A 72,089-nucleotide genomic window follows, 5' to 3' on the forward strand; every position below is an offset into this window, starting at 1 on the left:
CTATCTAACTGAAATATACCTCTATATATCTAGAAAATCTAACTAACATGACTATAAGCTTTACTATTATTGATGATTATCCATTAACAACCTATATTTCTTAATTATACATTACATTTTTAAAATGAACTACACAATCACAATACCTTAATCAGTATCAAAAATACATATACATATAACAAAATTGACCTTAAATGTCTATCAATAAAGCAAAATCTATACCAATGCAAATTATTCATATCTATATCATATCCCCCCTTTAAATGTAAAAGAACACTTATAAACAATATTTGGGAACATGGGTGCAGTTATTTCTCTCCAAACTGCTTCCTGCTGAATGGGGACGCTGTTAACAGATCTTTCATGGTGTAACCTGTGTGCCAGGTTCATCTCAGTCATCAATTGGGTGAAGTAATTTTCTGAAGGTGTTCACAGCAACCTTTCAGGAGGGCATGGTCTATCATACCATATTGGGATAGAAGCAATCCAACGGGTCTCATTTTCTGTAAAAACAAAAGAAACTCCTTTCCAAAGCATCATGTCCTTAGATCCAAATTGTAAAGTCAAGGTATTTTCAAAATATCTATTCTGGAATAGTTTAGCAGCATTTGTAAACAAATATCTTTTAGCAGCTGTTGCTCCTTCCTCAGCATTCAAACAATTCAAAGAAAGCATAATAGTATACAGCATCAAGATTCTTTGTGTATTTTCCATCTTTGTACGGCTTTATTTTAACCTCTATTTTGTTTATTTTTATTTTTATTTTTTTTTGACAAGTTCTCTATATATCTTTGACCTGGAATAACTCTGCAGACCAGGCTGTCCTTGAACTCTCAGAGATCCACTTGCCTTTGCTTCCCAAGTGCTGGGATTAAAGGCGTATGCTACCACACCTTGAAGTCACAGAGATCTGTCTGTCTCTGCCTTCCAAGCATTGGGATTAAAGGTGTGTGCTACCACACCTTGAAGTCACAGAGGTTAATCTACCTCTGCCTCCCAAGTGTTGGGATTAAAGGTATGTACCACCACAACAAACTACTTCCTTTTTTGTTCTTTTTCTTTTTTTTTTACTTTTAAGAACTTTAACCTTTAGCCTGCATATATTTTTAACACAGTGTAAACCACTTAGACATTTTCTTCGACTTTGAATTTTTAATTTACTGTATATCTCTCTTTCTGACTACATGAATCTTTACTTTACCAAACAATATCAGTAGCACTAAAGCCGTGACTTTGGCGGCTAGATCCAGCCCATTCCCTAGCTTTCCAGCCTCATGGCAGAGGTACCACAACTCTTTGGCGGTTCAAGGTCCCTGCCAGCAAGCAAGCTGCAACAGTGTTAAACAACACTCAAAAGCTCCATAGTCAGGACCGCCTGCTTGAAAGTCAGAGTTTGCCCTAGCAGAACGGCCCAGAAAGCTGGCATTTTAAAACGACACAGCTTTTTTCCTGCTACGGCTGAAAACTGAAAAGCATGCAGTTAACCTCTTAAAAAGGCATGCCGAACCTCTTAAAAGAGCTGCAATGTTTTGCAGCTGAAGCTGAGTCAGGAAGCCTCTCTTAGATGAGAGTGCTTGCTTGCCAGACCCGAAAAATGGAGCTTTACTCTATTCTTTCCCAAGCTTTCTCAAGCTTTCTGCGGATTCGGTTATCCACGTGGGCGCCATTCTGTAGTGATGAGCTGTGGGCTGGCCTGCTTTTCATCCTGCCCAGCTCCCGGCCACTGGCTAGCTTATACCCCAAAATAACATCACACAAATTGTATTCTTTTAAATGGTTCATCAGGATCCATTCTATGATAATATCTTCCCTTTGCATTAAAATTCCTGTATGAGAAATTCACTAAGGCAATATGACTAAAATGCATTTAAGATTTAGAATCACCCTAACCACAAGTGCCTCTTGTAATTTCTCTTCAACAATAATCAGTTCATTTTCCTTTCTAGTTGTTAATTCTCTGGGACTATTCAAGTCTTTATCACCATCTACAGTTTTGTTTAAATGAACTATTAGACTAGGTATTATTCCAATAGCCAGTCATAGACTGGAAATGTCTCCTAAACATCTTTGAATGTCATTAAGAATCATAACCAGTCTCTCCTAATTTGTGCCTTTTGTGTTCTAATTTTCTGTAAATGTATTCTATAACCTAGGTAATTGACAGAATTTCCTCTTTGTATTTTTCAGGAGCAATTTATGATTCCCATTTTGGCAAACTCTCTTTGCTTCTTCAAACATTCTTTCTAAAGTATCTGTGTTTGAATCAGATTGCAAAATGCCATCCATTCAATGGTAAACTTTAGATTTAGGAATTTTTTATGTATTATTTCCAATGGATGACTTACAAAACATTGGCATAGGATGGGGCTATTGAACATTCCCTGTGAAAGGATGGTCCACTGGTATCTACTAGCAGGTTGAGAATTATTATAAGTAGGCACTATAAATGCAAATTATTCTTTGTCCTTTTCTCATAAAAGTATAGTGAAGAAACAATCTTTCAAATCAATAATATAAGAGGCAATTCTTTTGGCAATAGAGAAGGCAGAGGAATTCCAGATTGTAGAGGGAGAGCCCATAGGTTGAACTACCTTTTGAGAGCTCTTAGATCTATCACCACTTTCCACTCCAGATTTCATTTTAACATTACAGGAGAATTCCAATGGCTGGTTGATTCTTCAATATGGTGAGCATCTAGTTGCTCCTGTACCAGCTGTTCTAAAGCCTGCAGTATGTCTTCTGTTAATGGCCGTTGTTTAATCATATTGGCTTTTCAATTAACCATTTTAAAGATAGTGTTGTTGGTACCTCTAAAGGTCTGATAGTTGCTTTGTGTTCTTATACATCTAGAATGGCTGGTGATCTTTGTGTATAGTACCTTATAATATTCTTCCCAGAATTATGAGTTTCTGGGACTGCAGGTATGTTAATCTGGGTATTTCATTGCTTTAGCAGGTGACTTCATCATAAATTCACTGCAATATTAGCCACATATGGCCTCAGCCTTCCTTTCTGTCCTTCCATGCCTATGCATTCAACCCATTTCATGCTTTGTTACTCTTGAGATATGGTTATAATACAAAGTAACTGAACATCTAACTCTTGAATGAGGTCAATTTGCATGCCAAGATTCTGGAGTAATGATACTCAGGTCTGCACCTGTATCTGTCAAATCCACAATTATAATGCCATTTGTATGCACTATTAGCTTTGGTCTTTGATCATTTATAGAAGTCTGCCAGAATATATGTTTCCTATTTTCTATTGAAATTTTTGATTTATCCTCCATGTTTATTTCATCATCCAGAAAAGTATTTTTTTTCCAGAAGGCTCTAGATTTTTTAATTTTGCTAGTGAGACATGTACTTCACAGTGACAGAATGACTGGTCCGCTTTTGACTTGGGGGACTGTGAGAGGCCCCCCAAAGGAGTTTCCCAATGATATCAGGTTGCCTTGTCTATCTTTTGTTGATCTGCATTCATTGGTCCAATGTTGGCCTTTGCCATACCTTCTACATACACCTGAAGGCTGAGTTCTCCTATTCTTGACATTCCCAGAGGGGACATTATTCCTAGGAATTCCTTTTCTACAATCCCTTCTCAGATGTATTATTCTACCATAATTAAAACATTTGGCATTTTGATGCCTCCTCATAACTTTGGAAATTGCTTCTCCTACCCAATATTAAGTATTATAGTCAAATGTTTCAATGTTCATTGTATGGGGGATCCATTCATGTATCAGTGCTGATCTAACCTTTAAAGGCACAAGTACCTTTTTGTATTCTAAGCTGGCATTTTCAAAAACCAGAGATTCAAGGACTCATCTAGCATCTGGGTCTGTGACTCCTATTTGTACACTCTTAGTTAATCTTTGTAAAAAGACACCAAAGGGTTCTCTCTGGCCTGTTTAACCCTGGTAAATGATTCAATTCATTTATCTAGTTCTTGAATCCTGTCCCACACATTTAAGGCTGTCTTGTGGCATGGGGACAAGATTTGCTCATCATAAAGAGCCTGTGTGTCAGCATAATTACTGTCACCAAGAATTTGAACTTGGGAAGTCTCGAGTCCTTTTGCTTTTCCCTGTTCTAATATTTTAGATATTAGATATTTCTTTCTCTGATATAGCATTTAAACATCAGTTGTGACCCATCAACCAGGACTGATGAAACTAACTGAAGCCAGTCATGTGGCATGGTTTTAATGCTAGAAGCCCATGTCTTTGGCATCTCCCTAACAAATATTGGATGCAAGTCATAAGTTATTATAGCTTGCTTAATTTCTTTTAGAACATTCATTCCTATAGGTATTTATCTACCTTCTTTGGATCCTTTTGTGCCTTTAGAACTTTATACTTTGTCAGAGTATATTACAGGGTAGGAAACTAAAACCCTTGGTAAGTCAACTCTGATAGCTACTGGTGATGTTAAATCCTGTCCTTGTACCTTCTCTCCCTGCTCAGCAGCTCCAATACTTTCCTCAATCATTTCAAATATTTTTACTTCTTTTTTTAGTGAAGCCTGAATTTCCTGACTTGTATATATTTCTAGTGATTTCATTGAGGCACCTAGCCTCTGCTCCTCATTCTGCACATGTGATTCCAACATCTGAAGTTTTTCCTTTAAAAATAACATCTGATCCTTGGACATTATTTGAATAGTGTTCAGATTGCCTTCCTGGAAAGATACTCTATCTGCTAACCTATAACTTTTTAACAATTTTTGATTGTCAAATTCAACAATATGAATTATTTCAGATAATATCTTAGTACTTTTTGACATGGATTCAGTTTTGACTGTCAAATTAATGTTACCCTTTTCAATACTATTAATTTTCTCAGGTAACTTTTGATTTTTGATGTTATTAAGCCTGGCAGCTAGCTCTTCATTATTTGTCTGTAAAGGCCGTATCATTTCTAAATGCACCTCATTCTTGGCTCTGTCATCAAACCATTTTCTTAAGGATATAATATGAAGAAAAAACGGAGTCCCAATATCCAATAAATGGATGTATCACAATTAACCACATAAGCCTTGTAGAATACAGTCCATAGTATTAGCTAAAAAGTTTCTAAAAGTTTCCATGGTAACTTTGTTGTCTGCCATTATATAACTTTCAGATTTATTGATTCATTAATTACCTGTTATGAGGTCAAATTGTTTTAGGTATAATAATCTTTATTGTCCAGCAGGTGTCAGAGTTGCAGAGTCACAACTAGCAGCAATGCAACCAGTGGTAACATGAAAGGTCCTGAGCAGATTTAGTTTCCTGCCTTGGTACTGGCTAAATACTAAAAAGTATGCTTTGCTTGAGAAATTAAAATCAATTAAATTAATTCATTACAAGGAGCAAGAAGCCTAAAACCACTGGGCAGGGAGCACAAATAAGAAGCTGCATAAGTCGCCATGCAGCAAGGAACACAGCGGTGGGGGAAAGGATATGTGTGAACTTGGGAAATTTTCAAGTCATTGCATGCAGTTAGCTCCAATGTGTCAGGGGCTTTACAAAAATCTGCTTAGGTAAAAGCTAGCCAAGCAGGTGGGGTGGGAGGCTTTCCACCTGGTAGATACAGAGTCCAAAATTTATGTTGGGCACCAGATGAAGAAGTACTCTAAAAAGAAATCCTGCACTAACTCAGAATTGAATATAATAAAAGGTTATTGATTTAGGGGTAGACTCACAGATCACAATCCTTTTCACAAATGGGAAACAGGAACCGAATCACACCACTGGAAGAGAGGCCAGACCCACAGTTTACATTGGCGTATATAACAGGCCTCACCCAAGTGGTTGGGTAACTTAAAAGCTACTGGCTGTGGGAATTCCTATAGCAGTAACCCAGATCCAGAAAGACAAATATAATATGTACTCACTTATACATGGCTTTTATGCATAAAACAAAGAAAAACCAGCTTACAAAATTCACAATCCCAGAGAACCTAGACAACAAAGAGGTCCTTAAAAGAGATATGTGTGGATCCAATCTACATGGGAAATAGAAAAAGACAAAAACTTTTGAATAAATTGGGAGCATGGGGATCATGGGAGAGGGAAGAAGGGGAGGGAGAAAGGAGGTGTGTGGAGAAAAATATATATAGCTCAATAAAAACAATTAAAAAGGACAGGCTCCAAAGCCACAGAGAAACCCTGTCTCGAAAAAACAAACAAACAAACAAACAAAAAAAAAAAAAAAAAAAAAAAAAAAAAAAAGATTTGAAGGCCATGCACCCAAGAAGAGAATCTAACTACTTTAATTTTGCTAAGTAAACATAGAATTAAGCCAATTTTTAAATTTTTATCCTTATACCCATAGATTATTACAGTTCTCATCCTTGATCAGAGAAGCTTCTTGTTCTGAAAGACAATAATTAATACAGATTCTAACTACTTTTCCAAGGCAAAAGAGTAATTGATTGTGGTGTGGTCAGCCTCAAATATTGACATAGAAGGATGGAAACTTGAAAAACCAGAAGTCTGAGAAGATTGCTATAAAATAGTATTGTCTGAATATGACAGAATTCTTGTACTGATGAACTCAGCAACTGTGGTTGCCTACATAGGATTAAATCAATCAACATTCCAGGATGAGTGGAAGAGCTTTGACCTGGCACCATTGGTAGCTGGAAGATATAGGCCATGAATAATTCAGGAAAAGACAGAATCAGTTGTCTCAAGGAATGTATGTCATAATAGGTTGTCTCTGGTATAGTGGATTGATCTATGCTCGTGTGCATAATGGCACTTATAATTGGATCCAGAGGTTTACAAAGAATAGAATTAAGACAAATGATATCAATGTATAAAAGCATCATGAAGATGCATCTGGAGAATTTGAAGGAGAAAGTAGGGTTTGGACGTGATCTAAATATATTATATGTCTATAAAAGAGTAAATAAAATTTTCAAGAGGATTGAATGCTCATGAATCAGAAAAAATGTCAACGAATGTTTGTATATTTTGTAAAACTGTTATTTCAGAAGCATAATTAATAAGGACACTCCAAAATATATAAGACTCGGTGTTCCCATAGCTAAAGGATAATTGTTGGGGCTGTGGACCATTCCCTTGTTTGAGGGGCGTAGCCGCCCCAGGGGCAGAGGATACCTTTAAAAGAACCGGGTTTGGGGTAGGCCTGCTCTCTTTTCCCTTTTCCTCTTGGTTCGCGTAAGTTTATCCCATTTTTCTACCTTTATTAAAACTGATTTATTCAAAAAGGACTATTTTTGGTTATTTCAAATCTCTGCCACATCATCTGGCACTGCAACGTGGGGCTCCGCTCCCTCGTGAACCCCAGCCTCACGCTCCCGGGGCTGGCACCCTCCGCTTCTGCGGGTCAAGCCATCGCCGCCAATGTGGAAGAACTCCTGCTCATGCAGCTTTTCAGAGATCCAACGTTGATTTTAATTTAGCAGATCATCCACTCACAGTTTTTTTCCCCTACGAGCTAAACTATGTATATGTATATATTTTTTCAAAAAAAAGGAGGGATTAACTGGTCTGAAGGAATAATTGATATTTGTGAGTTATTGTTTTTTGAAAACTGTATTGGTGCTGATTCTCCTATATTGATATACTGAACATTGTATGAGAGTATGATCCTACCTCTGTTTGAAATAATTGCTATATTGAGATATATACCATATTGCAATGTACATCTCTACCTCTGATATCATTTATGTAACGACATTGTTTACCATATTGCAATGTACATTCCTACCTCGGATATTATTTATGTAATGACCCTGTTTGCATTTAGAAATCATTGTCTTCATTTATTACACAGTTGTCTATTCTATTAGTCATACAGTTAGATAAGTGTTGAGAATTATATGTTTGTCATATTTATATTTTGGATATTCAGGTTTTTTAGACACATAGAGATTATATTTAGTATAGATAGTATAATCTTCAACCTCTTCGAAGAGCTGTAGAACATGGTCTTTAATCTAACCTAGAGTTTTGTACTTACGAGACACAATCACTCCTGGCAACAATGCTCTACTCCTGAGAGAACATTGAGCACCAAAGACACTCCACTGGGAGTTTGTCTTCTTGACAGAACTGGCCTTTGGGCAAAGAAAAGCCCATACCTCCACTACTGACTAAGATACAAAATATCCATAAGTGGATAAAACAAAATTGTCTTATCTTGCCAAGACAGGATAGGATAGTTCTACTAAAGGTTCCTTGCTGTTAAAAAATGGTATGTCAGGTTATATCAGGCTTTAGCCAAAGTTGGTTGCCTCAACATTGCTAACGAGACTTTGTGTGGTTGCCCAGGTAGTTAGTTGTCTCTGTCATCTGTTGCACATTTTGAAAGTTTCTCGTTTGTGCTTCCTGGTTGCTTTAGTAATATTACTTCCCTTCTCAGATCTTTGATGGGGTTAAAGATTAGATAATTGTGGCTACCTTCTACATTATTTAGACTTCCTAAAGTAAAATGTTTAGTAAAATTTCTGTTATATGTTCCTTGCCTAATATTGTTTGCTTCTTGTAATCTTATATGACCTGCTCCCATTGTATATAGTTGTATTTGGTTTTTGTATCTGTCTTATTTAGACAAAAGGGGGAGATGTTGGGGCGGCCGACCACTCCCTTGTTTGAGGGGCGTGGCTGCCCCAGGGGCAGAGGATACCTTTAGAAGAACTGGGTTTGGGGTAGGCCCGCTCTCTTTTCCCTTTTCCTCTTGGTTTGCGTAAGTTTATCCCATTTTTCTCCCTTTATTAAAACTGATTTATTCAAAAAGGACTATTTTTGGTTATTTCAAATCTCCGCCGCATCAGATAATCACTACAAGAGTGGCTCTAGGCATCTGGGCTGAAATAGAATGACACTGTGGTGATCGGTGTTCATTGCCATCTCAACAGATTCTAGAACCACTTGGGAATACCTGCCTGATAAGGCTGTGCTTCAGGCCAGCATACTTTTTGGCTTTATTTTTCATTGTCAAATGTTTTCCAAAGCTGTGTTGGCTGCCACCATATGTTATTACCATGCACCCTCTAGTTTTCAAATGTACTGAGATGTATCTGTCATACTTTTCTCAAGCACATTTTACCATTGAAGAGAATGCTTTCATGGTTGCAATTTCCCCTCATTCTATTCCTTATGTAGATGTTAGTGGGCAGGGAGGAAGAGAAGGCTTGTTGACGTAGCAGTGAAATTTAGTACAATTTTTTTCTAATTTTTTTGTGTATGTTAAATGACAAAAATAAGGTGACGAGTAATCAAGGACAACCTCTGATCTGTACACATATAAAACAACTGCACTGATATGTTCTCACCTTTCATACACTCACACATACACATACATAACATGTACAAAAACACATGAATGAATAAATAGAGAAATACATAAATTAAATATAGCTTGGCTGTGAGCTGGAACCATATATGTTAAGTCACATTTAAATCTATTACATTTTAAACAGATATTTTTAATTATAGAAAATTTATATAAACATTGATGGTGAAGGAACAATGTGGGGGTGTATGAGCTGATACCGAGAAGACATAAAGAACATAAACTGTTATTTGATTGTGAGAGGTTCTACAGAAACAGTACATAAAAGTGACTAGTCAAATAACTTTCATTTGGCATTTGTGGAAAACAAGTTGTCATTTGGTGAAAAGTGTTTGCTTAAACTTGAACAAATGTCTCAAACTTCTCATCTGACTAAACTATTGCTTATTTTAATAGTTCACATAAGAGTCTGCAGTTAAAATATTTCTTTGACTCTAAGGTGAATCCACAGGAGGGCAGCATCTTCTCAGAGACCCAGAGGCAGTTTCTCACATGATCCTTTGTGTCTGTGTATTGTGGGGGTGGCTAGAGGGCGGAGGAGAGATTCTGAGGTAGCAGTGGAAACTAGGACCTTCTTTCTAATTGGATGAACAGTTTGGGGTTTTCTTTTTCATGCATCTTATAGCAGAAGAATTTGAACTCCCTAAGTGCCAGTCCTTTTGTTATGATTGAAGTGTGGATCTTCAGTGAAAACAATAATGCATTCCTTAAGTGTTTCACTAGTGGTACTCTGGCTTCAACTGAAGGGTGAGTTTGACCATTCCTATGGGAAGATACAATATGGGAGGGCATTGCCCTCACATACTTTAGATGGGAGGTTAGAAATCCTAATGTATTCATGCTGAAACAAAAGCAGGTGGGAGGCCCATGGAAAAGTCATTCTGAGGTGTTAGCATCCAGTCCTGTTTGTCTGACCTTTGTCTCTCTGCACAGGAGTGAGCACCCAGCAGAAGGTGCAACAGAACCCAGAATCCCTCAGTATCTCAGAGGGAGCCATGACCTCTCTCAACTGTACTTTCAGTGACCGTAATTTTCAGTACTTCTGGTGGTACAGACAGCATCCAAGGAAAGGCCCCACGTTGCTGATGTCCATCTCCTCCAATGGTGAAAAAAAAGAAGGCAGATTCACATTTCAGCTCAACAAAGACAGCCTGCATATTTCCTTGCACATCAGAGACTCCCAGCCCAGTGACTCAGCTGTTTACCTCTGTGCAGGGTACACACAGTGCTCCCCAGGCACCTGCAACCTGCACCCAAACTTAGTGGGACGTGTCAAGACCTTAGTTGGAGAACAGAGCACAGGGTGCAGAAATTCTGTTTCAATCCTATAAGCAATGGTAATTAAGAGCAAGAATAGAGAGGACTTGATTGATTGGGAAAGTGTGGGAGAGCTCATTGGGTTACACCTGGTCTGGTTCCAGAGTGCTCTAATCCATCTCTTTTTCTTGATTATCTTTTTTTTTCTTTTGTTGCCCTCTACGTGAATCTTGTCTGAGTCCTTCCCATGGGTACAATGCATATGCAAAACTAGTTTGGGAAAAATCAGGCAAATTGTAATATTCCTAAATCATGTACTTGTATTTGGCATTGTCCCTTTGGAGGTCCAGTCAGGTTGTTTTGAGGATATGGAAATCAACTTGTTTATGTGTAAATATGGAGAACAAGAAAAATATCCTTGGTTTAGGGAAAGTGTCTCAATCCCCAGAGAGGCTGATTCCCTCTGCACCTGAAAGACTAGAGACATCCTAAAGGTGAGAGCTCTGTCTTCATCCCACAGACCTGCATGGACCCACACCCATATTCCAACAGGAAGGATTTTGATATTTTGAAAATAACCAGTGCTAAATGGAAAGACACACTATTGATTTGACTGAAGTATTTTCCACTCTTCACTTCTCTGAAGTTGATGATCCTACAACAATGCATACACTCTCTATGTGCCTATCTTGTTGAGCTGGAAGACACGCACATGGCCTTGAGATTCACCTCACGTCATGTCATAAAGACCACCATCACCTCTACAGCACTGTGACTTGCTTGCTTTTTTTTTTGGTTTTTCAAGACAGGGTTTGAGCCTGTCCTGGAACTAGCTCTTTCAGAGAATGCTGGCCTCAACCTCACAGAAATCTGCCTGCCTCTGCCTCCTGAGTGTTGGGATTAAAGGCATGCGCCACCACCGCCCGGCCAATTTGCTTGCTTTTTAAAAGCTTTCTATTAAAAAATATTTGTTTTCTAATTTTGAAAAACTTGTTTATAAATACCTCCTTTCTCTATTGCAGTTTCTAATATATTTACTTTTGGTTGAGCCTGGCCCAAGCTTACCCTCTCCAACATCTCTCCAGTCCCCATTCTTACTGAAACCTTCTTGTTCCCAGTACCACCTCTATTACTTTTATATCATGTGTTCTATTATCTTCACACTCATCTTTCCTAATGTTTTTTTCCCTCCTGTGGGCAGCTGTCTAGCTTCCTAGCATCTACACATACTCAGAGTCACATGAATAAATACAAATAAAATGTGGAAGCTAGGATTTGCCTGTGTTTGTTTCTTAAAGTAGGATAACTCACTGTTGTACTTTCCAACTGCATCTGTTTTCATGCAAATTTTATTTCATTTTTCTTAATCAGTGAATACTTTTCATGTGTATGTATATGCCTTTCCAGCCAACCTGTGCAGATCTGGTCTGTTGGACCTGGGGTTTGAGGACTGGAAAGAATGGGTTGGACTGCAGTCTAATGATGAAGACTTCCTTACTTCAGTTTCATTTTACATTTATACAAAAACATAGCAAAGAAAGCGATGATCAAGTCAAGGTTGTTTGAGGTCAGGAAAACATGATAAGAAAAACAACTAGGAGCTCCCCAGCGCTCCAAGTCCCTACTCTCTGTGAAGGCCGGGGTGGGCCGTTGGGTTGGTCCTCACTGTGGCTTCAGGAACACCAAAGTCAGAAGGACTGTCCTCAAGACTAAGAGTGAGTGGAAAGCTAGAAGGAGACAGCCCCTCGTCTCTGAGGCCATCTCAGTCCCCAGAGCCTACAGAAGGCACCAGCAGTACCTCCTCCTCGCCTGGAGCATCCACACACACCTCCACCCCGCGCCTCAACACCTTCCTCAGCACCCTCAACACTCTCAGTGGAAACCCCAGCAGCGTGAGCACCCAGCGAGCCATCCCAGGCAATCGCCGCCACCTAGGGGGCACCCAGTTGCCCTCCAGCGCATTCCCCAGCACTTCCATCCCAGACAGCTCTCCAGACTCCGTGCAGCTGAGCACTATGGGTGGAAGCAACCAGCTATCTTCCTACGACAGCCCATTTCCTGGCAGCAGCAGTGGGGACCAGAGTAGCCCCTTCAGCAGTGCCTTTTACAACTTGGGCCTCATCTACCCCCGGGATGGCTCTGATATGTAAACCACTCCTCTGACTTTGTCAATGTACACTTGAGATCCACTTTGAATGTAGACTCAATTCAGGAGGTCCAGGGTAGGACTGAACTTCTGCATTGATGTCTGTGAGCTGCTGAGTGATCCTACAGTGCACTGACTACGCTCACAGTAGCCAGAGTAGTTCTTATACTCCAGGTCTCTCTGGAGATAAAAGGCACCTTCCTCGGTCCTAGGATAGTAGGGAGAACTCTGAGGACTGCATCTATTTTCTAATTCACTTCTATACCAGAGCAGCAGCTCAGATGTATACAGGCAGCTTGGTGGGGGAACAGCCCATTGAAGTTATGGGTGGGAAGATGAAAGCCATTGGCAGCTGGAGGAGTGGGGGATTGACCAGCTGGTTATTTCCTCCAGGACAGCATTGTGATTTTTCGAAGAAAGCCAGATAATCTAGGGCTTTTTGTTTTGTTTTGTTTTGTTTTAGTTTTTTGTTTGTTTGTTTTGTTTTTTTATAAGAAATCTCAAATTTTATATCTGTTATATCCTTTGCTTCCTGTTGTATCTAGAAACCCTTTCTGAATCTAGATCACAAGTTACCTCTGTCTGGAAATAGTAGGTGCTACTGCAGGAGTGCTTTGTGCCAAATGTTTATACAGCTGGAAGGTCAACTCATTTACTTCTGGACAGCAAGTTTCCTTATGTTCCAAGATACTGGGTTTCTGAAGCCATAAATAGTACCAGATTCTGCATGGGTGATAGGTATGAGTGCTCTTCTGAGATGGCAGGTAACATACATACCAAGGTCACACGTAGAAAATGATGGGTTCTTAAACATGCCAGCATCATAATAAACACAGTGTACATGGGACAAGGTCTGGAGACCATTATTTTAGGTCCTTGTGGTAAACCTGGCATCATGCCCCTTTTAGCTTATGCCCTAGGTATTTCATTGACAGTGACATCTTACAGGTTAATTTTGGTTGGGTCTTTGAGACAAGGTCTCTGTGTAGCCCTGGTTGTCCTGGAACTGACGATATAGACCATGCTGGCCTTGAACTCACAGAGATCTGCCTCTGAGTGCTTCTACTTCCAGACCAATCTTACAGTTTTTAATGAGAGACTATTCTGGTAAATGCTTTTAAAAGTTATATGTATATAATTTGTTTCAGTACCACCATCCCACTTCTGAGGTAACTTCATTTGAATCATCTTGTAGTGCGGAGAATCTAGCACAGCATCCTACAGGAAACAGTTGGGCATCATTAGTTGATCAAAGAATGCTAACAAACAAGACCGGCTGGATTTACAGCAACAGTCCACCACTAAAATGAAGGTAATCTACAAGCTCCTGTGCTACCATGTTCTTCAGATGTTGACATGAGAAACGAACCTCATGAAACTGTATGGGGGGGTGGGGATCCCTGGTGTGATTTTTTTAAGAGAAAGCTTTATTTTATGCCTCCTGTATATTAAAATTCACAGCATGTAGTTTAAATATTTTAGAAATGTATGGAAAATTTTAATGGCCTCTTGATGTACAAATTGCATCACTGTTGCTTAATAACTGTTATGCAAAAAGATAACCAAAGAAACTACCTGGACTCATACTTTATACATAAAAATTTTCTTAATTTTTTGTATGTGAAGAATTGTAAGGACTTTCTATATTTGTAAATTAATTTATAATGTCTGCTGGAGCTGCAAAAATTTTTCCCCCTGAGAAAGTACTCTGCATGCTAAGAATAAACTCTTCAGTGGAAAAAAAAAGAAAAAACATCTAAATAAACATCTGTAAACTCCTAGTATGTAGTGAGGAGCTGCGGGCTGCTGCCTGGCTCCCGGCTGCCTGGCTAGCTTAGCCCCAGAAATAACAACACACAAATTGTATTCATTTAAACACTGCCTGGCCCATTAGTTTCAGTCTCTTACTCACATCTTGACTAACCCATATCTAATAATCTGTGTAACACCACGAGTGGTGTCTTACCGGGAAAGATTCAGCATGTCTGACCTGGAGGCTGGCTCCATCGCATCTGACCCAGAGAGGAGAGGCATGACAATTGCCTGAGGCATCTGCTTCACTCCTAGCATCCTGTTCTGTCTACTACACCCACCTATGTTCTGACCTATCAGGCCAAGCGTTTCTTTATTAATTAACCAATGAAATAATCAGATAGATAGAAGACACACCTACATCACTAGTAAATATTAACAGGGCAATCCTTTCCCAGAATGTTCTCAGTAAAGACCAATTTAAACACAATTTCTTGGCATGTACTATAGATTATACTGGGAAAAATAAAAGTAAAGTAGAAGACCATATCCACCAGAATGTCATTATCCATTCTTTTGTTGATGAATATATAGGCTGGCTTCATTTCCTAGAAATTTTGGCTAGAACAGCAACAAACATGGTTGAGCAATTATCTCTGTAGTCAGATAAAGTGTCCTTCAGAAATATATCCAGGAATTACATAGTTGGACCCTATATGATGTCCTCATTTAGATTTGTGAGAATGCTTCACACTGATTTCCAGATTACATCAGTTTATCCTTCTACCAAAGGTGAATGAAGACTCCCTATTTCCCAATATCTTTACCAGCATTTGCTGTCATTTGATTATGCGATGATAGTATTCTGAATGGGGTGAGCTGAAGTACCAAATTAGATTAACTTCCATTTTGTTAACAACTAAGAAGGTTCAATGCATTATTTATTGGCCATTTGCAGTTCTTCTTTTGAGAACTCTCTGTTCAGTTCCACAGCTCAATTTTTGTTAGATTATTTTACTGTGTACTGCTTCAACCCCCTTTCAGATGAATAGTTCACAAGATTTTTTTTTCTCATTTGTAGTTTATCCATTTGATTGGTTAGCTGCCTCATTTGTTGCCTTCTTGTATTTTTTTCATTAATTTATGTATTTTTGAGATAAAATTTTATTTTTGGAGCTTACAGTGGCCTAAAGTTCATGATCTTCCTGTTTTAGCATCCTGAGTTCTGGGATTACAGGCTTGTGCCACAGTAAGTATCTCAATTTATTACTTTGTAAGGTGAAGTACTGTAAAGGTCACTTCACTTAGCATGTTCACCATGGCGCTCACTGAAGCTTCATTCAATGGTTCTGATTTTTATCAAACAACAATACATGAAAATATTTCATATGATAACAGATCTCCTTACAGTGGGTAATATACTTCTGTTTCCTTAGTCTCTCTAGATATGTGGATGTCATATTTTAAACACACTGATGAAAGAAACCTGAAAAGTGAAGAAAGGAATCATCAAAACTGTCCCTCGAAATCTGTTAGTTATAACCTGTTTTAGTTATATCTCTCACTTCATTGTTTTTCTCAGCTGCAATCGCACATGTTTGATGAGCAAAAGGAGGAATCAGAGTTCAGAGTGTGAGAACTGGCTGAAGCAATAACAAGAATATCTTATATGGGCAGAGAGAGCAAAGAGAGGGTTTGTGTCGCTGTTAATGGAAGTATCTCTGAGTAAGACTCAATTCCTGCTCTGAATCTTGATGTATGTGCACTAAGTGATTCATAGAGGTGTGGTGAGCGACAGTCAAAGCCATTGAGACTTTCAAACCAGCCAGGAAATTGAGCACAAAATGATGTCAGGATTGTTTTCCCCATCCCCCATACAGAAGGTGCTTCAAAGTGTTCCAGACATCAGTGGCATTTGTCCTCAAGAACAAAGACCTGCAGAGGTGGGTTCTCAAACATACATTGACCGACTTTAGAATATGAGGAAAGGTGAAGACATTGTAGAACTTATTACCACACTCCTCTTTGGTACCTGGGCACTGTGGATTTTATCTGATGTGAGTGCTAAGTTCAGAAAAAAATGTCTGATATATTAAGTTCCTGAAAAAATGTTATATTGAATTATATTGATACAGTGTTAAACCTTATTCTATCCAAAACTTTTGTGATCTGTATGTTAGAGCACTGTTTATGTATTCTATGGGTTAAGAAAAACCTGAATAGGATGGATTGAGTATTTTTGTTTCTGTTGGAACAAAGACACACTTAATGAAAGAGTGGAGAGGAATCAATATTTTCTATACATTCTCAATGTTTAAAAGTGGAGACTGAACACTTATTTCCAAACTATAGAAGAAATATTTGATAGACTCAAAAGCATATACCCACAAAACATTGAATTTTACTATGGGACATAGATATAGAGAAATGGATAATCATTCATTTTATTTATTTATTTTTTTACTTTTATGTACATTGGTGTGTTGCCTTATGTATGCTTGTTTAAGGTTTTCAGGTCCCTTGGAACTGAAGTAAAAGACAGTTGTGATCTGCCTTGTAGGTGCTAGGAATTGAAACCAAGTTCTCTAGTAGATCAGCTAGTGATCTTGCCTGTTGAAGTATCTCTCCAGATCAATGAGATAATTATTATTTCTTTCATTTTTTCTTTATTTTGGAAAAGTCAACAGACCCTTTATCATTTCTGGAGTATAGGGTTCAGGACCTTTTGTTGGGATGGGTCCATTTCCACTTCACCACCACAGGCTTCTGGCTTTCCAGGATGTCACTGGCCTTTCATGTGACCTGGCTGCCATGCACAGATCGGGGAGTACATGTTCTTTAGGATCATGTGCCTGATGCTGCTGAGGGTGACATGTGCATTCTTGTTGATGGTGGTCCTTACATATGAAGTGACTGGTTTTCTCTGACCTTATCTGCATTTAATGACCACTACAAAAATTTTGACATTGGCTGTGGGCTCCACTCCCACAGTTTTGCAGTAAATCAGCCTGTTGTAGCAGACAGAGTTGTAGAACTTCAGGGTATTGTGTTCAGGACTGTATGTCTGCTTATTCCTCTTGATTATGAATCTTCAGTAGTTCCAAACGACTATCCATTGCAAATGCACACACATGGCAGTGACTCCTCTTTTTATGGTGACCAGAGACAGAAAGAGATAATTATTCTTAGTTAAGGATATGGCCTATGGTGAGTTGCCTATGCTCCAGTGTGTGCTCCCCTCGTGGGCAAATAATTAACACTAACTGGAGTTAGTAGGTTAAAAAAATATGAAGTTTGAAGATGAGCTTGTTGGAGAGGATATATATGGGAGGGTCATATCTGGGAAACTGGAGGTAGAAATAATACTTCATTGTGTATGTGTGCAACATTTTCAAAAATAAAGAAAAACTGAAAAGGCATTGAGAAGGAATAAAACATTGCTCTAGAACAAAAATATTTAAAAATTGTTCAGCATTTTTGTATAATTTCTGGCATGATATTTTGACAAGAATACAGGACAAGGTTCCAATTTGAATGTTTATTATGTTATTGTATAAGTGTGTGGTAGTTTGAATGAGAATGTTCCCCATAGTCTCACTCTTGAATACTTGGGCCACAGTTCTTTTTTGATTGACTTTTATTGAACTGTACACTTTTCTCTGCTCCCCTCCCTGCATCTCCCCTCCTCTGTCAGTCCTCCCCCAAGGTCCCCAAAGGTCCACAGTTCTTAGCACTGTTTGAGGGACATTAAGGAGGTATGGTTTTTCTCAGAAAGTGAGTTCCTGAGCTGTGCTTTGAGAGTTATAGCCTTACTCCACTTTTTTCCCTCTCTCTTCTTCACACTATGGGGAAAGATGTGATCTCTTTGCTTCCTGCTCCAGCAACTACTTACTGACATGTCTTCCATTTATGAATAGATAAAAAGAAAAATCATTATCTACACTTATGAATTGATGACATTATTGCAGTCTTGGATTAAATTTAAGAATGTAGGCAGAAATAGCATGGTGTCTTATGCCCTCAGGCCAAAAATGGAAATCCTGATTTCCGGAATCTTACTCAGAAGGAAACTGTCTCCAAGAGCTGTTTCACCCCCTCTTATATTCCTCTGTAGGGCTGGGATTAAAGGTGTGTTCCACTGGGATTAAAGGCATGCACCATCCCATTTCAATGGCACCATCCAATTTCTAGGGGGGCTACTAGGATTAAAAGTGTGTGTCATTGTGGCGACTGTGATTAAAGGTGCACATCATTGTGGCTATTACAATTAAAAGTGTGTGTCAATGTGGCTACTGGTATTAAAGGTGTGTGTTACCATAACCTTGTCTGTAAGGCTAGGCAGTGGGACTGTTTCACTCTCAGATCTTCAGGAAGTCTTTATTTATTAAAATATAATTGAAGTGCCAATACATCCCCCCTTTTCGTCTAAAAAAGAAGGCTAAAACTAATATAAGAAAACTATATACAACAAGTACAATGACTATATATAATATATACAGGCAATAAATATATTAACAATGTCTAGTCCATTTGTATTTGACAAATTTAGAGAAAATATTTTGTATCTATCTTATCTTTGTGATTCTGAAGTCTTATTCCTAATTTACTTTCTATCATAACTTACTTTCTGTGTCTGGTAAACTATAACTATCTAATCTTAAACTCCCTCAGAGACCCAAGAACAAAATAATATTAACTCAGTAAGCAAGCGACTTCCAAAAAGTATGAGTAATAACAGAAACCACTGGCTGCCTGGACGATCACCCAAAGTTCCTTTGCAATGTTAGGGCATCCATATTCAGGTTACATGCCTAGCATATTTGACAGACTTTTTTGTGAAGCAGGATATTTTGTGTCCCACTTTTCTAATTAACAGAATAGTCAGCAGTCAACACAGGGGCATTTTCTTGCCTAGTGGCTTACTTTTACCAATAGAAAGAGAGCTCAATGTGGAGTTTCTTTGATACTCATTATTTTCTCTAAAGTTAATTGGTTCTGCAGGAACAGACATGAATCATTGTCATAAAACAAAGAATGGAGGTTATTAAAACATCTTAAATTCCATATTCTATCTATCTAAATTATATTTTTGTTTGATCTTGAAAACATACCTAATGTGACTACAAATTTGATTATACTAGGTGATTAACTACTAACCTATATTTCTTTATTATCCAAACTGTTGATAATAATAATTTTAAGACTAGAGATTTGCATTACATTGCCAAATGAACTATATTGGTACAATACATTGAACAAGATTAGAAATGTATGTAATATATGTTTTAACAAAATTAATCATAAATTTGTATCAACATATAAAATTTGCATATACTCTACAAAAGTAAAATCAATGTTAAACGTTTAAAACTAATCCTTGCTTTTAAAAAGTAGATTCAATAAAATACCTTTTTATCCTATCATATCTATATTATCCTCCCTTTTTCTTTTCAGAGTAGATTCAATAATCTACCTTTTTATCTTTTCATATTTATATCCCCCTTTTTCTTTTTAAAATTTCTTTCTTCCTTCTTCTCTCTCTCATTCTCTCTCTCTCTCTCTCTCTCTCTCTCTCTCTCTCTCTCTCTCTCTTGGTTATTTCTGGCAGGGTTTTTCAGTAACTATGGAGCCTTTCCTGGAACTCAGTTTGTAGACCTGGCTGCTGGCTGGCCTTGAACTCAAAGAGATTCACACCTCTCTGCCTCCTGAATGCTAGGATTAAAGGTGTGTGCCACCAACACCTGGCTTTTTTTATTAAAAACAAGAACCCTGAATCTAATTTCCTTTGTTTAACTTTTTTCCTGACTATTATTCATAACAATTTGTAACCTACACATTAAACAGAAACAAATAACCATAATCCATTTATTGGGAATGTGGGCATAGTTTTCTAGGCTACTTCCTGCTGATTGGGGGTACTGATAGTCTTATGGAGACCCAATGAAAATTTGTATTTGGTCAAGTCCTTACTGGAGTATTCTGTGAGGTTGGATCATTTCAGCCAGCAGTCTTGAAGCAGTTCTGGATGTAGAACTCAGTGGAAACTACAACAAATGTACTCTGAAATGATGGATCATCTGGGTCATCTGTTCCAATTGGAGAATTTTCAGGGGGTCTTACTCGATCAAACCTTATTTTTCTTAATCCAGAATAAATCCAAAGTCTCTCACTTCCTGTGAAAACAAAAGCAAAACTTCTTTTCCAAAGTAACGTATCTTTTAAATTAAATTTTGAAGTCAAGGCATTTTCAAAATATTTAAGTAGGATTAATCTAGTAACATTTATATTCAAAAGTCTTTTAGCAGCTGTTGCTACTTTCTTAGAAGTCAAACAATTCAAGAACAACACAATAATATATAGTATCCAGATTCTGTGTATTTTTCATCTTTACATGGAAACTAAGATGTGGCACGTGGGCAAACAATTGGAGAGCAACACAATAATATACAGTATACAGAATCCTTGTGTATTTTCCATTTTACATGGTAGCTAAGCTGGGGCAGTTGGGAGCTGGGAATATTAATTTTTCTTCTGAGCTAGGTTTTGGTTCTGATTCCTAGAGCTGGAATTTTAATCCTAGCCCTAACCTGGGCTAGTGACTAAAAAGCCTCAGGAAAATGGCTTTTTAAAAAATTAATGCCACAAATATTTAGGTGCCACTGATTTCATGGCTCCTATTTCATGGCTTCTATTTCATGGCTCTATTCTTAGGAGGAAGTCATATCAGTCTCTATCAATTACTATTCTATTCCAGCATAGTTCTGCCCAGTTTTTTGCTTTAGTTTTGATTCATAGTCTCCAACTTCACAGTAGCTTTAAATATGCTAATTGCCATGTTCATTTAGAGAAACAAAGAAATAAAATGAAGGTGTGCATCAAAAGCTTTCTTCATACCTTGTCTTCCAAGTGTATTGGAAGATTGATTTCTAAGTGTATAGAAAAAAGAAAATAAACTGATGGTTGCAAGAGAGAAGGACTGAGTTTCTCACATAGGCAAGAAAACCAAAAGACTGTAATGACAGGCTTCATACCCTGAAAGGAAGCAATAGTTATCAACCAGGATTACTATATCTAGTAAATCTTTATTTTTCAAAATTAAGAGCTATAAAGATCTGTCCTAAGGAGTGATAATAATCTGTGATATCCACATCTGCATTATAGAAGATTTTAAATGAATATTGCACACATGTAAGAAAGCCAGAATAATATGGAGGCCTCTGGAAATAATAGACAATTTATCCAACAATAAACAATTATCTTAGTAACCAATAAGATTCTAAGACGAGCAAATGATGAAGAACAAAAGTAACAAAAATAACCAGAGGAGTACAGAGTGCAGACGTGGATCTACCCTATCATCCTTCAGTTGCATGGTAGGCAGTTAGCACCTGCAACTGTCCTGGGACTCCCTGGATGCATTCCTGTTTGCACAGAAAAAGAAAGCAGAATGGTTATAGCCCTTATGGATGCAAACACAACCATTATAGAGTCACTGCTATCCTTTCCTCACACAGACATCCCCTTTCCTCTAGGCGGGCGTGTGTCCTTCACTGTAGAGGTCAGGCTCTAGTCTTTCTTTCATTTTTTTTTTTTTTTTTGCTTTTTCTTTCCCTATGCTACCAAGGAAATCTAACAAGAGTTTGATAAGGACAGAGAATAGAACAGCATTGCAGTCTCAGCTGTGCACATTCCTTACCATTGCATGCTCTCTTAGCAAGATGATGGGGCTACCACTAGATGTCAGGGCTTGCCTTCACACGACCTTGGTTTGAAATCAGAGACATGGAGAAGAGGAGGGTGGGGATGAGGTTGGGGAGAGAGGAGAAGGGGAGGGGAGGGAGGTGTTTCAACTTGCTTCTGAGACTTTTCAGGACAGATGTTTCAAAACCAAACAATTTGTGATCTGGCCCAGAGCTGCACTTCGTGTGATCTACGCTTCAGTGGGAAGAATGGACAGACTCCTGGGAGTGTCGATGGTGATGGTATGGCTACAACTGACCTGTGAGTTTGGGTTTCTGGTGAGGGTAACAGAGACAGCAAACTTCATAGTCCACATGTATGTGAGATGTAGCCTTCTCATTAATCTGGAAATGCCATTTGAAAATGTAACCCCTGACTTTTGTTTTCTGTCCTGTGTTTCTATGTAGGGGTAAACAGCCAATTAGGAGAAGAGAATCCTTGGGCCTTGAGCATCCAGGACGGTGAAAACGTCACTGTGAACTGCAGTTACAAAGCATCCATAGCTGCCCTACAGTGGTACAGACAAAACCCAGGCAGAGGCCCTGCCATGCTAATCTTAGTACGTTCAAATGAGAGAGAGAAACACAGTGGAAGGCTAAGAGCGACTCTGAACACTTCTACTCAGAGCAGTTCCCTGTCCATCACTGCTGCGCAGCCTGAAGATACTGCTGTTTACTTCTGTGCTACAGATGCACAGTGTGAAGCAGGCACCTGCAGTCCTGACACAAACCCTCAGAACTGTTTCCTAGACCCCAATAGTAGGTAAAATTGTGATTATGTCACCTTAGTGATAAGAGTCTACTAGCAGTGCAAGAGAATTCTTTAAAATTTGTGATGTTTAATTTAGTTTTTCTAAAATATTTTATAGTCTTATAAGGGAAAGATATAAGAATCAGAGTCCTGACACCCTGACATTCCAGGATGGAGGTGGTACTGACTACACTGTAGTTATACAGAACTACACTGGTTTAGGCAAGATCTTGGGAAATGGCCAGACTGGATTCATTTTCAGCTTAAATCCTCTTATATCTTTTGCTGTGGGGGAAAACAGAAAAGCTCAAAGCCACAGTATCAAATATAGAAAGCTCTCCACAGTACTACTTTTGAGCTTGAAGAACTCTGTACCCTCTCAGGCATCTGCATCCAAACCCTCAACCACAATAAGAAACATGTTTTGTTACTTCCAAACCTTACTATAATGGAGTGGATTATAGTTCTCACTATGAAAAGTGAGAACTGTCACTTGTGATGAGCTGAGAAGTCTGGGTAACTGGAAACATGTCTTCAAAACACCTTTCTTCTTCAGTTAGATTGTTCCCAATTTTGTTAAAATTAATGGGACGTTGTCGGAAGAGACTACTAGTTCATTTCCAGCTGCCCAGATTCGAAAAAATCACACAGAAAACACATTAAGTAAAACAGTGCTTGGCCAGTCACTTAGTTATATTGCTAACTAGCGCTTACATCTTAAATTAACCCATGTCTATTAATCTGTGCATTACCATGAGGTTATGGCCTACCAGCAAAGTTCCTGTGTGCTCCTGATGGCATCTTTCTTCTCTGGAAGCTACATGGTTTCTCTTTGACTCTACCTACTCTCTCCTCCTCTATCTTCTTGGATTTTCTGCCTTGTTCTATTTTGTGCTGCAATAGACCCAAAGCAGCTTCTTTATTAATCAATGATAGTCACAGCATACAGAAGGGAATTGCACATCACCTCCCTTTTTCTGTTTAAATAAAAAGGAAGGTTTTAACTTTAACATAGTAAAATTTCATGTAACAAAAGTGAGAACTATCAGTTATGATGAACAGCCAAGGTTGAGTGACTGGTACCACCTCTTCAAAACACCTTTCTCCTCCAGTTAAATTATACCCATTTTTGTAAAAATTAATGAGATATTATATATAGTCTGTATCTGTCATACCTATTTAAGCTACATTGATATAATATCTATCTATCTATCTATCTATCAATTATCTATCTATCTATCAATATCTATCTATTTATCATTTATCTATCTCCTATTTTCATTGACATCAAGGTCTTTTAGTTACTTTTTTTAAAAACAGGGTAAGTTCTGTAACACTGTTTACTTAGAAAACTGCTTAGTTACTGAAGTATGCTTGCATCCCATGTAAATCAGAAAATTCCTCAGTTTCCTTTAAAAATTCCCCTAATTTTTTAAGCAATTTTGTATTGAATCTTTGAAACAATCTTGGGGAAGTCAAAGCTTGTGAGTGTTCTAAGCCAATGACATGACATACCTTCCCAGTCATTGTTTTCTGTAATCATTAGCTTCACTGTCAACTGTTCTTCAATGAGGCCTAGAGAATCTGTAAGAAAAAAGAAGATGATCCTGCTCTAGGGTCTAGCTTGATGAGTAATGCCTGATCCTTTAGTCCCTTCACATATTCTCTCCAACCTGCCAGATCTAGCTTAGGTCCCACTAGCCTAGTCTGGCCACTCCTGCCTATGCTGCCACTGATCTCTAGACTTCGACTTCTACCAGGTCCAGATGGGCTTGAACCCAACCCCTCCTCTCATGCCTTTCTAATGCCATATCTAACCCCTCTACCCAGTCAGATCTACCCCCACACTCCAGGCCTGGACCATGGTGCACATTCTATACACCAACAAAATTCCCTTTATCCTATTGACTTCACTCCACATAAAACATTTCTAAGCTCCATGGCTGACTTGCTCATATATTATCCCATCTGCCATAATCTTCTTTGTCCAAATAAGACACAGAACTAATGAATGATCACATTCCTAGTTACTGTTACAAAACTACAAAAAGTATGAAATATCAAGCCAGGATTCACTATAGAAACCTATGGAAAAATTGGTAATGAGAACTACTTTGATGAATCGGGACAAAGAATTGAAAAGAACAATTGTAAACTTCGTCAAAATATTTGAGGAGTTTAAAGAACACACGCACACACACATCAGTCAATGAAATTCAGGAGACATAATTTATGATAATAAATGTCTGAATAATGCCCTAAAAACAAAAATTTAAAGCTGTTGGAAATGAGGAAAACAATCCAAGAACTGAAAATGGAATTCAATAAAGATATAAAAACATTGAAGATATCTTAAGCTGGAATGAAGATGGAATGAAAAAATATAATAACCCAAGTAGAAAACACAAAGAAAAGTCTTACAAGTAAAATAAATCAAGTAGATGGCAGGATATCAGTACTTAAAGAGGAAGATCTACACTAAATCCTCAATGAATGCTAGATTTAAAAACACCAAAAAGGAACATGCAAGGAAATATAAGACACATTAAAAAATTTAATAGAAATATAGACATAGGTTAGGAAAAACAATCCTAAATCAATGACATAACCCAGGTCTTCAACAAGATCAGAGAAGAACATTTCTCTAAACTAAGGAAGGGAATGCCCATACAAATTCAAGAAACAAATAGAGCACCAAATAGGCAAGAAATAATCACCCCATGGCATATCATAGTTAAAACACTAAGTATAAGGTACAACAGAATATATTGAAGCTATAAGAGAAAATGTTTTAAGTCACAAATAAAGGAAAACCCATCAGACTACCAGCTGAATTCTCAAAGGAAACATTGAAAGCCAGGAAGACCACATGGATAATCTAAACTAATATTCCTAATAATACTATTCACCATAGTTAAACAGAAACTAACACTTTCCATGATAAAATATTCACCCCCAGAATTTATATCCAACAACACACACCCAAAGAAAATATAGGAAAGAATTGTTTTGTGCTGAAGACAGGAATGAATAAGAGAATGTGGACAGAAATATGAAGCCACGATGATTAAAACACAAGGACCACTGAAGACAAAACAGCAGCACCAAAGTCAGCAATGCAATGACCACAACATATACACATTTCAATAACATGAAATATTAATGGCCTCAATTAGTCAATCAAAAGACAGATTGACCAAATAGATCAAGAAACAAAATCTATGTTCCTACTGTCTATAAGAAACAATTCTCAGTAAAAAAAAAATAAAAATAAAAAATGAATGCAGAGAACAATAAAAAAGAAACTATTCTCTGGGTCTGGGTTACCTCACCCAATATGATGTTTTTTAGCTCCATCTATTTGCCTGCAAAGTTCAAGATGTCATTTTTTTTGCTGTGTAGTACTCCATTGTGTAATTGTACCACATTTTCCTTATCCATTCTTCAGTTGAGCGGCATCTAGGTTGTTTCCAGGTTCTGGCTATGACAAACAAAGCTGCTATGACCATAGTTGAGCACATGTCCTTGTGGCACGAATGAGCATCCTTTAGATATATACCCAAAAGTGGTATTGCTGGGTCTTGAGGAAGGTTGTTTCCTAATTTTCTGAGAAATTGCCACACTGACATCCAAAGGGTCTGCACCAGCTTGCACTCCCACCAATAATGCCGGAGTGTTCCCTTTTCCCCACAATCTCTCCAGCATAAGTTGAAAGACAACTATCATATGTACTCACACATAAGTGGTTCTTAAATATAAAGCAAAGAAAGCCAGCCCACAAATTGTAATCCCAGAGAACCTAGACAACAATGAGGACCCTAAGAGAGGCATACATGGATCTAATCTACATGGGAATAGAAAAAGACAAGATCTCCTGAGTAAATTGAGAACATGGCAACCATGGAAGAAGGTTGAATGGGAGGGGAAAGGTAGGGAGGGGAGCAAAGAAAAAGGTATAGCTCACAATGGTCTCATGAGATTAGGTCTTTCAATAACTGTCTGTTACCTGTTCAACAATATATTTGTTTATTACAAGAATATTTACTATACACTTGATTTTTTATTATAAAGAGCCTCAGTAGAGAGTAATACTATCTGAACAACATGAGACTGAATCAGCAGCTTGGCAAGTCCAAAATTATGGCTTTGGCAGAAGAATAGAGACAGACAAATGGAGGCAAAGACTTTTTGTAGACCTTAAGTGAACAACTTCAACAAAGATATCCTGCTAATAGCCAGAGAATGGGTATATATTGTGACCTAGTTTTGGACACCCACAAACTATGCTGTGTAAATTAAAATGCACACCACAAAAATATTATGAACTTTGTTTTATGAATCAGATTCATTTCATTTTCAGATGTGTTTTCCAGTCCTATATTTTACACACGAAGTGGATCTGGTTGAGTGTCCAATGAGTTATTATTCTTGATTATTTGCATATGAAATCTCATTTGGGTTCTTCAAGATGATATCACCTCCTCCCAGGAGTGCAATGTGCCATGGAGTCAAAACTATAGAATTGGCATAGATTTCAATTTTTAGGGGCCTCTGGGGCCTTCCTGACCAACAACTTACAGAGAGTTGTATCTATATATGACATTGGGGTTTTTATATAACAACAAAAATGTTAATACTATAATTGTTTGAATTAGAATACCATAAAATGTCATAAAGATCAGAAACAAAGGAATAGGGGAATAAAGACTAAGTGGAAAAGCAAAACATCAATAAAATTCCTCAGAAGCAAAGCAAATAATTAATTACACTAAATATAAAAAGCAAAACATTCTAACTGAAAGAGAAGCACTGTGAAGTGAGTCTAGAACTCCACCATTCAGTACACATAATTCTTTAAAAAATGACATTTTACTGACAAATACAGACTATAAAATGAAACTAAGGAAAGAAACTATATGCAATGCTAATACCCTGCATAAGAACTAATAAATTTGCATTACTATCAGATTTTTCTCTTTCAAGCTACTTATTTAAAATACTTAATTCAATTGAGAAAAAGAGAGAAAGGGTCTCTTCGGGGATGTGGGTCCTAAGAAGTTAGCCAGTAGGATGATACCACACTATACACACAGATAGAGCACTAGGTGGACTCATTAGATATTGATTTAAAATACACACACACAGAGTACATGAAGCTGGAAGGTGGAAGGGAAAAAGTGGGAAGGAATGGTAGTGGATTGGATCAAACACATTATATGCATCAATGAATATTACATAAAATATTTAAATAAAAATTAATTGGAAAATGGGCAAGGATGAGGGAGTATGAGTCTCATGGTAGATGTCCACTGATAGTTTGAAATCTTTCTTCGCTCCTGAAATCTTGCACATCTTCTTTTGTAAACTGTTTTAGCTACACACAAAACATATCCTTAGGCTGTACTTTACCAATCTTTAGATCAAAATAGCTTCTAACTTCTCCTTTTACTCTACCCTTACCTGTGGTTTACTTGAATGTGTTACTTAATTTTCAAATACTTGGTGATATTTTGCTACTTGTCCTGCATGGGACGGATTTCTATTTTACTTTGTGGCCAGCAAACACAGGGCTTGTAACTTCAGTCCTTCAGGTTCACTGGTGTATTTTGAACTGTCTGAATCTGTGGTCTGCCTAAGAGAACATTGCTTGAACACTGGTACAAAGCACACTGCTTTGGTGAGTGTAATGGCAGTACAGATGTTACAGATGTCAATTTGGTCTAATTGGTTGCTCTTATCTAGTCCCAGCTTTTACCTTGTAATATTACCTACTTGGAAGTGAGCATTGCAATCATTAACTCTGATTGTAGATTTATCTTATTTTAATTTTCTCTGCTTTTGCTTCATTCATTTTTTTAATTTTTTGTTAAGTGCACAGACAGAAAATATCATCTCTTCTGGACTAGGGACCCTTTACTCATTGTAAAATGCCTCCTTTATCTCACAGTAATACTTGTTTTGACTTAGCATTTAATCTCCTTTTAATTCCAGATGTCTTAAAGCTGAAATGAGAAGAAAAACTTCTCTTTTAGAAGAATGGCATTGCTATTGGCCACAGTCAACACTACCCTCATTAGAATACCCAACATTCACCCACTCAAAACTGCTGGATACCAACGTGTCTAGGTCAAGCTGTTCCCATGGTTTCTGTTTCTCTGGGCTGTGCTTCATTGACACTCCCCCTAAAAAGTCCATGCTTCATGTAAATTTTATTTACTCTTTTCTTAAATCTTAAGCCTTTCATGGTGTGAGTGTTATAAGTACTTTCATAGTCAGCCTAGTTCCATCTGCAGATGTTCCAGTCTACCGTTTCTTTGATGGTGTGTCATCCCACTCTTCCCAGACCAAGTGATGTCTTTTCTCCATACTGCATTGTCATAGTGATTATCTAAAGTCACTGGTCCTTCACAATTCTGCTTGAAATAGAGGAGTTTGTTTTATATTTTAAGGGAAGGATTAGTATTTGAAACTAGTAGTTTCTGTGTCTTTTTTTTTCATTTCATCAATATCCTACCATCATATCCTACCAGAACTCCCCTTGATTGGATGCCCACTGACAGCAGAGATCTGTCTGCATAGATGATGGCTGTGGTAGAGGCACAGTGGGAGGGCACTGCATGTGGATTTTGTAAGCTGGTATGGACTCTTCTTCTCTAGAAAGGAATCTACAGGAAAACACATTGCTAATAATTTTTTTTTGTTCTGAGTTAAACAAGGGGTGGGCTGGGGGTAGACAGGTGAGGAAGAAATGGGAGGGAGAGAGGGGAGTGGAAGGGGAGAAAAATGAAAAGGATATCTCAGATCCAAAAACCATCTGGCCAAAAGGGTATTACTGAACTTCAAAAAAATCATTTCCTTTGTTCTGGCTCCCTACAAAAATGCTAATGAGGAAATGCCCGTGAAGGCAGACTATTCATTGCCTTTCCGGATTCAACAAAACACACTTTAAAGATCCAGTCTTTGGGTTTTGACTGTTTCAGGCAGCAGGACTGCTTGCAGGTTATTACACTTTTACACTCAAGTTTTAACAGCCTCCAAATTTAATAGTTTTATCATATGATCATTTTTTCAAAAGAAAATTACCCTTTAATTATTCACGGCCTATTTTTCATTAGGTTAAGACTAAACACAGTACAGATTCGCTTCGAAACACGAGGTGTGCTCTAGATAGAAAAAACACAAGGATTTGCTTCAGAGCGTTTATCCTGCACTGGCCACCAGAGGGCGACGTTGCATAGACTCGCTGACTCCTCTGTTTCTGCAGTTGATCCCCACTTTCAACTCAGTTGCTCCCTGTATCTGACTGAGTCCTTAGAGCATCTTATGAGTGAAGAAGTGAAGACAGTCAGAGGCCAGAAGGTTCCCAGGACTAGGATCACTTCTGCAGGTTGTTTGTTTGTTTTCTAGAATTTATGTAAGCAAGGAGGGTGTCTAGTCAACTTTTTGTTCTTTGTCTTCATCTTCAAGAACTGGGAACGGCAGCCACTTTCCAGCATGTGTCAAGTTTTTCCAAAAAGGCACTATAAGTGTCTCCAGTGCTCATCAGTGCTTAAAATCCTCATCTCATTCCTAGGCATACCATTTTTCCTGGGTGAGTAAAATATCCTGATTGTTTTAAGATGCACAAGATTCACTGCCTTGTTTTTACTTGAATTTTAGTAAGAATAATTTTCTCCATGAAATCTGCATCACATTTACTGACTTATATTTGATTGTTTTTCAGGAGACATCCAAGCACAGTCAGTCACACAGCCAGATGCCCGTGTCGTTGTCTTTGAAGGAGACTCGGTGGAGCTCAGATGTGACTATTCTTCTGGTGGAGCTCCTCTCCTCTTCTGGTACATGCAGCACCCTGGTCAAGGCCTCCAGCTTCTCCTCAGGTACTTTTCAGGAGAAACTTTGGTTCATGGAGTGAATGGCTTTGAGGCTAACTTTCAGAAGAGTAACTCTTCCTTCCACCTGAAGAAAGCCTCTGTGCACTGGAGCGACTCGGCTGTGTACTTCTGTGCTCTGACTGCACAGTGTCTGAGGCTGCAGGGGGAGCTGAACACAAACCTGTAAGATGCTGGGGAGGGCTGCAGCTGATTGACTTTAGATCATCCATGCTCCTGTAAGTAACCTAAATAAACTTATTGGTTCTTAAAGCTGGACTTCTCTGAAATCATTATTTTGGTCTATCATTGGTGCCCTATCTGTAGTGTATAGACATTTGGTCACGAATCCCATGTAAGGTGACATATCAGCGTAAAAAAAGCATAAAATGATTGCTGAGACATGGCTCCTTCCTTTCTGGTTGTTTTGTAGACTGCATTTTCTACTGACTGATTATTTCCAAGAGATTTGTAGATACAATTCACTTCCACATAAACGTTGACTGCAGTGGGTGCCTCTGTAGTGTGCACTAGAGGGAGAAGTCTTGACTTCTTTCCTTTTCAGACTGAAGGTTAGTATTTAGGAGATGTGAAGGCTTGCACTCAGTGCCTCAAGAGCCTCAGAAACATTCTCCATATGTGTGGTTAGTTTAGGCAACGTGACTCAGGATAGACTCACCATAAAGAGAATCAATAAGGACTCATCTGGTTGGCCTGGGAAGACACAGTTTGAGCATGGCAGCACCATTTCCAGAGTTTGGCCCTGCACACTGAGTAGAATGGAGAGAGTGAGTATAGCAGGGCACAAAAGCATTCTGGGCTCTTTGTTCCCGATTATGGGTGCCATGTGACAAGTTCACTCAAGTCTCTGCTGCTGTGACTTCCATGCTATGAAGGACTGTAACCTGGAATTGTCAGGTCAAGTGAATCCTCTTCCTTCTGAGTGATCATGCTCAGGCTGGCTCTTTTGTCACAGCAACTGGAAAGGGAGCTGTGATGCCGTCCTTGCTCCAGCCCATGGCTGCTTTCTTAGATTGTGAGCACAGAGTAAAGAGGCAGAAGGTAGGGAAGAACCAGAGTCTGACCTCAACAGATGAAACTACTTCAGTGAGGGACAGAGCTCTCTCATGGGAAATGGGGGTCTGCCAGGAAGGAGGGAATACCTGGAGTTTATAGAGAGATCGGGATGAGTAACCTTGTGCAGTTGCAAGGGGCTACATCCAAGTCTGCGGTCTCTCAGCCCCCATGTTGTAGGTTCATTTGAGACAGACTATCATGGGAAGCAGGATGTCTCACCAAAATGTTTCCTTTCTGGAGCTCACTGATCAGGGCTTGAGCAAGAACAGCTATGATTTCATAGAAATTCTGTTTGTACAACTGAGTCACATGATCATGTGTGAGCAATGCAGTATTATTTCTTCTTCTGTAAGTGTGACCAATGTTCCATAAATACACAGATGAGAAAGTGGAAAGCCCCAAAGCTTTAGACAGTTACATTTGCTTTTTGTCAAATTATAACTGCTTTCGGTATATTTATCTAAATTAATATAGTTATACTCAAATATAAAATTTCTATTAAATTTAAAATATTTGCCAATTAAGTTGTCATTGTTTTTGCTTTTCTCCTCATTGTTATTCCCTTTCATTCTTTTTCCCAAATTTGCATTTCTAATATATATGTGGATGTTAATATAGTGTAACTGTGTTTTTAAAACATATGTCTGTGATAAAAAATATTGTATACATGATTGTGAGGTTTGTTGTTTTTACTAAAACAATTTGGAGATGTAGAAAATGTATAGCAATCTATTTCTGTGTTTAAAAACTGCTGTGAATCATTTCAATTTAGGAATATGCAATATGTCACTTGGATTGTCATTTGGACAGGGTAGTGCCAGCAGAAGTAATTGAAGTCTGAACCAGAAGATGGTTGCACAAAGGTCAATAAGTCACCACCAGTCATGTTTATACTTCTGGTTCTGCCCTCTCCAAAGCTCAGCCTTCCTTTATCCCCTTTGCTATCCCTCCTCTGAAGTCTAGTTATTAGCCAAGAAGGACCAAGACCAACAGTCCCGCTGGACATAGGAGTTTGCTGCAAACAGAAACCAATACTTACTGTCACAGCTACAACAGTCACTGAAGTATAATTTTTCTTCTTTTTTCGTCTATGTTTTCATATTTAAAAATTTCCATCTCCTCCCCTCTTCCTCCCCCTTCCCTCCCCTCCCCTCTCCTCATACCCCCCTCCCTTTTCAGGCCAAGGAGCCATCAGGGTTCCCTACTCTATGTTAAGACCAAGGTCCTCCCAACTCCCCCCAGGTCCAGGAAGGTGATCAACCAAGCTGAGAAGGCTCCCACAGAGCCTGTCCATGCAGAAGAGTCAAAGATCAGCGCCTTTGTCCTTGGCTTCTCTGTCAGCCTCCACCGTCAGCCACATTCAGAGAGTCTGGTTTGGTCTCATGTTCCATCAGTCCCAATCCAACTGGAGTTGGTGATCTCCCATTAGTTCTGTCCCACCGTCTCCATGAGTGAACGCACCCCTCACGGTCCTGACTTTCTTTCTCATGTTCTCTCTCCTTCTGCTCCTCATCAGGACCTTGGGAGCCCAGTCCGGTGCTCCAATGTGGGGCTTAGTCATTTTCTTCATCTATCGCCAGGTGGAGGTTCTATGGTGATATGCAAGAAATTCATCAGTATGGCTATAGGAACTGGCCTTTTCAGGCTCCCTCTCCTCAGCTGCCCAAGGAACTAACTGGGGGCGTCTCCCTGGAAACCTGGGAACCCCTCTAGGGTCAAGTCTCTTTACAACCCTTAGATGGCTCCCTAAATTAAGATATATGCTTCCCTGCTCCCATATCCACCCTTCCTGTATCCCAAGCATTTCATTCCTCCGAGCTCCCCCCATTCTCCCCTTCATGCTTTTCTCTCCCCATCTTCCCTTGGCCCCATCTCGCCCCACCCTCAAGTTCCCAATTTTTGCCTGGCGATTGTGTCTACTTCCAATATCCAGGAGGATTACTATATGTTTTTCTTTGGGTTATTCTTTCAGTGCAATAGGTGAGAGGTTGTGATATGCATGAAAGAAAAAGGTGAATCTTGGGTACTTTGGATATAGAAAAAATGAATTAAGATGAAGAGATAAGTGTTCTCAATTCTGTTAACTGGTTAAATAAAGAGAACTGAATTAAGCATTGGTAAAGTCAGAGGTGACATTGTTAGGAGAAAGAAATTTGAATTGTGGTAGACTTGTGATGTAATATAGGCTAGGAATTAGAACAGTATAGTCAGCTATTCCAAAGTCATAGTCCTTGAAGAAAACAATGGACAAATGGATGGATATTTACTTGTTAATGGAAGAAGGCATTTCTTCTTTCTATAGTGTATTACAAAAGACAGTCAAAATTCCACAACCAAGTTATGAAGCATGGAGCATTTTTCAAAAATGTATTCTATTTAGATGGTGTGTGTGTGTGTGTGTGTGTGTGTGTGTGTGTGTGTGTGTGTGTGTGTGCGCGCAGGTGTCTACAGATGACAGAAGAGGACATCAAATACCCTAGAGCTGAACTTGCAGGCAGCTCAAAGATGGGAAGTAGGGGCGGGCGGCCGGACCCGGTCCGCTGGCTGCCACTGTGGGCTTTGGGCAATGGTGGGTCAGCCTGAGATTGGCCCGGTTTGGATCCCGAGCTGGAGCCGAAGGCACTGAGCGGCGGGCAGGGCGACTGGACTGAATTTGGCTGATTGAGAAGCTGGCAGGGGCAGGAGCCATGCGGGGCCAACGGAGTCTGCTCTTGGGCCCAGCCCGCCTCTGCCTGCTTCTCCTTCTGCTCCTGGGTTACAGGCGTCACTGCCCACCTCTGCTCCGGGGCCTGGTACAGCGCTGGCCTTATGGAAAGGTTTGCCTGCGCTCCCTGCTCTACAACTCCTTTGGAGGCAGTGACACTGCTGTTGACGCTGCCTTTGAGCCTATCTACTGGCTGGTGGACAATGTAATCCGCTGGTTTGGAGTGGTGTTTGTGGTGCTGGTGATCGTGCTGACTGGGTCCATTGTGGCCATTGCTTATCTGTGTGTCCTGCCCCTCATCCTTCGAACCTACTCAGTACCACGACTCTGCTGGCATTTCTTCTATAGCCACTGGAATCTGATCCTCATCGTCTTCCATTACTACCAGGCCATCACCACTCCTCCTGGATACCCACCCTAGGGCAGGAATGACATTGCTACCGTCTCCATCTGTAAGAAGTGCATTTACCCCAAACCAGCCCGAACACACCACTGCAGCATCTGTAATAGGTGTGTGCTGAAGATGGATCATCACTGCCCTTGGCTAAACAATTGTGTGGGCCACTATAACCATCGCTACTTCTTCTCTTTCTGTTTTTTCATGACTCTGGGTTGTGTCTACTGTAGCTATATGGAAGTTGGGACCTTTTCCGAGAGGCTTACACTGCCATTGAGACTTACCACCAGACTCCACCTCCTACCTTCTCCTTTCGAGAAAGAATAACTCACAAGAGTCTTGTCTACCTCTGGTTCCTGTGCAGTTCTGTGGCACTGGCCCTGGGTGCCCTAACCATATGGCATGCTGTTCTCATCAGTCGGGGTGAGACTAGCATCGAAAGGCATATCAACAAGAAGGAAAGATGTCGGTTACAGGCCAAGGGCAGAGTATTTAGGAATCCTTACAACTATGGCTGCTTGGACAACTGGAAGGTGTTCCTAGGTGTGGACACAGGAAGGCACTGGCTGACCCGGGTGCTGTTACCTTCTAGTCACCTACCCCATGGGAATGGAATGACCTGGGATCCTCCTCCCTGGGTGACTGCTCACTCAGCCTCTGTGATGGCTGTGTGAGCCACAACTTGAACGTTGTTCGATGCTTGTTATGTCTCTTTCAAGAACTTCCAAGGGCAGCTTTTCTTGGAATCCATGACCATAAAGAGCCACTAGGCCTGCCTTAGAGTATTACTTAGGGACAACTCAAGAGCAATCTTCTGGCCATCTCAAAACAAGATACAGTTGGGTGGCAGCAGTGCATGACTTTAATCCTAGCACCCGGGAGGCAGAGGCAGGTGGATTTCTGAGTTCCAGGCCAGCCTGGTCTACAGAGCAAGTTCCAGGACAGCCAACGATATACAGAGAAACCCTGTCTTTTTTTTTTTTTCGGTTTATCAAAAGTGGACAAATCCTACGACTGATGTCCCTTACTCAGGCAAACAAGTTTTAGCCCCAGACCAGGGGTCAGGCAACTAGCTACCTTATCCGATGCTGACTTTGATGTCCTCTAGGTCACAGCACTGGGGCTAGCTACCATCTTTCACTTTGGGAAAAGATTGTCAGGTATGTTGAAATTCTGGCTTCCGAATGGGACAAAGACAATAAGCCTATTGCCAAGGTCACTGCCATTTCTCATGTGCTACAGAAGGAGCAAAAATAAAGGCATTTGATTTGTAAAGATAAAAAAAAAGATGGGAAGTAAACTTTGCTTCTCTACAAGAACAGTGGTTGCTCTGTCTTCCTGAACCATCTCCCCAGGCCAAGTAAAACATGTTTAAGCATAGGGATAAATTTTAATGACATGAGTTAGACAAATTTTTCTTAGTTATGATAACAAAAGGGTAAGAAACAAAGAAGATAAAATAGTTGGTCCCTATTGAAGTGAAAAACGATTATTTCTTATTTTTTTCAGTGCCATAAATTAAACTCAGGCACCCTGAATGCTAGTCAAGCATGCTACTGAGCTATAGTCCTAGCAATAAAATGTTTATGCTTTAAATTACACCATTGATAAAGTGAAAATACAATTCCAAAGTTGAAGGAAATGTTTGCAAATCATGTATCTGCTGAGGCAGTGCCAAACAGAATGTGCTGTGATTACTATTGATAAATAAAAGAACTGCTTTTGGCCTATAGCAAACCTACAGGGGAACAGAGTTAAGCAGAGAAAAATGAGCTGAATGATGGAAGAAAGGAGGCAGAGTCAGGGAGAAGCCATGGAACCTCTGCCAAAGTCAGATGTGCTGAAACTTTGCTGGTAGGCCACGACCCTGTGGTGATGCACAGATTAATGGAAATGGGTTAAATTAAGATGTAAGAGTTACGTTCCATTTCAGCTCCCTCACGCACTGCAGCTTGGGCTTTCTTGTGGGCAGAGAGTGTGTCAGCTTGGCGGCTGCACCATGAATGTATTGACCTATGATGACGTGCATGTCGACTTCACTTGGGAAGAATGGACTTTACTGAATCCTTCCCAAAAGAGTCTCTACAAAGATGTGATGCTGGAGACCTACAGAAACCTTACTACTATAGGATATAATTGGGAAGACCATAATATTGAAGAACATTGTCAAAGTTCTAGAAGACATGAAAGATAGGTGAACTGCATTTGCAAGTCATTCTTTTAAGAAAGAAGTCAAGGAAATGATGCCGTAACCTATATTTCCATTTGAATCATAATATAAATGAGAGCTATACTATAAAATTGTCAATGCATTTATTTCATATTATTCATATTATAAATAATATACATGTTGAAAAGTTGTTAAGTATATCTCTGAAACTCTCTATTACACTAATAGTCCATAGAAAAGGTAGTTTATCCCATATACTTGTGACTGTGTTAAGTTTAGTGAGGGGGCAGTTAGAGTCAGGAATCAAGGGGCAGCTGTTGTGGAGATGCCTCAATTGAGGTATCACAAGTCTATGAGGACAGAAAGTCAAACTGTGAACTCAGTGTGGTAGCCTGATATTTGTTATTGTTCCTTTACTAAGTATATCATATGTTATTCTGGATACAAGCCACATGAGCATAGTGAAGTGAAGAACTATACCTCTCTCTCAGAACAATACATATCTCTCAGAAGATATGTAACAGTCTCCATGTTGAGTAGAGTTGTTGAATTTGATGTACAAGTATACAAGTAATTGTTTTTCTAGCCTCATTGTTTATATATCAACAAGCTCACATTTCAGAAAAGCACCATGTGCACTAGGACTGTGTAAAAATGTCTGTTTGTCCTAGTTCACTTAGCAAATGCAGTATCACTCACAGTATAGGAAATGTTATGAATGCAATAAGAGTGGTAAAGCTGTGAACTTTTTCAGTTCTCTTCAAATACATTAAAATTCTCATCCAGAAAAAAGATTCTGTAAATGTGGTCCCTGTAATAAAGGCTGTTATGAGTTATCCTCAAAGATGAAAAGCAAGCCTTAATGAAGGGGAAAGACAAGATTGTAATCATGGTGATAAAACATATAGTTCTTAACATATAATTCTTCTTTAAAATAGGACTAAATTGTAAAATTAATTCATACAGATATAAATATCCAACAATGTATTAAATGTAGTAATGCTTTCCTATGTACCATTATCATTGTAAGCATGAAAAAAGTCAAACTAGAGAGAAAACTTCTGCATATACTCAATGTGTTAAAGCCTTTGCATGTCATCTTCACAGGCATGAAAAAACACATACTAGATTGAAACCCTATGATGAAAATGAGTATGGTAAATCCTTTTCACATCACAGTCATCTTCAAATGCATAAAAGATCATACACTGGAGAGAAACACTATGAATGTAATAAGTGTTGTAAAACCTTTGCATGTCACCATACTCTTCAAATGCATAAAAGAACACATACTGGAGAGAACCCCTATGAATATAATCAATGTGGTAAAGCCTTTGCATGTATAGGGATCTCTGAAAATGTAATAGAACCCATACTGGAGAGAAACATTACGTATGCAATTAATGTGCTAAAGGCTTTATCATAGTCATCTTTAAAGACATGAACTAACACATGCTGGAGATAAACTCTATGAATGTAATGAGTGTGGCAAAACCTTTGCACTTCACAGGACTCTTCAAATTCATAAACGATCACACAGTGGAGATAAACTATGAATGTAATCAGTGTGGTAAAGCATTTGCATGTATGAATAATCTAAATCATGAGAAAAATCATACTGCATAGAAACCCTTTGAATGTATTCAGTATGATTAAGTTTTGTACTTTATATAAGAATAAAATTTTGTGTGCAACAATCTGTTAAAACCATGGTATATTACAATAGACATTGACTACCTAAAAAAGATACTGAGGACTTCTTATTATAAAGTATTGTGTAAGATCTTCAGCCAAAAGACTTATAATCACCTACACAGTGATTTGAGTTTCCCTTCTGTATGCTGTGATTGTATTTTGTTACCATTGTTTAATAAAGAAGCTGCTTTGGTCCTATAACAGGGCAGAATAGAGCAAGACAGGAATTCCAAGCAGAGATAGAGGAGAAAAGAAAGTAGAGTCAGACTCATTGTACCTGCTGAAGGAGACAGATGCCCTGGAACCTTACTGGTAAATCACATGTCTTGTGATAAATAATAGGAATGGGGTGATGTCAGTGTTAGCTAACAAAATCCTGAACCAATAGGCCAAGCAGTGTTAATTATTACAGTTTCTGTGTGATTATTTTGGGTCTGGGCAGTCAGGAATGAATAAGAATCTTCTGCCTATAACATGAGAGTATTTCTTTTGTAGAAATAAATTTGACAGTGTTAACAATCTTTTCAAGACACCATAGACACCGGCAGCTGGCACCCAAACGTACTGGACACTGGCAAGTCCTGAACTAGAGCTTGCTTGGTTTGAAAAGTATTTACTTTATAAAAAATATCTCATACTCAGCACACAGTGTTCTAAGCTTAATCTCTTCTATTACTTCTCATCCTTTTTTCATAACCCACAGAATCTGATTATTGCTGCCCATATTCTTATGGGTGTTGGATCATCTAATGATGCCTGGGCAACACATAAGTGACTACCTTCCTAAAGAAAAATGACTCTCCTGTGACAACAGCCATAATTGCCAACAGCTGCTCATCAAGAAAAGGTGCCTCAGAAGTCCCTTTTACCTCCACAATTGAATTTTACCTGTCTTGCTTTTGTGCATTTCTGGTACAGGTAACCACGGGTCCTATGAGTTCATGTTTATCACAGCCTTGACAGGTCCAGAGAAGAGTATTTTGAAGCTCTCCTCCCCATCTTCTAGATCTTACTGGTTTGTTGTTGTTGTTTTGTTTTGGTGTTTTCACCTTTCTTCCAAGATGTCCCCTAAGCTTTGCCAGGATAAAGAGTTGGTAGAGGTGTTTCATCTATAACTGAGCAACTTACAGTTTCTTTTTCTCAACACTATGACTATTCTCCTTATCCTCATTTTTTACATTTTCAACCTCTTACTTTGTGATGTTTTTCTACTCAGATCTAGGCATTGATGTCCCATTTAGGTTTGGATACTCAATACTTATTCTCAGTACTTTAGGCAGTTAATGCATCTGTATCAGCTGACTGAAAAGAAAGCTCCTTTGACCAAGATTAAGACCAATAATAATCTGATTGTTGGCTCTTGTTTGAAATTAATCACATTCCCTCTTTGCAGTTGGGAGATCTACTTTTACTCTTCATTTGGATGATCAGATGTCAGTGTTGGTTCTAGACAAATGCTTCATAGATGGATGGAGTCTCAGACCTGATCACATCTCTGTAAATATCCTCAGGGCTACATGCTCAAACACCTGCCCTGCTCCTGTTGAGCCCATAACACATCTTTTGTACTGTTTGGAGCCTATGTCAAAATTTTCATGTATATTTTAGTTTCCATCAGTTTTCACCTTGCTGAATTTTGTGTGGATCCAATTCAGTTTTCTTTTTACAGTCTCATAGTATTTTCTGTGTTCCATAAAGTTATTTCTTAATAGTTATAAGAATAAAAATTTTAATATATTTGCCAGCACTAGTGACACCTGAAAGGCAGAAGTGGGCTGTTATTTTCTTCATGTCTTCAAAATGAGCACTATGTAGATGACACTAAGTCTTGCCAGCTCCCCATGTAGCCTGGCCTCTTTTATCTCTGCTGCAGTGAGTGGTCTGAATGTCTAAGTGCCTGAACTGAGGAAAACACTTCCCAGCATGGCCCTTTTCCTGAAAATGTCAAAAGAAGCTATTGTCCAAGTTAGGCTTTTATTTTCATAGTCTGGCATATCTTAACTTCCAGAAACCATTTTTTAATCATTCTAGTGAAAAGTAATAAGTTTCTCTATAACAGTACTAATCTCTTCAATAAATACAGTTGAGTTTTGCTTGAACCTTAACTGACATACTTGCTTGACTGCTTCCTTAAGGAAACACAACAGCTTTGCCTATATTCCTCCTTTCTTCTTGTTGACATAATTTGAATGCTTTACTCTATCTTATTCCTTCCCCAGAAAGCATCTTAATAATTTTTTTAAGTATCCCTGTTCGGTCCTGGAGAGACTGTAGGAGTTAAGAGCATGCACTTGGAGAAAACAATTCAGTCCCCAGCACCCTTGTGTCAGCTCATAACATAATCTTTGTCCTGTTCCAGGTGATTCAGTGCCCTCTTCTGGCCTTTGCAGGCAATGTAAGCACATAATACACAATCATGCTTTCAGGAAGAAAGCAACCATTACATATAAAATAAAAGAAATCAATCTTTTATAGAATAATCCCTGGTCAATCTAATTAATGGCTATTTCTCCCCTCATTTGGGAAGCACTGCCACTTAATCACCAACTCTGAGAAATAACCAATGGGTAAAAAGAACTTTCAATAGTGCCACTAAATTTACAATATACTTTCTTATGTATTTCCCATTTATTCCTCATATTAACTATAATCATGTTTAGTAAATAAGTAAACTGTTCTTCTGAAAAGGGGAGTTAATAGACATGTTTTCAGAAATGCTGAGCATGCTTTTAGACATGCAGAGCACACTCTAGTTACACAGGCTCTATACAGTCAAAGTTCCTGCAAATAAATGGATGCCAGATCATCCCCCAGAGGATGCATTCTTTCAGGAATGTGTTTACCTGAAATGTCTTTCACAATGGCAGACAAAACACTTAGAATTCTCTGAGGAGCTGAGTTTTTCCCCAAATTTTTTCCCCATGCAGCTCACAGAGCAGCAAAGTTATATACCTGCTCTGGGGTTCTTTTTGGAAATGTCAAAGAGTTGAAAAAAACACTTGACAATCTTCAGAATATTTATCTTTATGGAGTAGGAAATGCAACAGATCAGAAACAGGCTTATAACCTGGGCAGTCTTATTTTTCCTTCATATTCTGGATCCTAATAGAAAAAGGACCCACAGAGAAAGACTGCAAAAGAGCATTTTAAGGATTACACTCTATCACAATCAGGTAAACTTTAAACTCTCCAAGGTGAGAAAATTAATTCATAAGCATTTTAACATGCAAGCAAAATGGATGAAAAATTTGTTTGGAAACTCAGATTAAAGCAATTTATTTGAAATATGGTTTTCTTTGCACAAATGGTAGACAATACTAAATATTTCTGTGAGACAGATAAATGATGTATACCAGAAGAATGGAGAACACAGAGAAAAGTTTCCTGGAGTCTCAGCCAGAAGGGAAGAGCATCCTCTTATTCTAAACACCCTTCCTTTGGAATTGTTATCTCCAAATGAGAATTATACTTTAGCTGAGAATGATTTGATGGTATATCTCTGCACTTGCTGTTGATGGGCGCTTCATTACCGAGTACACTGTGGGGATGCTTAGGGGTTGAGCCTGGAAATTTTCTGTCTCCATCAATCTTTGCTTGACTGGGAAGAATTGAAGCAGCAGTGTCTTCTAATGAGTTCTCCACCTTAGATACCGAACATAAGCTGAAATTCTTATTTGGTGCTGACTCACAAGAATGTTTCATCTGATTATCCAATGGTGAATCAGGAGAGGGTTTAATATGATTATCCAATTGACAATTTCCAGGAGCCTTCTTCGTGGCTTTATTAATTTCGACTGCAATATTATTAATCTTAACTTCTTCAGATTTCCTTCCTTCCATTTTATCCTGTTGGCAAGTTACATTACTATGTGGTTTCATATCTAAGAACGTATTCTGAGACACTGAGTGAGGCATTTCTAAAACTGCTGGTGAAAAACCAGTTCGTAGTAAGCCCAACGTAGGAGATACTTGAGAGTCCAACTTATGTTGCTGCACAGAGTTAAATTTCGAGAGTTTAATTTTAGTCCAGTTGGAGTTCCTCTTCTTTGAGCTATTTATTCCATTTAGTATGCATTTCACAGGCTTTGTTTTCCTACTAGGAAAGAAACGGTTACACTGCATGTTCTGGTTGGTTTCTTTCTGAGGGAGCATTTGTCTTTCAACATCAGCCCCTTCCGATGTGACTTCTGTAGGCTTCTCCTCATGCTTGAGAATTTGAAGCTACTAAACTATACTTAAAAAATTCCTCAAAAAGAGAACTCCAAGTGAAATAACTTGCAGTAGAGTCTCCATTGATTACTTCTCTGTCCCTGACGGTTGCAGTGGGAAGCTCTCATGTGGCGCCATAAATGACTAGAGTCGCAAAGAACTACAGAATAGTTGTAAACTCAATGTGGGTGGGTGGTGTCTGCGCTGTTATTTCTCAGAAATACTGCACTGAGTATACGCCCTCATTACTGGACTTCATTTTGATACTTGTCTATCTTTCATAGTGCCCTCTACTTTTAAAGGGTTTATATGTTGAAAAACTGCTGTGGCCTTTTATGACCTGTATATAATGTACAATAAAATAATAAAATACTTGATACCTCTTCTAAGTGAAAAAAAAAAATAAACACCCTTCCTTCCAACTCCCTGTGCATCAGACATATGAGGATACGGTCAAACATCTCCATGGAGGATTAACAGGGAGATATGGGGTGTAAAATAAATATAAGCACTGGAAATCTGATATTCAACCAACTTTACTCATCATGACAATGCATCAGTTTTCCATTTCCATGTTGATCTCTTCTTTCAAATGCCTGGGTCATGGTGGTTGGAGCAAAGACTTGGGGTAGGAGTCATGGGAATTATCTGCTTTCCATTCTCTTGAAAGCAACATTTCCTGATCTGTGTGTTGATTACAGAGCCTAACACATTGCATGTGACTCTATATGACACAAGAACAAATGTCTGAGTCTAGGGGTTTCTGATTACAGCCATTCCTATAAGGGTATCAGCATGATTCACTTAGCAAAAAAAATCTCACCTGTGAGTGTTTGTGGTCTAGACTAAATTCAGTAGGCACCCAGAAGCCTATTTTTATTTATTAAAAGTGTGTGAACACTGAAACCTGTATTGCAAACCTTGAGCTGATTGACTGGAAATGCAGGTGGCACAAAACTGGGTTGGTAAGGAAGAGTGTATGGATCTAGCAGGAGTAGAGGGAGCAAGTAAGTATAACCAAATATTTCACAAAACATTCTCAAAAAACAATAAAACAAGTAAAAGTAGATAAATTTTATCAGAAGTGTGTGTATGTGTATGTATGTATGTGTGTATTCTTTTATGTACACTCATTACCCTACCGACCCAGGATACATATAGCTCAGTAACATTGGTGATTTCAGACATCCACTAGAGACTTGAGACCTGTCTCCTTTGGGTGAGGCTTCAAGTTTATTTACTAAGTGTTGTGTAGACATTTGTGTGCAGTTTGAAGGGAAATCAGCAGAGGGTGCTGCCTCTTCAGATGTGGTTAATGTCTGCACTTATGTGGTGGCTTCACATGATAGACTGTCATTGTGCAGAAGGAGATCTTTGTTTATGAGTGAGGAGTTTCAATAAGGTTCTGAGGAGACTTGCCCTGTGAGTTTGGTGAACTCAAGAACCAAGTGTCACTGGCTTCTATGAACATGCTTCTTGACATCTGCTCAGTTTTGCTGCTCCTCTTAATGCTCAGTAAGTTACATTTAGACTAAACAATGATGATGTCATTTTCTTACAACTATGGAAGTCTGTGCCTTTGTCTTCACGTAGAAAAGTCATTTCTTCCTTTTTTTTTTAATTTTCAGAGAGGAGCAATGGAGACTCAGTGACCCAGACAGAAGGTCTTGTTACTTCTACAGAAGGGTTTCCTGTGAAGCTGAGCTGCACCTATGAGACTACTAGAAGTCCTTACCTTTTCTGGTATGTGCAATACCCGAAGAAAGGCCCTCAGCTACTCCTGTGGAGCGCCACAGACAACAAGAGGACAGAGCACCAAGGGTTCCACGCCACTCTCCATAAGAGCAACAACTCCTTCCACCTGCAGAAATCCTCAGTGCAGCTGTGGGACTCTGCCCTGTACTACTGTGCTCTGAGTGACACAGTGAGGGAGACTGCAGGGGAAGCTGCACACAAACCAAGGGTGTAGGAGGGCTGAGGGGTGGTCTTGTGAGGGAGAGCTTTATGTCTTATCTACATGGGGTTTACCCAGATCCTGGAAAACAGTATCAAATCTCATGTCAGATCCCTAGAAAACTAGGAATTTGGGGATATTCTGACAGAATAGGGTGAAAGTCATTGCCAGAGACAACGTGGGTTTTGATCCCCTTTAATACTCTTCTCTCCTGAAGTGGATGATCTCTCACAGAGAACATCTCCAGGAAAACTCAGACATGGGATTTATAGCTACCAAGATGTCTTAACAAAATTTAGTGATTTAAATTCTCTGGCAATATTCTGTTCTTACCCCACAAATTTATGACCAAATGAAAACATTAAACTCTAGTATTTAAAAATCTGCCTCAATCTCACCCCAAATGTTATTCATATTTTTCCTCTCCTTGGTCAATGTTATAGAGAGCTCATTCTATCTTCTAGTCCCAGTTATTGTTCTTTTGTTGTGAAGAGAAACCATAAAGTAGACAATTTATATTGGGGCTTGATTATAGTTTCAGTGTGTGAGCCATGATGATCACTGTGGCAAGCATAGTATCAGGCAGTCAGCCATGTTTCTGGAGTAGTAGCTAAGAGCTTAAATCTGATCACTAATAAGAGGCAGAGAGAGAGGGGGGGAGACGGAGAGGGAGAGGGAGAGACAGGGAGAGACAGGGAGAGAGGCAGAGAGAGAAAGACTGGGCAGCTTAGACTTTGAGATTCCAAAGCCACAACCAGTGACCCATCACCTGTGACAAGACCACACCTACTGGTCTGTACTAAACAGTCCACCAATTCAGAATGAAACATTCAGATAGATGAGCTTATGGGGCCTTTCTCACTGAATCCTTCACACTCCCCAATAGCAATCAATTTGTTAATCTTCTAAGCAAGTACAACTGTTGGAACTCTCAAGATAAGGACCAAAAAGCAGCTCCTTCTCTTTTCTATACACCATGTAGGAGGCAGCCTAGTCCTGAAACACTCTTGAAAGTCCTCCCCTTTCATGTCCACTCTCATAGGCCATTGCACTTTGCTTAAATTCTGAGCACATGGTGCAGTCACTCACCTGGGATTAGAGTTAGGTTCTCTGATAATTCTTCTGCAATGTAAGAAAGGAAGCCAAGGTTTTGATCCATCTCAATTCTGGAAACAAAATACTGTTTAAAGAAAGTTCTTTACTATTCATATTTATCTTTCTGAGAAGGAAAAAAGATCTGACATCAAAGGCCATTGTGACCCTCAAGAAAGATTCATGTTTGTGCTCACAAAAAACGACAAATTAGTATATGCACTCTTATTGTTTAGGAGGCAAAATTAAATGTCAAACAGCATTTTTAAATTCAAAAACTACTTAAATGGCACAGCATAGATAGAATCTCTCATAAGAGTGCTTGTCAAACCTGGAATGAATGCCAAATGCAATAAAAAACCCCACAAGTGCCAGGCATGGGAACCGACCCTTCAAGTTGTTAGTTGGGGGCTTCCAGAGTCTCCTCCAAATGAAACAGGCTATTGTTATTGTCCTTGATTGCCCTCATTGAATTTGAAGGCAAGATCTATTTCTAAGGTTGTCACATATTTCACACATAGGACTTGTAGAAAGTCAGCTAGAACTGCCCTGAAAACTCTTCCTTAAGGAGGAGTTCTCATAATATATGAAGATATCATGTAAGAATCCAAGGAGAAATGCAATCAATAGTCCTTCATGTTGTTTAAAGACTATAAACCAAAATAATGACCACCAAGGCAAGATGTTCAAAAGGGTAAAATAAGAGCACTTTTATCTTTGGGGAAACTAACATATGCCTTACTGAATTCAAGACTGCTCAGTAGCAATGAATTCAGGTAAACACTGCAAACATAGTTAACTACCCATGCCTGGAGAGGACATAGATCCTAGAGAAGAACTCACTACAGCCACTTTCCTAATTCTATGCAGCTTCTAACTGTATCCTAAATACTTATAATTTTACACTGCTGGAGTTCATTCCAGAAGATCACAGAAAGTGGAGAGGAGGTGTGGAGTAGTAGCTAAACACAAAAAGAAGACTTATCTGGGGATGCAAAACTTCATTTTCCTCTCTTAGTTTTTCTCTTAGCAATTTTATATCACCTAAGGCAAAAATTTCCATGCAAGAAGAAAATCACCTCACAACCAAAAGTTGTGTTTTCCAAAATCAAATTAAAAATTTTACACAGGAAGAAATCACATTATGATCACAGTTACATGCTTTATTAGATCCCGACATGTAAATTAAACATTTCTTTTTTATTAATTTTCAAACCATACATCTTCACCCCAAAGCAATGATTATTTTATTATTTCAGGTAAATGAAAACAGTTCTCTTGAGCAAGGTAACCCAGACCTAAAAAAACAAACAGAGTATTATCTTAAGTATGTGAACTCTACTATTAATATGTGTGTTTCATTTGGAATGATGTTAGGTATCAATAAGAGGTTGTGAGTGAGGAGGGCATCTACAAAGGAAGTGGAAAAAAATCCATAAAATGTTAAATGGAGCAGGTATAAATGATAGGGGAGTGGATGAGTGTGTTGGGTAAAGGGAGGAATGTGAGGGCAGAATGACTAACACTAAAGTGTAGCATGATTAATAAAAACCCAGAGACAGATACTGAGGTTTGATCAGAGGGTCAGAAAAGCAAAACAGCCAGCCACTTGCTTTTACTTATATCTCAGTCTAAAATGGCAATTCTGCCTCCAGGATTCCTCAGAATAAGACTGTGAGAGAGTTGTCTTTTCCCATCTTATATTCCTCTGTGGAACTGGGATTAAAGATGTGCACCACTACTGTCCAGTTTCTATGGCAAACTAGTGTGTCTACTGGGATTAAAAGCATGTGTCACTACTGACTGGTATGTAAGACTGACCAGTGCAGCTCTTTTAGTCTTTGATTGGTGTAGGAGGGTCTTCTGTCTATGTTGTTTTCATTGGCTGAATAAAGAAAACTGCCAAGACAATTGCCTGTATTGTTTGCATACCTCTGGGGCCTCTGAACAATAACTCCCATGTCTGGTACTGAGACTTTTATTTAATAAATTCACCTAATTTCCCCACAGCTAGATTTCTGAATGTAAAATCATAATATGAGAGTATTAATTTGATAAATTATGACATTAAGATATTCCTTTCAGAGTATGTAAGCCAAATATCCAGATTGGAATAATATTTATTGTAGGGTAAAGAACACATGCTCCAGAGTACTTTACCCAAACAGACTCAAGGTTTCAGGGGAGCCCAGTGATATGGTCACATAGTCTTCAATTTAAATTGATTTTTTTTTAAGTAAAATACTTTGAAGACTGTTCTTTGCCAAATACCCCTCAATTTTAATTTTCATTGGTCAGGTGATGGTAAAGAAACCATAATCATATTTTGGATCCGGTTAGGTTGAATGACTGAGTTGAACTTATTCGTGTGACCCACTGTCTTCTCATTGTACACATATATAGTCACCAAGATTTTAAGGCTTTTATTTAATGGTGTTTTACATTATGTCTATTTGTTTCTCAGTTCCCTATCTGAAAGTCATGTTGGTTTGGTTTATTTCCAGTCACTTTCTAGTATTGGAATTGATGTCTCTCCTCTTTGCTCCCAATGTTCTTTGACACTCTTATTGCTCACTGTTACCACACTGTACACTCTGATCTATCTAAATAAAATCTGTCCTTTATGTTCTTACTTTGACACCAAAATTTTATCATTGAATGCTACATGTTAACACAAACACTCACAAAGGAGGGAGGTAGGGAGGGAGGGAAAGAAGAGAGAGACTAGTTAACACTCAAAATACCTTGTGAGAGGGAGAATTGTGGTAGTGGAATAGAAATGTGATGTTCATAACTCTCTTGCCCCATGGTGTCCATGCATGGCATAGTCTCCTCCTGTGGCCAAGACCTAGACTATGGACCATGACACTTCTGAGTCAAGTTGTATTTTATAAGAATGGCAAAGGGACTGCACAGAAAACTAAGCCTCTCAATTCAATTCTGAGTTCAACAAATTAAAGACGTCTGTAAACTTGCTGGTTATTTTTAAATATACAGTTAAAATGTTTATTCAAATTTGTACTCTCCTATTTACTCTTCATATGCTAACATATCTGCAATATTCCTAGCAACATGAATCACAACTTTTTGTTGGTCAGTTGGATGACATTGTGTAGAATTCTGGAAACTATGCCGTCTTCTGATTCCTATGTCCCTGGTGCTTGTCCTGAAATCTGTAAAGATGCTGCAATTTCCTCACTCTAAAATATCTTATTTTTCCATTTCAGGTCATAACTAACTATATTTTTTTAAAAAAACTCACAAGCTTTGTACATAGAAAGAATTAAACTTTCTCTGTGCATGATGAAAAGTCTTGGAATTCACAGTAAGATGTCAGCAAAGATAGGCCACTTCACTGCCTCTGTGAACTTGTTATTTCTCAATTGTCCTCTAGAGGACACTCCTTTCTAAAGAGTAAATGGTGTATTTATAGATTAGAATAAACCCCATACCCCCACTCCCTCCCTCTCCAGGCCAAAGAGCCATCAGGGTTCTCTACACTATGTTGAGGGAAGGGAAGGGGGATGGGGAGGGGAGGAGATGGCAATTTTTAATAAAAATAAATAAACTGAAAAAAAGAGAGAGAATGACAGTCTCCCTCTCCTTATGAGAGATCATATCCACAGTTAAGAAGCCTTGCCCTAAGGTCAATATCCCAAATTTATTGGTGGAATGAATTCCCACAATACTTCCCCTTTTCATCTAAATAAGGTTCTAATCCTGACATAAAACTATTTATAATATCAACAATTATCAAGTATTTTTCAGGAGAAAGAAAGGGCTATAACATAACATACACAAAAATAGAACTACAAACAACAAGAACAATGTCAAGCAAGAAACACATACTGAATGTCCAGGCTATAAGTAATTGGCAAATAACAGAAATTATTTTATTAACTGTCCTATTCTGAAGAGTCTCAGCCTTATACCTAATTATCTAGCTAAGATAAGAGAGAACAGCAACTCTATCTAGTCTTCAACCACATCAAAGACCTGTGAAGGAAAATAGTATTATCTGAGTAAGCAGGAAGGGCAAGCAAGCAACTTCCAAAAGGTGTAAGAAATGACAAATAGATGGCTACCTGGACAGTCACCCAAAGTCTCTCTGAAACATTAGGGCAACCAACTCCGGCTGTAGGCCTAGAATATCTGACAGACCATTTTTAAAAGAAGGAAAATTTGAAAGACTGTCCTACCCTGTCTTGACAAGGTTTAGCAGTTGCTTTTCCTTGTATCCTGCTTGTCCAGTTTGAACAGCATGCTTACTGTCAGCAGTTGAGGCAAGGGCAGTTTTTTGATCAATACACCAATTTTTCCAAGAAGAAAACAAGCTCCATATGGAGTGTCTTCAGTGCCCATCATTCTCTCAGGAGTAGAAAAAAAAAGAATAAACCCACAGAAACCTTCCTCCCCCATACCCTGTCATGTCTCTCTCCCCTTATACTCCTCATGCCCCTTCGATGTTATGCCTCCTGTGTTATACTACACTATGTCTTCCTCTTAAGCTCATTCACTTGCCCTAATGGTCTGGTTCTAGTTTCCTGGCTTCTGCAGGAGGAGCGGGGTCCATAGAGAGTTGTGGGAGGAGGTGTAAGGGGAGTAGAGTGGTGGTGGATTCTATCTGAATACATTATGGTCATGTATGAAATTACTAAACAGTTATTTTTTAAACCTCTTCCAGTGCTGCAGTAGAACATACTTTATGCAGATGCCAGAGACAGACCAAGGGAAAGACAGTCAATGTCTGTTTTCACGGTCTCTCCAATGTCCCCAGGATGAAGGTATCTAAACTTCCTTAAGGTCAGAGCAACCTCTATCTACCTCTCTTATTCTTCAGGCTGTATTTGCTTCCTGGGATTCTCCAGGAAGGTGTGAGCTGCTTCCTGCTCACCTTGGTGACATTGCTCTGTATCTTGAGGCTCAGAGTTGCTCTACTGGCCACTGTCATTCTGCTTCAGGCCTGAATCAGAAAGAATACTGCTCTTTCCCTATGAACGTGGTCCCTCCTTTGCCTAATCTTCCCACAGTACTGATGGTGCAGGAGGATGCTCAGTTGGTTTCCCAGTCTGATGGCTGCATCTGTGCATTTGCAGCAACTGCTATGTATTTGAGGGGCTGCTATTCATGTGTTGTGCCTCAGAGTCCTTTCCTTCATGCACAACACCCTCACCTGGGTCTCCAGAACCATCTAAACTCACACGAGAAAGCCAGCTTGTCTCAGACATGGGAGGGTTTTCAGACTGAGTGCAGGAAGAATGAAAACTCTCTTTACTTGGAGATCCCTGAAAATGGGTCTCAGTCAGCTGGGTGTTTCTCTGCCCTGAGTCACAAGTGCAAAGCTGGACACAAATCACCTGAGACTTGCAGAATAAGAGACCAGAGTCATAGACTCAGGCACTTTCAAGGAGTCGGCATGTCCTGTAAATGCACCAGTAAAGCAAATGTGGAGTCTTGAGAAATGCTTCATGTGTGTGGTATAGATTTTAGTTACCATTTATTTTTCATTTTGATAGAAAGGATCTGTGTTCTTTTCTTCAAAATTTCAATTTCAACATTCTGTATAATTTTTATGAGGCAATAAAAATTCACATTTTTCACAGCATTGTGTTACCTGAGTCAAAATTCTACCAAATTTTCCTACAGCATTGGAAGTCACTAACTGGTCTAATACTGTTAGAGACAATGGTGGGCTGAGATAGCATAAGGTTGGTTATGTTTTGTGGGATATTAGATTGTACTGTGTGAAGAGATGTTTTCCCTCCTTGCCTGTCTAAGATACCTTTTGATTGGTTTAATAAAGATCTGTATGGACAATAGCTTAGGAGGATATAAGCAAGACTTCCAGGCAAACATAGGAACTCTGGGAAGAATCTGGAGCAGCTGATTATCCAGTGAGAGGCAGAGAAATTTGGACACACAATATGGATGAGGTAATGAGGTATATGGCAGAATTTAGGTTAATATAAATAGGTTAATTAAAGTTTTAAGAGTTAGTGAGAATAAGCTTAAGATAAGGCCAAGCTTTCATACTGAAAAGAAGTGTCTTATTATTATTGGGAGCTGGTGGTTCAAATAAAGCAAGGCTATTGCTGTGAGTTATTGATGAGGCAATTGCTTATTTTCATAACTAGTCTCATTTCTCAAGTAGTCATATTAATGGTGAAAATTTTGAAATGCATTCCTCTATTTTTATGAACTCGAGTGCATTGTCTCCTGCAGTCACCATGTGCAGCAGCACAGCAGCTTCTGGCCCTGTTCCCAAGGATGCAGCTCTCCTGCACTAGCTTCCCCAACCCACTTCCTTCCTATGTGGTCACATTTTTAAATGACATTTAGAACAAACCGTGACTCTGCAGAAATGTTCCAATTTTTAAGATGCATTCCAGAACTATGAGACTGTTACATTACACTGTCGTTATGTTCCTGGGTTTTTGTTTTGTTTGTTGTTTGTTTTCCCTTACCTGCTGCAGTCATTTCACTTCAGTTATTCCACAGGTGAAGATTGTATTTAATGTGTACGATAGTGGGTCTGTGCAAATGTCTGGTACATTTAGACAGGTTCTGCGGAAGACAGAAGAGGGAGTTAGGTCCCCAGGAGTTGGAGTTAGAGGCAGCTGTGTGCCACCTGAAATAGATGCTGTAGAGGGAACTAAGGCCTCCTAGAAAGACAAAGACCTTTATCTGCTGAGCCATCTCTCAGACTCTAATAAAAGGTCTGTAGTTAGAACATGCATCTGTTTCCTGAGGTAAACCATTAGCTGTTGCTTCTCTGAGTGTGCCAGGTCTTCTTACAGCTGAGGCTTGGTCTCCTTGGGAGGGGCTGGTCCTCTCTTGCTTCCAGGATCCCTAACTGCATACAACACCAGAGTTTTCTCAAAATGCTCCCCACACTATTGTAGACGGAGACTGCTTGTTCATTTCCCGGCTGCCCAGACCAGAATAATGACACATAGATTATATGAATTACAACACTGTTTGGCCAGTATCTTAGCCATAATTTTAACTAACTCTTACATCTTATATTAGCCCGTTTATATCAATCTGTTTATTGTCACTGTGTATGGCCTACTGGTAAGGTTCTGGCTGTGGTCTGGTGTCTTTCTCCTTTAGCAGCTACATGGCATCTCTCTGATTCCACCTATTTTCTCTCGTTATCACTGTTTGAATTTTCTGCCTGGCTTTACTTTACTAAGCAATTTATCAAAACAGCTTCTTTAATAACCAATTGTCACAAAACATATTCATAGCACAGAGAGGGGAATCTCACATCACCCTGTGCTTTACCCAAACTCTCACTCAGCCAGGTCTGGTTTGGGAGGAGCTTCAGGCTTCATAATCTGGGAGGGAACTCAGCAGTGTCTGGTCTGCCAGGGTTCCTCAGTGGAGCTGACTGGATGTAAGAGAACAGAAACTTCAACAGCTATCCTGACACCGCAGTCTAGGTGTTGGTTACTTGCTTCTGTCTCCAGCAGTCAGGCAAGCACCATGAAGAGGCTGCTGTCCTCCCTGCTAGGGATGCTGTGCGCGGTTTGCTGTGAGTCTGACTGTCCACATTCAGGGGACAGCGAGGATTCTATTCAGCACTAGGAGGGTGGGGAAGCAGTTCAGGAGTTCTGCGGATCTCACACTTCTCAGAGGGCATGGGGTCGTGTTCAGGATTCTGTGTATGCTCAATGACTCTCATCTGTGTTTTTTCTCTATTTCTAATCAGGGGTGAAAGGGCAACAGGTGAAGCAGAGTCCTGTGTCCTTGGTTCTGCAGGAGGGAGAGAATGCAGAGCTGCAGTGCAACTTTTCCACCTCTGCAAACCAAATGCAGTGGTTTCACCAAAGCCCTGGGGGACCCCTCATCAGCCTGTTCTTCAATCCTACTGGAACAAAGCAGAGAGGAAGACTGAAGTCCACGACAGTCACTCAGCAACGCCGCAGCTCTTTGTACATTTCCTCCTCTCAGACCACAGACTCAGGCACTTATTTCTGTGCTGTGGATCCACAGTGCTCCCCACACACCTGCAGCCAGAACACAAACCTTCAGCTGGGTGGGTGTGTCCCAAGAAGGACAACTGCCTTGTTTAGTAGCTCTTTTCAGTATTGGTAGAGTTGTAACTTCAGGTAGGGTTTTGGCTTCAAAGCTTCAGAACTTTGGTTTTATCTTCAATTCTCAATATATACTCCTCCTTGAAGCCTGAATGTTCACCTTAGAACTAACATAGAAACTAATGGGAGGGCAAAATCAATGTGATTATTTAAGCCTCAGTGTGATGAACTCACAATGGATAAAGAGAAAAGGAAATGAAAGGCAAAGGCAGGCTTCCAGGTGGACAGGGTCAGGGGTAGTGAAGAGAACACACACTGTGGAAACAACAAGAACATCAAGTCATGAAAGAATTTACAATAACTGTATAATCTAGGTTCTTTTATGTTGCTGTGATAACACTCTCTGAGAAAAAGCAACTTAGAAGGTCAAGAGATTTACTTAGCCACTTTTATGTCATAGTCCATCTTTGGTGGTAATCAAGGCAGGAACTCAAAAAGGAGATTCAAACATAAGTCATTAGGAATTCTGTTGCTAACTCACTCAAAGACTCATAATTAAGAAGTTTTCTTACATGACCCAGGAACACTTTTCCACAGAATGGTGAAACCCACAGTTATACAGTATTCATTCAGTACATAAATTTTATAAAGTTGGTAGAGTTTTAATGTTAATTTATTGAATTTAAAGAAGAATTTTGGGAATATTGAAGTATTTAATCTTCTAAATCATTATTTAGAATTACCCTTTTATATATTTCACTATGCTCATCACTGATTCGAAGATTTCTAGATGGAGATTTGAATGTCATTAAAAATAAGAGAACAGCAACTATGAGAAACTACTCAACATATATCATGTTCAATTAGCTTTAAATAGAATATCTGAAAACCTCTTATAACTTAAAAAATAGAATAAGTGACTCATCCTAAAATGAATCAAGTGAGCAGACCTCGTGAAAAGGAATATGTATGTGGTAATGAAGAAATGATTAGGATGTAGTTAGAGATTGTGTTGGTTTACTAATTAGTGGTTGTAGGTTCCCCTCTGAGATCCATGAGTTTTCTAGCAGATGGAGGCCACTGTAGAAAACACAGCAATCAAGGTCTAGTTCCTATGGCTATGTCTATAATATAATTCTTGCACATATAGTTCAGGAAATACTGAAGAAGAGGGGGAGGAAAGATGATAATAACTAGAGGGTCAGGATTTTGCTGTACATTGTATCTCCTAAGAATGTGAGAAGCTACACACATGAAGACTCACCAACATGACTCTCTAAACATGAGCTGAAAAAGAACAACAATGACATGTTAAGGTTCATGAGGAAAGAGCACAAAGCATCAATCCTAGCTCATGAGCTACTGTCAGCTAGGGAATTCTGATAGTTGGAGACATAGTTTTCCCAGAGATGATTATATCAATTGGTTATCCAATACAGACTAGTCAGTCTTGAAACAATACTTACAATCAACAATGTACAACTGAGCGGTGACACATATTTAGGAATAAATATGTTTATATATACATGTGTAGCAACAATTAAAGAAAGAAATGGCCATAAAGATGCAATAGAATAAGGAGGGAATTATAGAAAATTTAGAAGGATGGCTTGATATGATTATTATAATAGTAAACATAAAAGAAATGATAAAAATTTAGTAAAAGGAAAATAAAGTTTTTGGTTTAATTATCACGATGTGAACATCCAGTCTATGTAAGGGGACAATAAAACAGAAATCAGGTGAAATCCAGATGTTTTATTATTATATAATAATCACATTTTAATATTAAAATAAAAACTGAGTTTTATTGTAAATAGCAAGAATTATAGTCTCATTTTATCTTATGAATGACTCTTCTCGTTCTTCAGAATGAAGTAGTTTTAGGCACAATAGAAAGATAAGGTATCATGAAGATTCACGGTGAAGGATTGGAAGGGGAAGGAGAGAAAATTAAGTTATAGCTAAACTCAACATAGACACAATTACTTTCCATCTCAAAAATGTTGGCAGCAGAGAAAGATTTCATGCCTTTCTTTCTTCAAAAAGTGGGCTTCTAAGCCCAGGACACTGTTGAGGGTGAAGACCTTCTTATTTCTTCACAGAGGGGCAGTGCTTCTTCCGTGAAGGTGATGCTGAGACTCCTTGATAAACTCTTTGTTGAAATAAGCGAATCATCTCCTTTGTTGCCTAAGTTTCATTACAGAACAAATGCATGTATCTGTCTAGCCATTTATCTGTAATACATATGTTTATATATATGGGGCCCATAGAGTTGACAAATACGATTTTTTTTTAATTACAACACTGTTTGGCCAATCACTTAAGCATATTGCTAGCTAGCTCTAATATCTTAAATTAACCCATTCCTATTATCTGATATTTTAGCATGAGTATCCAGTCACGTTGATATAGCTTGTGCCTAGAATTGTGTTAAGTGTTCTATCCACTTCTATGCATGGTTTGAAGCCAGTTCAATCTTTTCCTCCATCAGGATATTATCTGACTCTAGCAGGAAGTGGTGTCTACATTCTTTCCTTCATTATCTTGTCTAGATACACAGCTGACTTGGGAAGTTTCAGGTTTTTTTTCTGTTCTTGAGTTCTAATTTTCAGAATGAAGATTAGAGCAGCATGTGTCATACATGTATGTGCTCATACAACAGACTTGTAGGACCTCAGCAAATACACAAAACTTCTTTCTCATCTTGTTTAACTTTTCAGTATTCAATCATTTGATATTTTAAATATTCTAATATCAAATGAAAACTTCAGAAACAAGCAGCCCATTTACTTTAAAGCACCTGTTTGCTTCCCGGTAGTATCAGGAATCCCCACCAGTAACTGTGAGCATCGTGGTCCAGCATCTCACTGCTGTCCTTGCCACTGGTCTCTTCTCACTGAGCAGCCATCAGTGTCCTCAGAATGACTCTTCAGGCATCAGAGTGCTGTGAGGTCCTGCAATAAAGACATGCAAAAGAAAAGGCACATGTACAGCATGATTAATGTGTACTCAGAGACAGATATCAGAGTTTAACCTGAAAGTCAGAAACACAAAACAGCCAGCCACAGGGTCTTACCTCCACCTTAGTTGAAAATGGTGATCCTGCCTCCAGGAATCTCAGAATGAGACTGCATGTAAGAACTGTCTCTTTCCGTCTTATTAAAGGCATGCACCATTACTACCCAGATTCTGTGGCAAACTAGTGTGGCTACCTGCAGTTAAAGGTATGTGTTTGGTTTGTAAGGCTGATCAGCATGGCTGTTTTACTCTCTGATCTTCAGGCAAGCTTCATTTATTAAAATACAAATGAAACATCACCACAAACATATGTTTCATTTTAGTGAAATGGTTAAAGTTTTTCAGAGTGTATATGCATGTACAGAAGAAAATATAGTGTGTGCATCTGAAAGACGATTAATAAAGACTCAGGGGCAGATATTGTGGTTCAACCTGAAGACTTGAAAAGCAAATCAGCCAACCACTTGCTCTTACCTTGACCTCAGTCTGATGGCAATTCTGCCTCCCAGAATCTCAGAATGAGACTGTTCCTGAGAGCTGTCTCCTCCCTCCCTTTTATAATCCTCTCTAAAACTAGGATTAAAGGTGTGCACCACTGAGATTAAAGGCATTCACTGCCTGGTTTCTATGGAAATTAATGTGGCTACTAAGGTTAAAGATGTGTTTTACCACTGCCTGACTGTAAGACTGACTAGTGTGGCTCTTTTACTTTCCCAATCCACAGGCAAACTTTATTTATTAAAATACAATTGAAATACCACTACATGTTTCAGCACTATTTGTGATTTAAGGCTGAAGATCATCATGAAACGTATTCTCCATGGCAGATAAATGTTGTATAGGTTGGATAGTTGTTTGAAAGGAGTAAAGGAAACAGAGAAGATACCAAAATACAAAAAACAAACAAACAAAAACCTAGGATGCTGATGTATAATCTGTTCAGATAAATTTTTTCTTTTCTGTTCTTTATCTTGTTCTCTCTCTCTCTCTCTCTCTCTCTCTCTCTCTTCTGTTTTGAGAGAGTTTCAGGTATCTAGACTAATGTCAGACTTGTTGTATAACTAAAATGCCTTTGCATTTCTGATTGTCCTACCTCTATCTTCCAAGTGCTAGAATATGTGCCCCATGACCAATTTATACATGCTGGCAGCCAAACAAGGATCTTGAAGATGCATACAACTGACTGGACTACATCCTCAGTCCTTTCTGGAGACTTTGTGGAACATGGACCATTGCCTGCTGATGGGCTGTGAATGAGCCTATGATGATGTTTCATATACAACAACACCTTTTCTGAGCTGTAGCATCCCTACAGTTTTTAACTCCTATTATTTACAGCACAGAGACTCTGCTTTAGTATATGTTGTTTCATTTATTCTCCACATCCAATTGATGCCTTGTATCAACATATAAAGCCAAACTGATTTTAGTATTTGTATTTCATCTATGAAACTACGGATGAGTAATATACTAAATGCTTTTTTCAAATTTGAAGATGAGAGCAATCAAAATGCTGCAGTCTCGAAAGTGTACATCCTGTGCAGGCTGCGGAATGTTTTCCACCCTTTCTTACTCATCTGAAGATCAAAGACTTTCCAGAGTTGATAATTCTATTAAATTCAATTTTTCCACAGGTATATTTTTAGATACATTTAGTTGACCTGGTCTTCATTTTATAAGGACATAATGAAATTTCAGTTCATTAACATCTATCATTTGTAAGGTCACGTAAATCATGAAATAGGAGCAATTACAGTAAAATTTAAGTTTTCTTAAGTGGATGGAGCATATATTATCTATGCTTCATTTGTTCATGACCTTATCTCATAATGGGATTGTATATCCATTGTGTGCCTTGATATATCTTATTAATAGTTGCAAGAAAATCCAAATGTCCTGGGCCTGAACAGATGGCTCCATGGTCAAGCATACTTAGTGTATTCTTGCTCACCTTGGCTGTCCATCCAAGCTAGGATTTTGTCTGACTTAACATTACAGAGGCCTTGTAATAACTATGATAAAACTGCAGCTTCATATATGCAGCTGCCTTGCTGAGTCCAGAAGACACCATTTCCTAGTAGTTATTCACCACTGCTGACTCCAATGCTCTCTCTCCCCACTGATCCCTGAAACTAGGGAGGAGACATTAGCTATGTTACATAAATATCCCATTAAGGCTGATCATTCCACTGGCTCTTATTCTTTGCACATTGGCTGATATGAGACACAGTTTTAATCAACTACTGTGATCAGTTTCTCTAATGAGCGTTGAGATTTCCATTAATCTATGTGTAAAATGCTGTCACTAGGAGATGGATTCATACTATGTCCATTTAGTAGAGTACTAGTAGTAAATTCTCTCCTAGGATATATGACATATCTAGCTAGAGATTCTCAACTTTATAATGGTGTCAGATATGGCTTTCATCTTATGGAGTATTATCAGAGAGTAATTAGTTACTACCAAGGTGTTTCTACAACTACTGCAAAGGTGACTGTGGGCATGTCTTTCTAAACCAGTTATTATTGTAACTCATGTGTCCACAGCTGTGTGAGACAGACGATTGCATTTCTCTTTTGGTAGCATGCATAGCACATTCCAGCAACATGAAAGCCATATAGTAGGGAGGAAGTGTCTGTGTCAGTACTAGCTTACTTTTTGCATGGTTTATGATGCAAGTATGTGATAACTTCAGCAATAGGAGCTTAGTATCAAATTCTGATGGACAACCAAAAGCATTTATAATGTCCTATAATTTTGGGCAGTTGTATCTGTGGGACTACACTAGCCAATAATAGTGGGTATTCTGGTTATTTTTTTGTCAAATTGATGCAAACTAGACATACTCAGGAAGAGATAACCCCAGTTGAGGATATTTTTCCCCTCAGGATAGTGTGTGAGAATGTTATGGGAGCATTTACTTTATGTTTGATGAGGGAGAACAAAGGCTATGTTTGGGCAACGGCATCCCTGGGCAGGTGTGTTCTGATTTTTACCTCTTAGAATAAGAAGTTTGGGTGTGTTTTCACTTGCCCCTAATCCCAGCACTTGGAAGGCAGAGGTAGCCTCCCAAATGAGTTTTAGGTCATCCTGGCCTGAGCAAATTCTAGGACAGCCAGGGCTACATCAAGAAACCCACTGTTGAAAAACCAAATAATCAGAACATGAAACAACCTAAATTCCTTTCAAACAAAAAAGATAATGAAAATGTGGTACATTCACAAAATGGAGTACTATACAGCAGAAAAAAATAACGACGTTTTGAAATTTGCAGGCTAAGAAACAGCATATTGAGATAACCCAGACCCAGAAAGATAAATAAAATATATTTACAAGTGGATCTTAGATATAAAGCTAAGAAAACCAGCCTACAATTCACAATTCCAGAGAGCTTAGACAACAACAAGGACCCTAAGAGAGACATACATGGATCTAATCTACATGGAAGGTAGAAAGAACAAGATCTATCTCCTGAGTAAATTGGGAGCATGGGAGAGGGTTAAAGGGGAGGGGAGAGTAAGGGAGGGGAGTAGAGAAAAATGTATTTTTCAATAAAACAAATTAAAAAAAAGACAACATTCTTGAAACAAATGTATCGAAGACAAAGGCCCTATGAATGCTTTTGCTTCAAATCTGTCAATAAAATATTTTGTTTTCTTCTAAAAAAGAAAAACCAAATGTGATATATATATATATATATATATATATATATATATATGAAGTTTATAACTATTTTGAATTTTACAGGAATTTAAAGAAGACATTACTTATGTTAAAAAGACTTTTAGCTGGGAGGTGGAGGCACACCCAGCACCCAGAAGGCAAAGTCAGGCATATCTATCCCTGTTAGTCTGAGGCCAGCATGATACATAGTGCTGGTTCCGAGACAGCTGGAGCTGTTACACAGAGAAAACCTGAGTCCTCTGCAAGGTGTGGTGGAGTCAAATGCAGGTTGCAAGCAGAGGGCAAGGACAGAACCATGCAAGTGTTCTGTTACCAGGCTGGGGATGGTAGCAGGGGGATTGAAATCCGGGAAAGAAAGGACAATGAAGATGTCTTAACTGATTCACAAGTCTGTGTGTTCCCCAAATAGACAGTGTTCATAGGCATTCACAGTTGACAGCAAGGAAATGGACTAGAAGCAGGGGGTGTTGGCAGCATCCACAGGAAGGTGTTGGGGAATATATTTTCAGAGGTGTTACTTTTGTTCATGCTGCATTTGTTAACACTGTGAACCTGTGATTATTTACCTGATGGTCCTAATATATGAATATATATGAATATATATGAATGGCCAGTAGCAAGCTCAGAGCAAGGATAGGCAGGGCTGACAGGCAGAGGGTATAAACAGAAAAAGAAATCTCCCAGGAGGAGAATGAGGAACAATGAGAGAAGAGGAGGGCGCTAGGGACCAGCCACCCAGATAGCCACAGAAAAAGAAGGAAAGTAAGATATATAGAAGTAAGAGAAAGGTAAAGGCTTAGAGGCAAGTGGTAAATGGGCTAATTTACATTAAGAAAAGTTGGCAAGAAACAAGCCAAGCTAAGGCTGGGAATTCATAACTAAGAATAATCCTCTGTGTGTCATTGATTTGGGATCTGGGTGGTAGGCCCCACAAAAAGCCAAAAGAGAAAAACATCACACAACAGATGGAGGAAAGATAGGTTTATTTAAATGTTTGATTATTCTATCAGTAATTCAGTCTAGATGCTGTGGGAGTGAGTGAAGTGGATGGTGCCATCTTCAAGATCAAATAACTTCTGAGACCTTTCCTAAGAGTATCTATGTGTATTTATGATTCCAGGCCAACTTCTCTGGAAGAAAAGATGCATGGATAAAAAAATTCATATCTGTATTGTCGACAAGAGCTCACTGAAATAGGACATTTTCCTCTTGAAACTTGAAGCCCATGAGAGACAAGAAAAGATCTTTATCCAAATGACAAAGCCGCCAAGGATAAATACTATCCTAAGTATCTATCTCTGAGGAAAGTAAGAGTTGTTTGGTGAGTGATTTACATATTCTGGGATATGTAAGTAGATTAGTGAATCCAGATCTAGACAAGAGAAATGATATACACACACATACACCTTTACATAAAAATGTATCATGTATATACATTTATATAAGAAATCATCATGTGTATATGTTTATACATAAAAATTATACATATTCTATGTTAGGTATAGGTATAAGAAACAGAAACAGACTTACTAGTGTATACGAATACCATCTTGATATCTCAACACTTGAACCCACTTGATATGACATATTGCTGTTTTATGTGTCTGAGTCCCTCACAGATCAGAGAACACTTAAGCAGAGGCCTCACCGGTTAAGGATGCAACCACCAGGTGGTAGTAGATCTCAACTGTGGGGGAGAAATTACTTCCTTGTTTACTGATTGTGCAGGTTTAGGGCAGAAGCACAGTCTTTTTTTTTCAGTGACTGAGTGGGTGTCTCAAAAGCTATAATTGTTTCTGAGAAAGAACAACACCCTGGTAGCTGTAGCTGATCTGCTTGTCATCATGATCTATGCTTTATCTTAACTTAATTAGGAAGGACAATGAAGAAATATATTCTTACTTTATTAATGTTTCTGTGGCTGCAGCTGGGTGGTGAGTTAAGATTTTAGGGACACAGAAAGCTCAGTGGGCATTTCTGATACACCCAGGAAGAACTCTATTTTATTCAGGTTTTCTCTAGTTACTACAAAAAAGGAGAATCCTGGATAGTGATAATCTAATATTCATTCTTTCTTTCCATCTTTCTACATAGGGGTGAGCCACGTCAAGAAAGTAGAAGAGCATCTTCCCACCCTGAGAGTTCAGGAGGGAGCCAGTGCTGTCACCACCTGCACATATGTACATAGTGTCTCGTCCTATGTCCCTTGGTATAATCAAGGACCTGGAAAGCATCCTAAACTCACTGTTGACATTCATTCAAATATGGAAAGAAATTTGGATCAAAACTTGATAGTTTTCCTGGATAAGAAAGCCAAACATTTCTCCCTGCACATCACAGGCATCCAACCTGGAGACTCTGTCATGTACTTCTGTGCTGCAAGTGCATCCTGCTCCCCACGTGCCTACAGTCTCTCCTCAAACTTTCCAGGAGGTCTGAAATCCCATCCACTTCCTGTGGCACAGGCCTTCCAGTGCAGCGTTTGTCAGCTGTTAGTTGTCAAATATAAACTATAGTGTAGACATTAAAAACACAATATAAGAACATTTGCCTCAAGTCACTGGAAATCATTTTGGACAATTTTCTCCTTCCTTCATTTTAAAAAATAATTCTAGACATTGAAATAAAATTTTATCTTCCTCCTTCCCTGGTTGCAGCATGTGGTGATTGTCACAGAGAACCAGAACTCACTGTGCTGTAGAGATGAAGAGACTACAAAACATTCAGTCCCACGTGGGACATATCCATCATAGACCCTTCTCCAAAGGTCAGAGTTCACTGAGACAGAGGGTGCAGAGAGAATGTCAAAGCCACAAGTGGCGGATGGCTACAAAGAGACAGTGTTTTCTGGACATAGCAGGGCAGCTGGATATATGAATTTACAGACGTCTATAGCACACGTGAGACTTGCAAAGGATCAGATCAGACAGAGTTCCAGCAAGAATAGGGAGTGTGGACATTCCCACCCATAACTAAGGAACTATGTGCGGTTGGTAGCTAATGGGAGAAGGATTCTGGTTTATTTATTGATGCAGCCCCAGGTACATAGACTACCCTCTACTAGAAGGCCACACATCTAAGAATATATGCATTGTACAAACTGTAATGCACACCTGGATGAATTTTATTTTATTTGATGGCAGGGAACACAAAACTGGGTTGGTAAGGAAGAGTGAATGGATCTGGCAGGATTGAACAGAGCAGGTGAGTATAATCAAAATTAATTGCAGAACATTCTCTAAGAACTAATAAAATAAAAAAGTAGGTAAGTTTTATCAGAGGTTTTCTGCATTTGTGTGTGTGTGTTATTTAATTTATGTTCGTCACACTAAATCTCACAGATGCACACAGTTTAGTAACATTGGAAATTTCAGGTATCTGCTGGGAGCATGAGACCTGACTCCTTTGTCTGAGGTCTCAAGCTTATTCACAATGTGTTGTGCAGACATCTGTGGTGCAAGGTGAAGGAAAACCAGCAGAGGGCACTGCCTCTCCAGATGTGGTTAAAGTGTACAGACTGTCACTGCACAGAAGGAAGTCCTCGTTTATAAGACAGGAGCTTCAACAAAGTCCCAAGGAGCCCTGCACTGTGAGTTTGATGCACTCAAGAACCGTGTCATTTTCTTCTCTGAACATGCTTCCTGACACCTACTCAGCTCTACTGCTCCTGTTTGTGCTCAGTAAGTTAAATTACCTTAAGTGTTGATGATGTCATTTTCATACAGCTGTGGAAGTCTCTCCCCCTTCCTCACATAGCAAAGTGATTTCTCTATATTTATGTATTTACTATTTATTTTCAGGCAGGAGCAATGGAGACTCAGTGACCCAGACAAATGGCCGGCTTACCATCACAGAGGGGTTCCCTCTATTGCTGAACTGCACTTATCAAACTATTTACTCAGATTTTTACCTTTGGTGGTATGTGCAATATGCCAACAGATCCCCTCAGCTACTTTTGAGGAGCTCCACAGACAACAAGAGGACAGAGCACCAAGAGTTCCATGCCACTCTCCATAAGAGCAACAGCTCCTTCCACCTGCAGAAGTCCTCAGTGCAGCTGTGGGACTCTGCCCTGTACTACTGTGTTCTGAGTGACACAGTGAGGGAGACTTCAGGGGAAGCTGCACACAAACCAAGGGTGCAGGAGGGCAGAGGGGAGCAGACCTGTGAGGGAGGGCTGTGTGCCTTTCCTAAGTGGGGTTTACTCAGCTTCCTGAAATACAACATCAAATTTCAGAGCGTATCCCAGAAATCTAAGAATGTGTAGATATCCTGACAGGATAGGATGAAAATCATTGCTAGAGACAACCAGGACTTTTATTCTGAACTGGATATTAACAATGTTAACTGAAATACTGTTCTCTCTCTAAGTGGAGGACCTCTCACAGAGAACATTTCCATGAAAATCGCAACATGGGATTTATCTCTACCAAGTTGTCTAACAAAATTTAGTGATTTAAATTCTTTAGAATTGTCTTTTGTTGCTTTACAAATTTATGACTCAAATCAGGAACATAGACTCCAATCTTTAAAAAAAAAATCTGCTTCAGTCCCACTCCAGAAGTAATTTAGATTCTTTCTCTTCTTGGTCCATGTTACAGAGAGTTCAACCTAACTTCTTGCCTTAGTTACTGTTCTATTGTTGTAAAGGTACACCATGACCAAGACAACTTATAGAAGAAACATTTAGTTGGGGGCTTAACTAAAGTTTCAGAGGATGTATCTATGACCATCATGATGGAGAGCATAGTAGCAGACAAGCAGGTATCAGGAGCCTTGAGTACCAGCCTCAGTATCCCCTCAGGTCTCATAATAGGATGTCTATGGCAAGCAAGGAGCTGAGGGTATAAAACTAACTCAGGCATATTACCTCTGCATGTTCTTTATTTTGGGGGCAATGGAAAATTGAAGTAAAGGGCATTTTCCATGAGGTTTTTAGCTTTTACAGTCAAAGCTGAAAATTCCATAGGCAAAGACAATGATAATATGCATATATAGAACCTGACCAGGCAGCACTCTGGAACACGTGACTCTACTCAGGAAAGAGCCAACATTCAAGAGGAAATGCTTGACATCCCAAACCATTAGATACAGTTAGTAAACAACCCTGTATCCTGGACTCACCTATTCTCCTTATCCAATCTCTTTTGTGACAACCAGCTTCAGGGACACCCAGATTTGATTGTTAGCAAAGGTGGGACATGCTACCTTCCTACTCCGTGCCTGTCTTCTTTTAGTTATTTCTATTCAGTCTGTTAGCAGGTAATTTTATAAGATTGACTGTATGTAAATTTGACCATTAGAACAAAGATTTAATGTTATTAGTCTAAGACCTTGTGGTGTGGGGAAATGGAAAGGTCACTCAGTTGCCCAAGCAGAAGTTACACTGCTGTGGTGCTTTGGGAATGGATTCCATTTTGAAGGGGGAATCATAGCATCACAAGTTTTTTGCAGATATGACAGTGACGTTTTCAAAAGACAAGTTTGTCCATAACTTTGCAAAACAGATTATTCCATGTGGATGTGTACATATACATTTCCTGTGTATCTGCCTATTGGTCTGTCAGCTATAATTTACTCTATAGTCTTATGGGCTCCAACAGGCGGACATGTCCTGGAGAAGTAGCTGAGATCTTACATCTGATTACTAGGAAGGACAAAGAGAAGTAGAGCCTGGGTGTGAGTTCGGCTTTGAGATTCAAAATTCCACCACCATTGTGACTTACTTCCTCTGACCAGGCCACATCTCCTGACCTTCCTAAATAGTTCACCAACTCGGAAAAAGTAATACTCAGATATATGAGCATATGAGGGCCTTTCTCATTCAAATCACCACACCCTTCAACAGCTTTCACTCAGTGAAACTTCTCAGGAAATATAGCAGGTAGAACTCTGAAAATGCTGCCATGTGAGGCAGCCCCTCCCCTTTCCTACACACTGTGTATGAAGCAGGCTGGTCATGAAAGACTCTTTCCAGAAAACCCTCTCCCTTAATATCCACTCTCATAGGTGTTATGGTTTTGGAACTAATGTGATGGTTTAAGTAAAATGGTGCAGCTCCCTGAGAGGCACGGCAGGCGATGAGGGGCAGCAGGTCCCAGGTAGAGAGCCACATAGCAGGTAAGAGACCTCAGTGGGTTAACCAGTCTCACAAGGAGCCATGGTGGATGAGAGACAGAGACAAAAAAGCATACCATGCAGTGTTGAGTTTGGATACAGTTTATTCAGTTAAAGGGAAAAAAGAGGAGAGGAGCCATGACAGCAGCCACCTCTTCCAAAGAGAGGAGGGGCAAAGAGAGAGCTCATAGGCAGGAAGCAGAAGGAAGATCCACTTACCTTGGTAGAAGGGGGGAGTGGGCAAGGCTTGTCTCTTAAAGGGACAGGACAAATCAGTAGCAGGTAATAACAATAGACCTTCATAGTTTGCTTAAATCCTGAGGACATGGTGTAGTCACTCACCTGGGATTAGGGTTAGGTTCTCTGATAATTCTTCTGCAATGTGGAAAAGGAAGCCAAGGTTTTGATCAGTCTCAACTTTTGAAAAAAAATACTAGTTTAAATTAAAATGTTCTATTAGTCATAATATCTCTCTCTAAAGGAAGAAAGACCTGAAATAAAGACCATGATGTTCCCCCAAGAAATATTCATGTTTGTGTTCACAACAAACAGCAAAGTAGTATATGTTATCTTAATGGTTAGGGAGCAAAACTGAATGTGAAACAGAAGTTAGAGCTAACAAGCCAAGCAGTGATTTAATTAATACAATTTCTATGTGGTTATTTCAGGTCTGAGCTCCTAGGAGGCCTGGAAACAAACAAGTGACCTTCTCCAACAAATTGCCACCCAATGTGGTCAACTATAGTCACTTTAAACTTGAAAAGGCTTAAAAAGGAATCCTCGACACAAAATAACAGAGTTAAGCATGCTTTGGTAGTGGTATATTCTTGGATGGGTTCTGTTTGCTAGAAGCAAGCAGAGTCTTGGCTCCTTTAAGAAAGGTTTTCCTGACTCAGCAGGAAAAAAGCTTCTTTGTTTTGAGATGCCAGCTTTCTGGGCTGTGCTACCAGTGCAAACTCTGGCTCTTTCAGTAGGCCGAGCATTTAAATGGGGTTTGTGAGCAATATGATTCTACTTGCTTAATGGCAACATAGACCTGCTGTGTGCCTATAAGTGGGGCAATGTACATGGCTCTCAGAAGCAGTGAACTGCTCTGCCATGCTGGACTGGGTGGGGCAAGCATGCAGTGCAGTATATACCCTAATCATGCTTCAGCTTAGATTGTTAAGAGGTGCCTCTAGTCAGAAAATAATTACAGCTATGCAATAAAGACAAATCCACATAAAAAAAGACCTCTAAATGGGTCAGAGTGTGTTTAAAAATGTACATAGTCTTGAGAGAGAGAAGAAAAAGTATAGTTATAAAAAGTAAAAGGTTTATAAAAATATAAAATAAAGTCTTTAAAGAGACAGAGTACAGATGGCTATAGATTAAAAGGAATAAAGAAAATTAAGCTGTGTAAAAATGGAAAATTCACAGAGAGTCTGGAATATGTATATTATTGTGTTTTCTTTGAAGTTTTTGCCTGCAGATACATTTGATTCTGGGTATTGTAGGCTGAAGATGGATGCCCCAACAGTACAGAAAAACTCTGAATGACTGTCCAGGCAGTGAGATATCTCTGTCAATTCTAGAGTTCTTGAAATAGCTAACCATGCACTTCCTCTTTTCTTAGATAATATTATATCCTTCTTTAGTCTGATGAAATTGAAGAATAAGATTGTTATAGTTTTCCTTCAATATGATAAAAGATAAAGTAGATATAAATATTGTAACTATAATTCTTGTTTGATAGCTGTTTTGTTATATGTAATTTTACTATGTTAAAGTTATAACCTTCCTTTTTATTTAAACAGAAAAGGGTAGATGATGTGGGATCCCCCTCTATGCTGTGAATACCACTGCTTAATAAAGAAACTGTCTTTTGCCTATGCAGGGAATAGAGATACGTGGGGAAAGTTAAGGTGAATTCTGGGGAAAAGGAGGCAGAGTCAGAGAAAAGTCATGGAGTCTCCATCAGAGACAGACATGCTGAAACTTTGTTGGTAGGCCACGACCTTGTGTCAATACACAGATTACTAGAATTGGGTTAAACTAATATGTAAGAGCTCGCTGATAAGAAGTTAGAGGTAATAGGCTAAACGATGATTTAATTCATACAGTTTCTGTGTGGTTATTTTGTGTATGAGCTGCTGGGCAGCCCAGAAACAAACAGGCGAAGTCCTCCAACACTTTGGTATAGAAACTTCCTGAAACACATACTCCAATCAAAGTTGGGAAGAGCAACTCACTTTCTAAGTGAATGTTTACACATGACCGTTACAGTAGTTTCCCCTAGGGCCTAGGACTTACTGAACCATGGAATCTTTGAAAATATTACAGTACTAGGTATTAATTCCCTTTGTTGAGTATCCATCAAATCCAATCAGAAAGCACTTTTATTCAGTAGCAGTCAGGACACTATAACATAACTGAACACATATTACATTGAAGTTCAGTACTGGAACATGCAGGGTCCAGCTATGGTTAGTACAATTGCTTTACTTTCTTCCCCTGGAGCCTATATAAGATCTTGCAGCACTATGAAAGCTGACTCGTATGGAGGACCTTTCCCCCATTCCGTTCAAGGTTGATTTCTCTATGAAATGCAACAGTAGAATGTGGTGTCTTTATACATCAGAGCTTACCATCTAGTTAGAGTGGAAACCAAGAACACTTCTGAATCATGTTGTAGTCAGAATGTTGTATGCCAGCAAAGGGACTGCACAGGTAACTAAATATTACATCAGTTAAATGTATGTTGAATTTGATTCTGAGTTCATCAAAGTGGAATTGTCTGTAGCAGGTTGCTGTATTTTAGATGTGTGTTTACAATGTTTATTTGAATCTGTACTTCTCTCTAACTTACTCTTCATTAGCTAAAGCATCTGCAATATTCCTAGCAGCATCAATCATATCTTTTCTTGGGCATTTTGGTGACATTGTGTAGAGCTCTTGAGACTATGCAGTGTTCTGATTCCTATGTCCCTGTTACTTGTTTTGAAATGTGTGAAGATGCTGTAATTTTCTCATTCTAAAATATCTTATTCTCCAATTTCAGTACATACCTTATGTCATTGAAAAAACCCTCACAATTTTGTAATTAGAAAGCATAAACCTTCCTCTGTGCATTGATGTGTGATTCCCTTCTTTATGATGTGAATATGTTTTATTACCATTAGTTAATAAAGAAGCCTCTTTAGCCTTTGACAGGGCAGAATATAGTTAGGTGTGAAAATTAAACTGAATACAGTGAGAAATAAGGCAGAGTCAGGCAGATGCCATGTAGCTGTTGAAGGAGAAAAATGCCAGAAACTTACTGATAAGCCACAATCTCATGGTGATAAACAGATTAATAGAAAATGGTTAAGATGTAAGAGTTAGGTAGAAGTATGTCTAAGCCATTGGCCAAGCAGTATTTTAATTAATATAGTTTCTGTGTGATAATTCATTTATAGGTGGCCAGTAAATGAAGGTGCAATGTCCACTTATAGTGCATGATCAGAAAATCTTGGCATTTACACTTGAAAGTCAACAAAGACTGGGGGATTCCACTGCAGCTGTAAACTTGTTATTTCTCATTTGTCCTCTAGGGGACACTCAAAGAGTAAATGGTGCTTTTATAGATTAGGGAAAAGTCACAGAACATTTCTTTTTCCGCTTCTCCATGTTGCTAGACATAGAGAAACTAATCTTGAACCGACTGGGGAAAAGTCCTCACAGCTGGTTAGTTTTCATAGTGCTGCAAGGTCTAATGCAGCACTGCCATGCCCATCTCCCCTGTACTCCTTCATGCCACTTTGATATTATATGTTCTTCTACCCTACCTCTTTCTCCTAAGCCCTGTCTTCTTGCCCTAATGGCCTGGTTCCAGTTTAGTGGATTATGCTGGGGAGAGGGGGATATAGTGGGTTCTGAGAGAAGATGGAGGGGGAGTAAGGTGGTGGTGAATTCTATCTGAACACATTATACTCATGTATGAAATTACTAAACAGTTATTTTTAAACCTCCTCCAGTGCTGCAGTAGGTGTTCTGGCAGAACATACTTTATGCAGATGCTTGAGGCAGGACAAGAAAAAACAGTGTCTCTTCTCATTGTTTCTCCAGTAAGCCTTGGATGAAGGTATCTAAACTTCCTTAAGTTCAGAGCAACCTCTGTATACATCTCCCAATCTACAGGCTGTATTCACTTCCTGAGAATCTCCAGGAAGGAGTGAACTTCCCTTTGCTCACTTTGAAGACTTTTCTGTGCATCCTGAGGTTCAAAGCAGGCCTATTTCCTGTTGTCACTCTACTTTAGGATCTCAACCACAGAACAGTCTGAACAGAGACCCTCATATTGGCTCAGTCCCTCCACACAGCACTGGCACTGCAGGAGAATGTGGAGCCCATGCAGTGCCCTTGCCTGATGATTGCATCTCTATATTTGCAGCAGCTGCTCCAGAGCTGAGTGGCAGCTACTCATCCCTTGTCCCCCAGTGTCCTTTCCTTCATATGCAACACCCTCACCTAGGACTCCAGCTCCTCCTGAAGCTCACACCAGGAAGCCACCCTGTCTCAGGCATGGAGGACTATCAGAATGAGTGCAGAAAGGATGAACACTCCTTCCACCTAAGGCTCCTCTGGCAATAGTACTATGTTTTTCTGCCTTGAGTCACAAGTGCAGAGCTGGACACAAACCAACCTGAAACTTGCAGAGTAAGAGACCAGGGTTCCAGCCTCAGACATTGTCAGGGAATTGGCAGCTTCAGTGAAAGCAAGAGTACAGAGAAAGTGGGATCTTGGGAGGCTTTCATTCTTATGACATTCTTTGTTGTCATTTGCTGCTTTTCATTTTGCAAAGAAAAGGTCTGATTTTTCCCTCAGTAGAGTTTCAACTAAGGTTTAAAAACAAAAATAAAACAACAACAAAAAACAAAGCTTTTTTTTCCTCAGTCGAAATTTCACCCAAACTATCCCACAGGATTGAAGACACTGGTTACCCTGAAACTTTTTGAGACTCCGATGGACTGAGATGGCCTAAGGTTAGTTCTGAGTTATATTCAAGGTGATTGTGTGTCACCATTTTATTTCTAGTCTCATTTCTTAAGCCATCAACTTTATAGTGAAATTTTTTATTGCATTTCT

At 39.1% G+C, this 72,089-nt stretch overlaps 2 protein-coding genes, 1 pseudogene and 4 gene segments (V, D, J or C); 6 read left to right on the top strand and 1 right to left on the bottom strand.

Moving 5' to 3' along the window:
• Positions 1–17,177: 17,177 nt before the first annotated feature.
• Positions 17,178–17,595, bottom strand: LOC119800444 (annotated as a pseudogene).
• Positions 17,596–34,587: 16,992 nt separating this feature from the next.
• Positions 34,588–35,968, top strand: LOC119800200 (palmitoyltransferase ZDHHC16-like). The gene is given in 2 exon segments (XM_038310318.1): positions 34,588–35,232; positions 35,235–35,968. Coding segments are annotated over 2 exon segments (1,086 nt in total). The 3' UTR covers positions 35,676–35,968.
• A 1,032-nt stretch (positions 35,969–37,000) lies between these two features.
• LOC119800367 (zinc finger protein 431-like) lies at positions 37,001–37,195 on the top strand. The gene has a single exon (XM_038310525.1). The coding sequence runs from the start codon at positions 37,001–37,003 to the stop codon at positions 37,193–37,195; it is 195 nt and encodes a 64-aa protein (XP_038166453.1).
• A 7,343-nt stretch (positions 37,196–44,538) lies between these two features.
• LOC119800445 lies at positions 44,539–45,044 on the top strand. The segment is given in 2 exon segments: positions 44,539–44,590; positions 44,704–45,044. Coding segments are annotated over 2 exon segments (393 nt in total).
• Positions 45,045–53,609: 8,565 nt separating this feature from the next.
• Positions 53,610–56,309, top strand: LOC121676964. The segment is given in 3 exon segments: positions 53,610–53,658; positions 53,836–54,162; positions 56,266–56,309. Coding segments are annotated over 3 exon segments (420 nt in total).
• A 6,439-nt stretch (positions 56,310–62,748) lies between these two features.
• Positions 62,749–64,417, top strand: LOC121676965. The segment is given in 3 exon segments: positions 62,749–62,800; positions 62,961–63,357; positions 64,312–64,417. Coding segments are annotated over 3 exon segments (555 nt in total).
• An 83-nt stretch (positions 64,418–64,500) lies between these two features.
• LOC119799831 lies at positions 64,501–71,594 on the top strand. The segment is given in 3 exon segments: positions 64,501–64,546; positions 64,667–65,032; positions 71,395–71,594. Coding segments are annotated over 3 exon segments (612 nt in total).
• The last annotated feature ends 495 nt before the right edge of the window (positions 71,595–72,089 follow it).

The sequence above is a fragment of the Arvicola amphibius genome, chromosome 13 (genome assembly GCF_903992535.2).
Source record: "Arvicola amphibius chromosome 13, mArvAmp1.2, whole genome shotgun sequence".
NCBI lineage: Eukaryota > Metazoa > Chordata > Mammalia > Rodentia > Cricetidae > Arvicola > Arvicola amphibius.

Bases quoted from the DNA above. Each gene is read 5' to 3' on its own strand.
- LOC119800367 (XM_038310525.1), top strand. From the start codon at position 37,001: ATGAATGTATTGACCTATGATGACGTGCATGTCGACTTCACTTGGGAA.